General features: G+C 43.0%; 1 protein-coding gene across 3 annotated transcripts; it reads right to left on the reverse strand.

The window, feature by feature from the left end:
- Positions 1-338: 338 nt before the first annotated feature.
- Positions 339-43,709, reverse strand: INF2 (inverted formin 2). 3 transcript variants are annotated; one of them, XM_075614940.1, is made up of 24 exons: positions 43,574-43,709; positions 43,380-43,480; positions 30,155-30,560; positions 28,400-28,515; positions 26,919-27,078; positions 24,976-25,009; positions 23,628-23,769; positions 23,130-23,268; positions 20,852-21,802; positions 17,522-17,658; positions 17,379-17,440; positions 16,212-16,314; positions 15,747-15,832; positions 14,905-15,005; positions 14,662-14,732; positions 13,699-13,806; positions 12,466-12,536; positions 11,103-11,223; positions 10,452-10,616; positions 8,314-8,416; positions 7,440-7,607; positions 5,172-5,978; positions 4,239-4,292; positions 339-1,464 (listed from the first exon to the last, which is right to left on the reverse strand). In XM_075614940.1, the coding sequence occupies exons 2-23, from the start codon at positions 43,410-43,412 to the stop codon at positions 4,240-4,242; spliced, it is 4,137 nt and encodes a 1,378-aa protein (XP_075471055.1). In that variant the 5' UTR covers positions 43,413-43,480; positions 43,574-43,709; the 3' UTR covers positions 339-1,464; position 4,239. The 3 variants fall into 3 exon arrangements, with proteins under 3 accessions (XP_075471055.1, XP_075471056.1, XP_075471057.1); XM_075614941.1 differs by lacking the exons at positions 4,239-4,292; positions 43,574-43,709 and having other exon boundaries at positions 43,380-43,567; XM_075614942.1 differs by lacking the exons at positions 339-1,464; positions 4,239-4,292; positions 5,172-5,978; ... (14 more) ...; positions 23,628-23,769; positions 43,574-43,709 and having other exon boundaries at positions 24,972-25,009; positions 43,380-43,567.
- Positions 43,710-72,089: the final 28,380 nt, after the last annotated feature.

Below are 72,089 nucleotides of genomic sequence, written 5' to 3' on the forward strand. Positions count from 1 at the left end.
GGTAGCCAACTCTGGTCCTCAAGTGCTACGACCAGGTCAGCTTTTTAGGACTGAGTCACTGATTGACCTACCTGTGCTTAAGTAGTGATATCCTGAAAACCTGACCTGCTGCTGCCTCGAGAACTGGAGTTAGCTACCCCTGATCTAAAACAAAATCAATGACTTCCTTCACCTTCCAACACATTTGACAAGAAACAGTATTTTTCCTCATAAAATATCTATTTAAAAAAAAAATGTTTTCACTTTAAAATCAATACTACGATTTAAACAAGGTGTTCTGATTGTGGGTGTGTGGGATCCAAAATGGAATGTAATGTCAATAAAAAATACACAGACGGTTGACACGTAAAATAATTTATTAAAGGTAGCAGTCTGCATTTTACAAAGCCCGGCTGCAGCTGAAACAAAAAATATAAGCACTTTTGTACTGTATCTGCCAAACATGTCAATATATACACCCTCAATGCAATATTTAGGATCATTGCGCTCATGTATAACGCTTAACTGTTTATTAATGATTTTCCTAAAAATGTTATTTCCTACACCATTAAAAATATTAAAGGTTATAGACATTCTGTTCTTAAGCGGTTGTTGATTCTGCTCCGATTATTAATCAAGTTCTGTCCAAAAAGATGGCATGAAAATGGGTTTATTCTGAGCGGAGACATTACATTTCTGAATGACAGCGTTTAATACAAATGTATAAGCATACCTAGTGAACGCACCTTTGATCCTTAGGCCATGTTCATAGTCCGCGCGTGGAGCGCAAACCAAATGCCGTGCCTCAGTGAGGACGGCCATAGAGCGCACGACTGCGCACAAAAGGAGTGGCCGATTTTTCGCGAGCCAACATTTTTTGATTTTGGCGCGCGACGGCCAGGTCACGTGAGCGGTTCAGCCAATGAAGGTGAACAGCTCACGTGATGTCACGGCCCCAGGTCGCACACGTCATAGGAATCCTACAGGCCACGGAACGGTTCTCCTACAGACGCGCGTTCTTACTATATCCAAGGCCTTAGATTTGTTACGAAGATACCACGTGCCCTGTATGAGATCTGCAGTGGAAATATTTGGAAATGAACAAAAAAAAGCAGAAGTTTTTTTTTTTTTAAATGCAGATTCCCTTGTTATCTTACATTTCTAGAAAATACAGATCTGCAAGGTACTGTAAATGTATAGAATACTGATCGCTGAGGGATTCTAACTCCTGGCCAAGTAAAAATATATGTTATAAAATATATATATACACAGACTGTATAAACAGATTAATGTTAAAATTAACGCAGATACGTTGTATGTATGTTTACTTCTCAAAGCTCTTTATGGCATTATATTACTTGAGTTGTGTTGCAAATTGTTGTTATAACTAGCAGAGACTATACAGTGAGCTGAAGCAGAGACACCAAGATGAGTGGACGTTTTTGCCAATCGTTCATTTCTTGTTTATCTTCTTTGTTCTGAAACCTATAGAAGAAATTAGAGACAATAATGACACGTTAATGACCTTTCAGTCATCTTTCAGAGAGGATAAACATTATCCTCTCCGCCTAATCTGTCTTGCCCACACTTTGAACATTTGGAATACAATTACTTTCAAATTCTGTTTGAACGGTTGGTGCCAAATGTAATATACTATGAGGTTATATTATCTTTATTGTGACTCTTATCAAATGTAGAGATGTTCAGTATCAAGGCAATTTGGGAGAAAAACCTGGGCATTATCACCCCACACTTCCGCATCAAAGTATCTCTAGATTTCTCCATCCAATAACATTAGTAAAGCCCTAATATATAGTAAAGTAACTACGGAGAGAGGAATACTGTAGGTAGTATGATGTCATTTATTGGACCAACCGATATTTGACGAGTTGCATGCATTTGAACCTCACAGGGTGAGGGTTCTTCATCAGGTATGCAAGGTGCGAAAGCTTGTAACTCATCATCAACTAACTGTCCAATAAAAGCCATACTTGAATGGCAGCTACTCCAGGATTTTGGGGTACGATAGGATCGTGGCTTAATGGATCCCAGTCTAAAGCTACACTACTAAATCTCTGCCCATTTTACAGTCTGGAAACATGGAACATTTTTAGAATGAACCACCTTAATCTAGGGACGAGTGGAATTTCAATGGACCAATTGAAGGTCTCTCTTTATCAGAGAATCCAATTCATCACTCTAAGGCCGAGTCCATAGAAGGACAGGCCGCGCTGAGCCGTGCAGACGCTCCGCGCTGAGCCCCTGCATCCTCAATGAGGATGCCTTGAGAGGGGGCTCACGCGAGCGTCCGCAGGCGTGCGGAGACTTTGGAATTTTCAGCCGACAGCCAAGCTGTTTTTCAGCGCGCTGTCGGCTGAAAACATCCAATCTGCCTGAAGCAGCGTCAACGTCACGGCGCCGTGATGTCATCGCCGTGACGTTGACATCAGTGCGTCGCGGGCGATTGGCCCAGCGACGTCACTCCCTGCCTCCAACCACCTACCCCCCCGGCTCCCTTCGCGCATGCTGGCTCGCCTGCAAGTCCATGGAATCGCGCTGACTTAAGCAGGCGAGCCTCAGCGCGCCTCCGCTCTCCTGAAGCCTCTATGGCCCCGGCCTAAGGCGTGGAATATAGTGTCATCTATTATAATTGGGTGGGTTAGCCAGATGTTTCTATACTAGGGGCGCGCACGCACAGCCATGAGCGGTGGCGTGGCAGACCAGGGAAAATACAATAAAATTGTATTTTCGCGCTGCTGCCACGAACCAATCACAGCGTGGCCTAAAGCTGTGACAGAGTCACGCCCCCTAAACGCGTGCGTCACCGCTTGCACCCCAACAACTAAACGTGCATGCCGCCCGCATGCACAGCAGTGAGGACTATAAAACAAGCCCTTTGAGGGCTTCACACTACAGTATTTGAAAAGGAAACATTCGGCAGGTCCAGGCCCTGGGAATGTTTACCATGTCCTCTCCCAACGCGTTCTTCGCTTTTAGCTTGATCAGCAGGTCGTTTTTCCCCCCTTTCATTGATAAAAACATCGTTTAGAAATGGGGTCTTTGGAAAAGAGATTACTAAGGAAACACATGTACTTTCGCCAATGAGCTGCCACTGGGTCTATGTCATCTTTATAACCACTAGGAACCCAGTTCTGTCCAGTGCCTTATACAAAAAACAAACCAAAAAAAGCGACCTTTTCCCACATTTCTTCATATTACTTTCCATACAATGATTGTCACCTAAAAGCAAAAAATGTAGCAGAAATATCAGTATAGTGCAGTAATATACAATGCACATCTCGAATCGGTAGTCAAAACAACCCAATGTTCTTGTAGCTAAACACAGAATAATAAACAAGTTATCACATAAAAAATATTTTGACTGATTTAAAAAACAAGTAAACCTGCAATGTTTACATTTTAGAAACCCCAATTTGCTCCTTTCAAACAATGGAGGTTAGCAAAGCATCATCGGAGTAACCACTGTTGCAATGCAAGGAATAGCAGGATTAGAGGATTCAAATTCACTACACAAAAAGTTGTTTAAAAAATAAATAAATTATATATATATATATATATATATATATATATATATATATATATATATATATATATATATATATATTTATATTTTACACTTGCATTATAATATCTATAATTTGCCCACTGTGAGTTTTCCTGGAATAGATTTCTCAGTAGAATTAACAAACGGTGGCTATTTAGTGGGTGACTGTTCAGGATATAATGTCAATTTAATGTCAGTTCAACAGAATAAAATACTGAAGAATGTTTTGAGTAACCAACTGCTTTCTCGGATTTTACACATTACAATGCAATGTATCATTGGCACTTTGGTATACCAGGGGTTAATTATGTACTGCTGAAAGGTCAGTAACATCTAAAAGATGGAGTGAGATGAACATCAATATCATTAGTGTCTGTGTGACAAAAACATTTAAAGCTGCAGCAGAACTAGGGGGAAAAAAGGTGACAAACATACATTAGTAAATGTTACCATAAATCGAATCAATTTAGCTTTACAGGTAAGCAGTCTTCATTTGAGGCGAAAGAGAGATTTTGGGTGTTACCAATTTATAAGCCAAGATTTTGTTGAAATTAACGGACAGGCATACACGCGGAAGCTGTGCATTCACAGACAACATTAGTCTAAGACAGTAATCAACGTAATTAAGCTGTCATTTAGTAGGCAGGATGATTCTTGAGTGGCAGTTAGTTGACATAAATCCAGGTATATTTACCTCACTGTACCACACAACCTTTTGTTTTTTGATCACCAGTATCAATTCCAACCACTGTTTTTGAAGAGAGAAAACTTGAATATAACGGAATTCTGCTCTAAGCACAATTATTGTATATGGAAAATGGTGCAAAACAGATGAGATGTTACTGCTGTCGTATAATTGCAGAAATGTCCCGAGGGTAACACATACAGTAGATACAGCGCTGACCCTGGCTCGAGGTCCAGATAACCAGGATAGAACGTTTAAAACCAAAAGGAAAATCATTGACAATGGAACATTTATCTAACGGGTATAAAGTATATATCATGACAATGTTTCAAATGTACATTTATATGAAGCACTTTATTACATGTTACTTATACCTAATTAAACACACAGCATGTTATCCTTCTGAGGTGGATAAATAAGTTAGCCAACCTTGGTTTGGATTTGACATGTAAAGGACACATTTTCACAGCTGTCTTTTGAGACAGTAATCTCTGCAGCCTACATTCTGTATTATTGTGCAGTTATATATATTACCAAGATTATCCAGGCTTCTAGCTTTGTTAAACGGTTTAGATTGTGCCATGTTCTGTACGCCAGACTTGAAACAAATGAGATCTTTGCATAAATGGGGCTATTTATACAGATGCCAGGCTTGAAAATAATTACATTTGAATTCTAGGATAATGGCATTTTGAAAAGGAATGTGTGAATGGCAACATTACAAATGTGATTTATTAATAACATAACGTACTCTCGCTAATGGGCATTTCTCAATGACAAAAGTTCATAAAATGAACCATACTGACAGTGTTTGCTCCAACATGAAGCATTAAAGAGGTGAAGTGCATACTTATCCTGTTGGACAATAATGCATGGTGAGGTGTATCATCATACATCGGTAATGTAGTAAGAGGAAATACATGCCAATGTAAAAATAATTACCTTCTCCACTTTTGGAGTGCCTTTTTTTCTTTTTATGTTTCAATGAGCCCCTTTTCTCTTTTGGATCCGCAGATGTTTGGAGAGGGGCAGAGCCTGAAGAATCAGTCAGAGGTTCTCCATTCAGCACATTTTCTGCAGCTGGTGAAGCATCTTCATGGAATACATTTCCCGGAGCATCTTCATGGAATACATTTCCCGGAGCATCTTCATGGAATACATTTCCCGGAGCATCTTCATGGAATACATTTCCCGGAGCATCTTCATGGAATACATTTCCAGGAGCTGGTGGAGCATCTCCACTAACCACTTCAGTATCTATTGTCTGTGGTCGGGCTTGATTTTCATTGGAGTCACGGTGGTTCTGAGTTACCACATCAGTCTTGGCAGCACTTTGTGAACACGACAAATTGTTTTCTTTCTTGCTGTCCAAGATATTGTTAGTCTTTAGGTTGTCAGAGTCACCCGAATGCTCCTGGTTAGACATGGTGGCTGATGTACTTACTTTTTCTATATTCTTACCATCTACGGTGTATGTGGTTGCCTCTAGGATAACAGGTGTAACGTATGCTGGCTTCTGGTCAGTGTCTCCAGACAGATCAACCCAATCCTTTTCACTTGGGTGGGACTCAGAAGTACGTTCTTCCACATCTGCATTACAAACTGCTTTTACTACTGGTAGGGGCTCCACACTACCCTTGTGAACATCTGGAGGAGAAGCATCCGAACTAGCTTTTGAATTAGTGGCGGAATTGTCAATTATACAAGCCACATTTTTTGAGTCTTCTTCCACCGACTGTACAGGTTTTCCTTTATAAAACAGGATCAGATACCACATTTAGAGTACGGTTGTTCATATCAAATGCAGCATGAACTCTCACACACAAAAAACAGCATGGGGAGGGGAAGAGGGGTCCCGAGCGGAACCACACTATTTTCAGCTCAGAGGCCCCTGGTTCCAGAGATACAAATCAGTGAAGTTAGTGGGATTAAAATCTCCCTTCAGGGGAAAAATAGCTGCCCAACAGGTTGTCCATTTAAATGCCCTTCAAAACCAAAAAGTAATACTGGTATCTCCTCGGTAACCAGGGGGGAAGGGGGCGGGAAGAGGCGAGACGTGGCTGAAAATAGTGTGAATAGTGTGGTTCAGGTCTAGAGAGTCATCCCCCAGTTCCCATGCCGTTAAAGAAAGGAGGGTTAATTAGGGAGGACAGCTGTTATCTATCGAGGGTGTAGTAGACACTTTGTGCTTTGTGCTCGGCAATCTACTTTAGAAGCGGAATCCCGTTTTGCGTCATGAAAAATATAGATTTATTTCTGACATGCAGCTGTCTCCACCAGGACTTCAACACCAATACTTGTTATTTAAAAAAAAAAAAAATAATTAAAAAAACCCCCACAAAACAAGAAACACACCCCCCCACACACACGCACACGCACACGCACACGCACACGCACACGCACACGCACAACCCACCATGGAGGACACGCCAATTAGCAAAAAACAAAGAGTTTTATTCCTTAGCTTCCATAGGAGATTTTCTTCCTTTTTTAAATAAATTAAACAAAATGGTTTGTAGATCCATCATTTCAGGCTTCTAACAATAACTTGGCGGGATTGGGCGTACACATTGATCAGGATTGCTGTACGTTTAATGCAAACATGAATAGCATCTGCAGTTGGCCAACCACACAATCCTACAATCCTACTTTCTGGTTATGATTTGTCCGGTCACGTTTCACATTTTTATGTTAAATATTCTGGCGCATCAGTGTTAACAGAAACGAATACGTCTTATTGTACCGGTTGTTGCAGAGTCAAAGGCTCATCATTAAATAAATGCGCTTTTTTGCAATAATAATAATAAAAAAAAAAGGTTAGAACCCATGCACATAATTACTGTAGCACATGCACATTGCATTATCTACAGCAGGAGTGGCCAACTCCAGTCCTCAAGGGCCACCAACAGATCAGGTTCACACGATATCCCTGCTTCAGCACAGGTGGCTCAATCAGTGGCTCCATCATTATGATCCCGAAAACCTGACCTGTTGGTGGCCCTCGAGTGCTGGAATTGGCCACTCCGGATCTACAGTATTAGCGTAGAAAAATACAAAGCAGCCAAAAGGAAACACACAGCAGAAAAATGCGCATGCGGGTTACCAAGCAAACAGTCCAGTTGAAGTTTAGGTAAAGCCTCTATTCCTTTTTCACAATAGCACTTGGAAGCTGCATTCGGATGGCAGAGGAATACACGGCGGTTCTCTTACCAAAATCTTTTACATTTTTACTAGTTACTTCAGTGCTCGAGTTCTTTGGACCAGCCTCAGCCTCGCTCTTCGCCTTGGCGGTTTTCCGCAGCTGGAAGCCTTTCTTGATATCCGCCAGCAAGGCGTCAATAACACAAACTTCTTCCACCTTCACGGCTCCTTTCCGAACTGAACCAAAAGGGTAAAAATGCAGTGTGAGCCATTACATTATAATATAGGATATATCCCAAGTAAAATAGCCATGTCAACTGAATGCTCATTGGCAAATCAATAATTGATACTGCACTTAAATAAATACGCCCCCTTCTCATTGTATGGGAAATTCCTCTGAAGAAAAAAAAATATTCTGATTGAACACATTGTAACCTGTACAGTATATCCTTATTCTACACCGAACAGAATGTATTTAGCTAGTACAACTCAACCCCGTTATAACGCGATCCATTACAACGCGAATCCGCTTATAACGCGATGCATGCGTGGCTCCCAATATTCGTATTTATGAATACTTTACAACATGATTATTGGTATCTTAAATACTTTATTGTACAATGCATAAAATTGTACATTATTTCAAACGCGACCCGCTTATAACTCGATGTGATTCTTTGGACCCCAAGCACAGCGGAATAAGGGGGTTGAGCTGTTCTAGGTTTTATAAAACATTGGAGGGTCAGCCCTAACACCCCTGCAATCTAAACAAATAGGTCTTCATCAGAATTAGTGTGGGTTACTTTATCCCATCATAATACTATACTATGTATGATATATACCTATTTTTAGACTTCATAAAATGTCACTAGGAACACTTCCATTCTACACTGAATTTGAGCCCTGCGAGAGAAAATAGAAATGGCCTAACAGTGCAACTTACTTATTTTCCCATTCTCGCCCTTTTGTCTCTTTGCCTCTTCCTCTTCGATCTGTTTTTTTCTTTTTTCAGCCTTGACAGCCTGCTCTTTCCGGTCTTTATTTTCCTATATGGAGAGAGAGAGGGTGAGATAATTTTTTTCCCCCTCATAATCTACGCACATTATAGGAAGTGAATACAATAGCATTAAAAGGAAAGCATGTAATTTAGGTAAATTTACAGTGGAGGATTCAGTATTGAGAGGAGCACAGTTGGTCATTATGAAAAGGAGGGCTCATGCAGTGTCATATCCAAGGAATATATGTATAACTAAATAAATCGGAAAAGTTTGTAGTGAGACAAAATAGTGTATCCTGGTATTCTTTATTTATTTTCAATGTACAGCTCAACCCCCTTATAACGCTGTACTTGGGGTCCAAAGAATCACATTGTGTTATAAGCAGATCGCGTAAGAAATAATGTACAATTGTATGCATTGTACAATAAAGTATTTAAGATACCAATAATCGTGTTGTAAAGTATTCATAAATACGAAAATTGGAAGCCGCACTTGCATCGCGTTATAAGCGGATTCGCGTTGTAACGGGGTTGAGCTGTATTAATTTACTGGTATTCACCATGTTTTAATAAAGCACCATATTTTTGTAAATCCCTTTCCCAGTTTTTAAACTTCGGTTTCCAACTAGTTTGTTGTAAAACGTGCAATCAAATGCTCATCTGCATGTCTTAGGCAGGTCTGCAACCCCGCCTTTCCCCATCATCACCCAGCATACAGCACTTCCACTGCAGCAAGGGATTCTGGGAAATGACATGCAAATTATATACACACATATATACACACACACACACACACACACACACACACACACACACACACACACACACACACACACTATAGGGTTGCCAGGTGTCCCATATTGACCGGACTGTCCTCTATTTGGACATTGTTCAGTAAAAATTAGTAAAAATTAGATTACATTTAGAGGCAAATACTGGACATGTATGTGTCCGGTATTTACCTCTCTGGACATAGTGACCTGACCGGCTTGGGGGGCCGTGGGATTTCCCCAAGCTGGGAGAGAGCAGGGCCGCTGCTAGGGGGCTGGGGAGCTGTCTCCACCCTGGTTGGGTGCATTTTCCAGCAGCAGCCAATCAAGAGGTGGTGTCAGGAGCCTGGGGGCGGGACCAAAAAGGAGGAAGAAACAGTTGAGAGAGGTGAGGGGGGTGGTGTGTGTGTGTGTGTGTGTTTCACCATTATTGCTAGTATTTTTGGAAAATTCACCTGGCAAACCTAAGGCTTGGTCCCCAGTGCCACAGCTTCGTGTGCGATGGCATTGGCGCCGCACACAAGGTACAGCCTTCTATGGGGCACGCCCCAGTCGGCGTGTGTGCGCATGCACAAGCCGCAATGCATGACTGCCTTGGCCAAAAGACAAGATTTTTATCTTTTGGTGCAGCGGCCGAGCATTGGCCACGTCACGGTGGCAGTTCAGCCAATGAGGGCGAACCAGCCGCGTGACATCATGGCCACGCCCCTAACATGCCCCACACCTATCGTGATCTCCTGCAGCTCAACCCCAGACCGCGGCTTTTACCCGTGCACAAGCCGCCAGGCGAACGTGCAGCAGTGAACATTGGGGCTGTAGCCTAACACACAGTCATAGAACAGGGTATCACTTTCATGGTTGTAGGTCTTTAATCGAGGTTGCATACAGGAATCCATAGTAAACAAAGGCAAGGACAGACACTCCAGTCAAAGAAGTGATTGGCCGAAACCTTGAGGTAATAAATATCACTTCTTTGGACTGCCTGTCCTTTCCTTCATTTAATATATACACTTTTGTGAAGAGGAACAACGCAATTCTGAAATCTAATTTGCAATAAACTCTCCCACAGCCTTCTTCTTGATAGTCCATTGAAAGCGTGCAGGTGGTGAATTATCCCCAAACTCTGATTTTTAATGGAACCTCAGTAATTTATCCATGTCCGGAACACATGGCAACATAACTGAAAGTTGCTAAATAAATACTGTACAGCCAGCAAATTGAAATAAGGATATCAATAGTTGAGCACTGAACTAGTTAATTAAATCTGTCATACTGCTAGCACTTATCTTTAAATTGTTCATAAAAGTTACAAACCTTCTTTGCTTTGAGAAAGCAATCCCGGAATGTTTTCATCGTGCTAAAGGTATCTTCTAATGACAGTTTAGTCGCATCTTCACATAGGTAGTCTGCCAGTTTCTTCTTCTTTTGCTCAATGGTTTCAAGTTCTTGATCCAGTTCTTTTAATCCATCAATGCAGTCCTGGCAAAGGAATACAAGTGATGAAAAAGCTGATAAACCTGTAATGTAACCAAGTGAAGCTCAACACACTATTACCTTCAAATATTGTTAGAACAATGAGCCTCATTTTAATCAGCACCAGTGTACCTCTGATTTGATAAACCAGTGTGGATACATTACAGCTGGAAGAAAATTTGGATAAAGAGCTTTTTCACATTAAATTGAACCTGAAATATGTTAAGTAACATACTATTAATATGTGGAACAGCTGAATGATTTTTAATTATTTTTAATTATTTATTGTACTCAAAATGACACACACACACACACACACACACACACACACACACACACACACACACACACACACACACACACAAACACACACACACACACACACACACACACCTTAACAAGGTCCCAATTTAAACATTATCCAATCCTTTCCCATACTGCAAAAGAATGTAGAAAGTATCCTTCTGAAGGTTGGCGCCCAGTTACACTAACCTGAATAGGTTTGTTATATTGCTCCTTCATATCATTCGCTGATGAGAAGATTTTACTCTGGATCTCTTTTAATTTTTTTAGATTGCCACTGGTTTCTGAGAATATATTTTCAATATTAATGCTGAAAGAGAAAACAGAGATTCTAATGAAAATGTGGGGAAAGAACCATTACTCTTTAAAAATGTTTTTTTACTAGGTTTGAAGCAAGGGGTCTCGTAATGAACCGCATGGATTTCAGCGCCAGATAACCCACTGCTCCCTGAGATACCTGCCTCGGGAGCAGCTGCCAGTAGCAGCTCCGATTGGGCACCCAATATGGGGGTTTAAAGGTCCTGCCGGCCAATAGGAAGCCATGTCATAATCTCTTGGTCTTCCTATTGGCCCGCATGCAGCAAGACCTTAAACAAACATCACAGATGCTGGGGATTCTTTACATACGAGTATCTCGGTGAGTTGGGGGTCCCCGGAACGGAAATTAACACGGTTCAGCCCTGGAGACAACCTGCGCCCCACCTTGGTGCTTTAAAACTGGACCATTTTTTAAACAGCCTTAATCACAAATTTGGATAGAGACAGAGAGACAGAGAGAGACACAGAGAGAGACACAGAGAGAGAGAGAGAGAGAGAGAGAGAGAGAGAGAGAGAGAGAGAGAGAGAGAGAGAGAGAGAGACAGAGAGAGAGAGAGAGAGAGAGACAGAGAGACAGAGAGACAGAGAGACAGAGAGACAGAGAGACAGAGAGACAGACACACACACACACACACACACACACACACAGAGACACACACACACACACAGAGAGAGACACAGAGAGAGAGAGAGAGAGAGAGAGAGAGACAGAGAGAGAGAGAGACACAGAGAGAGAGAGAGACACACACAGAGAGAGAGAGAGACACACAGAGAGAGAGAGAGAGAGAGAGACACACAGAGAGAGAGAGAGAGACACAGAGAGAGAGACTGAGACCGAGACAGAGAGACACAGAGAGAGACAGACAGACAGAGAGACACTTGAATTAGTCATTACGCCAACACAGGCCATCTCCCTTTTCTGCTATGCAATAAAATGCACTGGGTTGATAAGCCACTAACCCATGTGACAGAGAGACAACCCTGGGATTTAAACCAGGTTCAGCCGCTTTGAAGGCAGTGATATTACCAGTGCACTTATACACGAAGGAGAACTACAAAACATCATTACTTTATTTCACCCATATCTGAACCAAGTGATCTGTTTGCAACGTAAAGAGGTTTACAAGACAAATAGTGTACAAAGAATATTTCCTACTGTATTGAAACAGTATTACAGTGCGTTTACGAAACGATTTCCATGTTGTACATATTAATAATTAAAATATTCTCTTACCCAGCTGCTGCAGACACTTTTTCAAGGTCATTTGGAAGTTGTTGAAGATCTGTATAGTTCCCTTCAATCTCCTGAAATGATATAACCGTTATAATGCGCGCTCTCGTGTTACTAGACTATTATTGCAAATATAGTGCAAAGTTAAAGTCACAATAAATACTGTATCTAAAATAAATTGTTTGTGTTTCAGAACCGAGGTAAAAAAAGATAAAGCAGACATTTTACTCCTTAAAACCTAACAATTGACATTTTCATTTTTAATTCAAAAAGGTTATTATTAAAAGTTATACTATAGTGTAGTAAATATGTTCTATGAAAAGCTGCTACTTTGTTTTAAAAGTCTAAGCTTTGCCACATTAATACACATAGGAGAAGTGGGCTGGAGGTCTTCCAGTGCTGAAGTTCAGGGGACCCCCTGCTTACAGAGATCGTTATGGCGGCCAAAACGCGCGGGACCCGCAGACCAATAGGAAGCTTGTCATCGGATGCAGCTTCATATTATTAGACCATAAAGGCGGCCATATTGATATTCTGAAAATAGCATGCTTCAGCACAAAGCATCTCCTGGTTACAATTATGTACAAAAGAAATAAAGAAATATTACATTTAGCTGGGATTGCTGCTTTAAATATATGATTTACTGCACATTTATTTAAAGAGTACAGTTATTACAACGTTAAACCACTGATACAAAGTGTCAATGCACACGTCCTCTGCAGTTTCTTTTGATCTAATATAAGAAGCCAATGATGCCCACATAGCCAGTTCCAGTCCTCAAGGGCCACCAACAGGTCAGGTTTTCTGGATATCCCTGCTTTAGCACAGCTGGCCCAATCAGTGGACAAGTCATAATGATTGGCCACCTGTGCTGAAGCAGGGATATCCTGAAAAACCTGACCAGTTGGTGGCCCTTGAGGACTGGAGTTGGCCTCCCATGCACTAATCCCATCGTACAGTGCAGTGTTACTACCTGTAACACAGGGCAGCTGCCATGCACCATACAGAAGTTACATGGCAAGACAATATTTTAACTCCTCAACGACAGACTTTGGAGCTACAGTATTTAAAGGAGTTCAGTAGTATTATACAGTGAACAATCTTCAGTTTAAGAAGTATGGAAGTATTGTTGGGCAAAGTAAAAACAATTATTTTGATGATTAGGAAGCTTTTTTTTTGTATAAAATTCTCATATAGGTATTATAAAACACTAAAACAAAAAGTGTGTGAGGTTACCTCTAGTATGTGGTGTAGCAAAGTGATGCGTGTTTGGTTGGCTTTCGTCTCCGTCAGTTTCAGTAAAGTGCTGATTTTAAACCCATCAGCATTTCCCGTGTGACTTCCCTGGAGGACAGAAGGGAACAAAACAAAACAACAAAAAAAACCTGTTAAGGCAGCAACACAGCTTTCAGATAACAGCTCATTATATTTCACCACCACGAGTTCTGGAAGAACATTGGGTTGTAGGCTTGGTCATCATGGAACTTAAAGAGTAGGGGAACAGACATCCTGCTGTGCAATGGTTTACCTACCAATTAGATTGTAAGCTCTTCGGAGCAGGGACTCCTTTTCCTAAAATGTTATTGTTATGTCTGAAGAACTTCTTCCCATTATGTGTTTTCTGTATTATTTGTTATTTATATGATTGTCACGTGTATTACTGCTGTGAAGCACTATGTACATTAATGGTGCTACAGTACTGTATATACAGTACAGTAAATAAAGACACACATACTATACATACATACATACCACCGGGGGTGTTATTAGGACACCATCTATCTATTGAAGATATTCCACCAGTGCAGACACAAAGGTGTATACCTGGTTTCCATGTTAATGTGTATAGACTTATATTTATATAGCGCCACCCATATACACAGCTCTTTACAACAGGAGGTAAATAATGTACAACCCATGGGAATAAGTGCCACAGGTAAATAGCAACAGGAGGCTAAAGGAGGCCCTGCCCCAAAATGCTTACATCAGGTAACCAAGCTCAGTCACATGGCACAATATAACAATTGTAGTCAGTGGTCAGGTGGGAATGAGAGGGAAGCCCTGCCAGCACAGAATAGTGTACATTGGGAATAATTGGATAGTTCGATAATCTTCTCATTCCAGCACTAAACACGTTCTGCGTGTTTCCTACAGGTACATTCTCTTAATACACTGTTCATGGTAATGTAAGAAACATACGTAGTTTAAGAAGTTTCCAACTTTCAGAACTAATTGGCAGAAGACGGGCAGTCTGTGGCTGGCAAGGATATCTGAAACAAGAAGAAAAAAAAATACAGCGCCTACTTAATGTTTCATTTAAAAGAGAATTTTTACTAGCACTTTATTTAATATCAATTGTAAACATGTTACATGAATGCTTTTATTGCAAAAAAATAAATAAAACCCAGAAAAGTAGAAAATAAAGTAAGATGTCCCTCTTACCATCACATGCAGTATTAACGATCTTTGCTTTTGGACTTAGTATATCCAGCATAAGAGCTGTCTCTTCACAAATCAGCATACATTCAATTCTAAGCTGGTAGCTGGCAACATAGTAGAAACTTCATGTTAAATATCTTGTGGATCTTTAGCAATATACAATGTTGTAGAATTATCAGCCAAGATAGGACCACTCTGTTGTGTTCCCATCTAATTAAATGTATACACAGGTAGGGCAGTGGTTTCCAACCTTTTGCTGGTTAAGGAACCCTATAATTATATAGTGACACTGAGGAACCCCAACCATCTCTAATAGTGTGTCTGAGATCAGATGCATTGTAAGGATCCCCAACCCTCTCTAATAGCACGTCTGATATCAGATGCATTGTAAGGAACCCCAACCCTCTCTAATAGCGCGTCTCATATCAGATGCATTGTAAGGAACCCCAACCCTCTCTAATAGCGCGTCTGAGATCAGATGCATTGTAAGGAACCCCAACCCTCTCTAATAGCGCGTCTCATATCAGATGCATTGTAAGGAAACCCCAACCCTCACTAATAGCGCGTCTGAGATCAGATGCATTGTAAGGAACCCCAACCCTCTCTAATAGCGCGTCTGAGATCAGATGCATTGTAAATTCTTCTGTATTTGGTACAATTTTCAAATGACCTGAAAATTGCACAGAACCCTTTAGGGAGGCCCGGGGAACCCGGGTTGAAAAACGCTAAGCTAGGCTATAATTAGCTTGGTACTGGCCTGCGGGGAAGGCGTTACATAGACTGAAACATCAAGCAAAATTTGAAAAATACGATACAAGAGAAATATGATGATTCCAATCACTCACCTAGGAACATCCAGAAGAAGAACGTAGAACTGGTCGGCATTTGATAATTTTGCTCTTTCATCTCGGTAGGATTTCATGTTTTCTATCTAAGAGACAAGTACATTTGGGCGTTTATAAAATCCCACCAACATTGAGCTGATAATGGACAGTGGGGAGTTGGGGAAAGAAACCCAAACTTAATGAAATTGCAAATAATAAATAAAACAGCATTTAATGACAAGCTTTATACTAGAGGAAAACATAAAAGCTCGTCCTTATAGACAGGGAGTCAAATGTATTAATGATAAGTAGAAGTACTAAGACTCAGATCTTCTGCAGGGTGCTATGGGAGTAAAGGTGTACTAAAGCTAAGCATCATTTTGTGGCTCTGGGCCTAATAGTTAACAGAATTAATAGGAGTTTCTTAATAAAATTGGTATCAAAAAATATTTCAGCATTAGGGATTTGGTACGGAATTCTCTTTACTTCATGTTTTTCTGGAAGTAGTTTGAGAAACTGTTTCAATATCTCGATGTCAAACGTAGAGCGGTCTCCTTTCTCAATCAGATCAATGATTTCCTTGCTGGGGCTGCAAAAGTAAGGAGCAGAAGTGACTGAGATGACCAAATACACCAACATACAAATCACAAAAAGGATGCATACACCCATATTCATGGTCCCAAGGTTCAACAAAGTATCCAACCGCTCCTCCTTCTCTTACCGTGCACTCTACAACTTGAACAATCTACTGGAGACTCTCACAGCCGCCTCCAGTCTAAGGCTAAGGCCCCGCTCCCAGAGTCAGCGCACCCGCACTGCAGACAGGCAGGGCGCTGACATACACAGACCGCGATATGCGGTCTGTAGGGAGCGGGAGCCGGAGCGGGAGGTGGGCGGGAGTGGGAGGCTTGAGCGGGAGTGGGAGGCTTGAGCGGGAGGGGGGGCGTCGCTTGAGTGGAGGGACCCGCTACTCTCCCCCCCCTCCCTCCCTCCACGGGCTTGGGCTGGCACTCATACACACACGCAGACACACACACACACACACACACACAGACAGAGGCAGGCACTCACGCACTCAGACACACACATACAAGCACGCACGCTGCTTTCACTCCACACTCCTCCCCGCTCCCCGAAGCCTCTCCTCCTCCCGAAGCCTCCCCTCCCCATTGGCTCACAGCACACCACGTGACGCGTCAACGCTAGGGATCACCATTCTCTTGTATCCCATAGCGGCTGACGCGCCACAGCGTGTAGTAAGCTGTGCAGCCAGGGGGGACCGGCTCCGCAGGATTCCCCTGCTGGTGGGGAACTCGCGTGTGGCCGCCCGCGCCACCGAGCGCAGCGGGACCGAGGTCTAATTCTTTCAAAACTAAAGCTGTCTCACAATTTAATCTGGTCTGTAACTGTTACATACGCCTATAAACATATATTATCTCTTACTGTGCATGCACTGTCTTGTATATAATGTATACCATGTTCACTTAATATAACTATGTATTTGTCATCATAACTCTGTGCACAGGACATACTTGAAAACGAGCAGTAACTCTCAATGTATTACTTCCTGGGAAAACATTTTATAAATAAATATTTTAAAATATACAGATTATTATGCATAACACACACACACACAAACTGAAAAAAGTTTACCGTCTAAATTGCTTCAAAAAGATGTTCAAATTGAGGTTTTTCTTGGCATCCAAAAATGTAATCTGATAAAAACAAAAACATTATTAAGAGCCATTCTCCAGCACAGAGAGAGTTTGTTCAGATTTCCAGTCAAAGTTAGATACCTCTTTTGGGGGCTTCATTGCTGGGGCAGATTCTGCTTTAACCTTTGCTTGTGGAAGACAAAATAGTTGTTCAATACTGGTGTAGTTGGGCTCTAAGGATTCCTCAGTGGTTACTGCAGCCCACATGGAATGGCTATCTGGAAAAAAGCCAAGTGTAAAACACAGAAACAAAAGAAACACGCTCGCTCTACCTAGAGGGTGCCAACCCGGATAATGGGCTTCCTTTAAAGTTTGCCAAAAAGATACAGTATTGTGGGACAGGGGAACGGGGAGTAGTGAAATATCCTTGTGTTGCATACCCGTGAGTATTGTTCATACTACAAACATAGCCAAAGGCCTAGTGAACTCTGAAAGCTAAGGGTCGGATTAATGAAAAAAGCACAAACACCTTGATGTATATATACTGCACCGACACACTTTATTCGAGCAAATACCCAGTATGTACCTGGCAGATACCTGGAATGCGCCGCTCCTCACCTCTGACAAGCCCCGTTGTGTTTGCCTTCCCAGCCTGGGTTCATGCCTGGCTGACGGGCGGCTGATCTGTTAAATGATAATGATTAGGATTTAATAGGCTGCAATGCTTCGCGTGTCTACCAGATGGCATAAATTCATGAATTGTTATGCAGTGTATATATATATATATATATACTGTGCAGTATTGCAGCCAGCGGGAATAAAATGCTTCAATCCCTGCCTGGAAAATAACCCAATGCACTCGGGCAGAAAACAGTCACAAACCTCAATACACCCGAATTCGTGGGACTAGCCGAGCTCGAATAAAGTGTGTCGCCAGTGTAGGGTGTTTGATGGATCGTCCAGGTATGTATAAAATAACCTTTAATACATCATGCGAAAAAAATACACTCAAATAGTTAAAAAATAAAAATAGAGGGGGGGAGGTAGGGGATGGGCGGCTTAGCACACACCCTACTGTTGGTGTATGTGAAGTCTCTTGTGTACCAAATTGTACTTAGTACATAACAGCCGGATAAATGTCCTTGGCCATTTTAATAGATTATATATATATATATATATATATATACACACACAGTGTTCGACAAACCTATACATTTGCTCGCCCCGGGCGAGTTGATTTAACCCCATGGCGAGTGATTTAACCCCATTGGCCCAAGCAGCACACGTTTGGTACTAATATATATATATATATATATATATATATATATATATATATATATATATATATATATATATATATATATATATATATATATATATATATATATATATATATATATATATATATATATATATATATATATATATATATATATACACACACACACACACACACACACACACACACACACACACACACACACACAGGCATACCCCGCATTAACTTACGCAATGGGACCGGAGCATGTATGTAAAGTGAAAATGTACTTAAAGTGAAGCACTACCTTTTCCCCACTTATCGATGCATGTGCAGTACTGCAATCATCATATACGTGCATAACTGATGTAAATAATGCGTTTGTAACAGGCTCTATAGTCTCCCCGCTTGCACACAGCTTCGGTACAGGTAGGGAGCCGGTATTGCTGTTCAGTACGTGCTGACATGCGCGAGCTGCCGTTTGCCTATTGGGCGACATGTACTTACTCGCGAGTGTACTTAAAGTGAGTGTACTTAAAGCGGGATATATATATATATATATATATATATATATATATATATATATACACACACACACACACACACACACACACAAATAACATTTATATATATATTTATATATATATATCTGCAGGCAATAAATTAGCCCTTAAGATAGGTATGTGTACCTAGGTTTTTGGTGTGCAAAACGAGGATATTTCACTACTCCCCATTCCCCCGTCCCACAATATTGTATCAATTGTAAAACAGCAGCAAGTAAAGGGCTTTCTTCCATAACCACATACAAGAACACAAATGGAACTAACAGTTTCAAAAATAGTGTGGAAGCTCCTGAAAATCCACTGGAGTTAAAATGTGCGCGCACACACACACAAAATATATATCTATCTAGCACGAGAGTCGATGTTTGTTTTTACACCAGGGAATACTATTGTGTTTATAAACTCGCTAACCCAGGCTTGTGGAATTCTGTGCATGAGTAAAAAGAGTATAAGTTGTTTCTGTGAATACAATTCCGTAATGGAAGATTTTACCTTTTGAACAGTTACTGTATTTAATTCCCCCACCCCCCACCCCTCAAAAAAAGAAAAACTTCTAAAAACATACACTACAAAATTACATAGGATATAGGAAAAAATAACCTTTAAAAAAAAAAAAAAAAAATTAAAAGTTTAAATACATACTATACTAGTTTTTATGTTCCCTGCTGGGGTTCTGAGAAACAGGAAGAAACTTGTTAATGCCCAAGGATGGAACATGTAAAAAAAATAACTTGAAGGTAAGATAGTACTGATAGTTCATTCATGGGGCCTCATGCAGAGAGCATAGAATTTTCAAATTGGCGAATTTCAGAAAAAGTAGCTTTTTTGGAGAGTTTTATTCTCCATATGCAGAAAAGTGCGAATTCTGCTATGTTTAACATGGATGCGTGTGGCGAGTTTGAATGGAACAGATGCGCGCTTCAGAAATGTAAAAAAAAAAAATCGCGGCTTTTTTTCCCCCTTTGCTATAGGCGGCGAGCGCCATCTTATTGCCAATATTTCCTGGCGCGGCTAAAATGAGAAAAACGCGCCATTTCCCTGGCGCGAACAGCCGCTACATGCCGTTCGTACCTCTCTGCATTCGGAATGGCGAGATCGAGGTTCTCGCCAGCCGCAAGGCGAGTTTTAGCAATAAAAAAAACAAAATGGCGCGTTTTTCGAAACTCGCCATTTTATGCCGGTTTCTGCGCGAAATTGTACAAAAAATGGCGAATTTTGAAATAACGATGCTCTCTGCATGAGGCCCTTAGAGTTCAAGTCACGTTTTAAGATTAGGTTTGGGCTACAAGGTGCCAAGCATGCATACAAGGAATCCATATTCAGCAACGTAATCCGTTGCATTGGATCTTGAGTAGTGTAGTCACACAATTTTAATAGGCCAACAAGGGAGGTCTACACACACGTAAATATTTCTACAGAGTTCTCATAAACAGACTGATAACACATTTCTGTTACACAACGTCTATTCATTTCAATATATAAATTGGAGAGAAAATAGTGTTAGGAGTCAAAGTTGAAAAGTTGAGCATCTTATATGAGCAGCAAAATTAGACCATATATTTGGGAAAACAAAATGTGACAGTCATGAGATGAATACAAGTGGAGGTTATGAGGGAGCTTACAATGGATCTGTACATTCCTATGACATACCTTTGAGGACACTGAGGGGAAGTTTCTGCCAGTTAAGTTTCTTCATTTTTAATGATGGTTTATTAACTCTGTAGCAAGCTTTTCTTGAAGAACCCAAGGAATAGTCAACATGAGCAACCACAACTTCATCCGTGAAGGTTCCTGGTGGAGGTGGAGGCAGCCTGCTCATGCCAGGCATGGGGGGAGGAGGGGGAGGCCGCCCACCCATGCCAGGCAGAGGGGGAGGTGGGGGAGGCAGACCACCCATGCCAGGCAGAGGGGGAGGAGGGGGAGGCAGCCCACCCATGCCAGGCAGAGGGGGAGGAGGGGGAGGCAGCCCACCCATGCCAGGCAGAGGGGGAGGAGGGGGAGGCAGCCCACCCATGCCAGGCAAGGGGGGAGGAGGGGGAGGCAGCCCACCTATGCCAGGCAGAAGGGGAGGTGGGGGAGGCAGCCCACCCATGCCAGGCAGAGGGGGAGGTGGGGGAGGCAGCCCACCCATGCCAGGCAGAGGGGGAGGTGGGGGAGGCATCCCACCCATGCCAGGCAGAGGGGGAGGAGGGGGAGGTGGCCCACCCATGCTGGGAAGAGGGGGAGGAGGGGGAGGTGGCCCAGTGCCCATACAAGGCAGTGGAGAAGGAGAGAGAGTAAGTGGCAGTCCACTGAGCATTCTGGGCAGCAGAGGGGGTGAGGAAGGTGGTGACCCACCCTCCATGCTATGAAGAAGGGGAAGAGAAGGTGGTCTTGCAGATACAGCAGCACACACTGGTAACTGCTGAGAGTCTGTTGGTGTTCCGGTACCCGGTGATTGGGTTTTGAAGGTTTCTTTCTGAAAGTCAACCTTGGGTTTGTCCGTTTGACTGCTTTTATTTAATTTCTCAATACATCTGTCGTCCATTGTTTTCGGTTTGCTTGAATGTCTCTTTGAAGCTGAGAGTCTATCCATGACTTCCTCGAGATTATTATCTTGGCCTAGAACACAAATACATTGTAACATTCACGGTAGACACAACTAACATACATTACATGCAAAGGGTCACATACATACAGTACATGTATATACACATATATATATATATATATATATATATACACATATATATACACACACACACACACACACATACATATATATATATACACATATACACATATACATTATATATATATACATACACACACACACATACTATACAATGGGGGAAAAAAAAAGTCAAACCATAAAATATACTGATGGCAAATTGTTAAAAAAAAAAGGGGGCGGGGGGGGATCTAGCGAGCTGCATTTAGCCCACGTCAAAGTCACTACTTGGGATGCCAGGATTACACTATATTTTTCAACACACTGAACATTTGCTGGACTTATTCCTAAATGAGACCCCAGGGGACCAAAAACATATATAACCATCTTGAAATTTCTGAAACACAAATGACCTATTATATGTAAATCCACGCACTGCATGGGTGTGTTGTGGGCATTTTAATATAAAAATACAGCATAGTTTTGTGCCAATGTTTGTAGCTTTGTCCCCCCAGTAAGAGATATAGATACACACACACACACACACACACACGTTCTAAATGAATGTCCAGTTTCCAGCCAATTGCTATAGTAAATAGCCACCATCATATGCTAGTCATATTTACTGAGGACACCGTTCACTCCACTACTGATGTTCCCAGCCACAGTGGATTTTCAAGAAGTCGATCGGATCATTTTTAGTGAGCAGTTCTAGCAACGGGGGGTTATTATACATTGAATAATATGAAGGATCCGAGACCTCAAGCACACACAGTGTGATTAGAAAAAACACCCATTCATGAATAAATGAAAGCATTCTGGCATGAAGTACATAATCTAAAACACTGTCACACAAGTGAATAATTAAAACAGTAGGTTTTATTTTATAACTAATGTTTTTTTCTTAGAGCTATACCCTGTTCAAGGAACACAAGTATGTCTTAAAATAATTATTAATTTCAAATATGAAAGACACATATAGGATACGTATCTGTTGTCTAAATTTAGCATTGGTTGAACTTGGAAGTATGTCTTTTTGCAGTGCAGCCGTGCAGCCGTGCAGCCGTGCAGCCGTGCAGCCGTGCAGCCGTGCAGCCGTGCAGCCGTGCAGCCGTGCAGCCGTGCAGCCGTGCAGCAGGATTTAAACACAGTTTAAATAAAATCAGTAAACATATTTTCTTCCCTTTACAAGGAAATACATCAAATTCTGCTGCACACAAGAAGAAAATATTCTTTATAGAAAGTGCGGCACAAGCCTGGTCATCATGCAGTTCTTACAGTCATCTGCAAGCAATACAGCTCTGTTCACCAAGATTTCCAGGGCTTCCCACAGCAGGGGACTGGAAGGACAGAGGTCCAGGTGCAGGAGACCTTGCAGAATAGATAGAAGTTGTACTGATAGCGGTGAACAGCTCACCTACAAAATAAGATAACAAACACGTTTTGGCAATGTTTTGCAGGTCCCTCCTGCAATAATAAACTTTATTTATATAGCGTTTTTCTCGCAATGGGACGCAAAGCGCTTCACAGTTCCAAAAAGGAAAAAAGAAAACACGTAAGATTATAAAAAGAGACCAAACACATGGAAATATATAAAACAGAATAAGATGGTACTGTAGCTATTAAATACCAGATAGGTTGTGGTTAATTAAAAGCCTGGGTAAACAGGTAGCTCTTTAGCCCGTTTTATAGATTTCCAGAGAGGGGGCCTCTCAAACTGAACAGTGATGAGGTCAATAATGCATCTATGCCAAGATCTCCATCAAACACACTTACTTTATTGAAGAGTGTAGAGAAGACCTCTTGATGATTGTTCAGATCTATCCCTCCATATATTCTAAGAAGTTCCTCATCGTCCTCAGACTTGGCCTCTTCAAACACTATAGTCTGGATCAGCAGGTCTTCATCCTCCAGATCTCTGATTGTCACACATTACCAATGTTAAAAACGTATGCCTATCATTTTACCAATATAAAAGGTTTTACAGGTGATTCTAAACACACTTTGAGGGGTCTCTCTCACAGCAATTAGTGTTGCTATCAAACCATTTTAAAGCAGGAATCCAAGCCGGGTGATTTATTTAGCGATTTGTTTATATAGCAATTAAGCAGGGAGTCTCCGGAGCTGAACACAGTTAATTTCAGCTCCAGGGACCCCCTGCTTCTGGAGACACTTACCTGCAAATTAGGTGCCGGTAGCAGCTGTCCTCGACTACCAGGGTTCACAATATGGCCGCCCTGCAAAGATTTGACGCCCTGCGGACCAATAGGAAGCTGCGACTTCCTATTTGAATATGTGATGTGGGAGCTTTAAACTTTAAAGCCCTGCTTTGCTGAGCCGGAGCAGCTAACGGCACCTACTTTGGAGGTAAGGAACTCTGGAAGCATGGGGTCTCCGGAGCTGAAATGAATGGAGGTCAGCACCCGAGACCCAATGCTTCAATTCTATATAAATAAAAACCATCACCAAAACATTCTACCACCTAGATTGCTCCTTTAAATTCATTATTGAATCAAATATTTATACATACATACAGACACACACACACACACACACACACACACACACACACAGGTCGACAAATCACCAAAAAATCTACTCGTCACCTAGTACCATATATATATATATATATATATATATATATATATATATATATATATATATATATATATATATATATATATATATATTATATATATATATAAAATGAAACTAGTATTATCCTCAAGGAAGATATACAAGTGAGATCAATGAGAAAGTACCAACTACTTATTTAATCCCAAAATAAATATGGTTGATATACTCAATAACAGGTAAAATTTTCAGTGCGTGAAGCAACAACACTTGCAGGAGTCAACCGATTGATATAATTGCATTCTTCTCCTCATGGAAGCCAGGCCACATTTCAGGAATATCCAATGAATTTGCAAGGACACATGTACAGTATACACTCATTTGTGAAGGCGTGATTGCTTGACTATCCCTTAAGCATGGCCTGGCTGGGGTGCCCCAAGAGGGCTGAGAACAACTTTAGCATGAAAAGGCATTTCTCATTTTTTTTTTTTTTTTGCCATAAACAGCTTATGGTATTGACTTGTAATTAATTCAAAGATAGGATTCTTACCTTAATTTTGTTAACAAATCCAACACCTGAAGACCTAAAGTAGACACACAAAATGTATCATATCACAAATATGTTCTACTATAACGTTATATGAGTGCTGTAAAAGGGAAACAGCTGTGTCAGCATGATATTAAGATCCCATCTGCTCTACTAAATCACAACTCATGCAGAAAAAAGAAAAAAGTTAGGCTCACAATAGAGTTATTATGTTGACTGCAATAAATATTTAAAATTATGTGCAAAAGTGCAGGACTTCCCCCTGCATGCACTAAAAATTAAACACAGGAATTATACGGTTAACTATTAATAAATACAAAAAACATTATCACGTGTAGCTAAAATAAAACAAAGGGCATTCTGATAAACAGCATTCAACTGGAAATGGAAAAGAAAAAAAAACTCACAGAACCAATGCAGTCAGGGGTTAAATGAATAGCCCTGTAAGGATTGTAACACAGAGATACATTTTTTTTTGACCCAACATTCTGACATTTGTTAAAATAAACATCACTTATAAATAGGATACACTTTTGAAAGTAATTCAGCTGCAGCTGTGGACACCCTAACACAGTGATCCCCAAAATCAAATGTGAATTCTCAGCCACACTGGCTTTTAAGATAAAGCATTGGAGTTATAAATGTGCATAAGTATTATATGAATGCTGTAGGATTTTAATCATCCCAAGTGATGTATGCAGCCTACAAGGCCATTTGTACCCTGCTACCAGTCACAAACTAAACAAAATGATGCAACAATTTGAAACATTACGACAATATTTCAACACAAATAAAACATTGCAAGTCATAATATAGCATTAATTTTTTTTTTAAAAAACAGAGCCGGTTACGACTCGGGAAACCTGTGGCCCAAAAGCCATATATTCCCTATCACTGTTTGTACATGTTCATTCAATTTTGAGTTTTATTATTTTTTTTCTCCCTTAATCAAGGCTTGCATATTGTGTATTCAGATCCCACTTCAAATAGCATTGATATGATAATGCTGTTATCAGTGACATCCACAGAAATAGGTTACTCATGAAATTCAAAACCAAGAAATCCCCTCAAATAGCTTTAGAGAAAGAAATGACATGAAACTTACATATTGGTCTAACTGTAGAGACACACTACATGGTGATCCTCCCTTAAACCCATGCTCAGGATAATCACCTGAACACAGATTACAGACTTCAACGGTTGCTGGTTTTTTAAACTGGGGTGGGAGCTGGAAAAACCCAAACTGGCTGACCCTGAACTTGGAGTCTTCCCTACTTCTTACAAAAAAATAACCGTTTTAATTTGGCACGCAAATTTAACAAAAGGACTAATTGAAACAGTCCTTGTTATCTTGAGCCAGGTGTGAAATTATAACCCTCACCGATAGACTCCAGGTATATGTGTGATAAGGATCCTGTCCTGGTTTTGTATCCCAACCAGCTGGTCTGTTTGCAACATTAGTAAAATGGAAGGTCTCAAGAAAGACAGGTATCAATCACACTGTTGATATGGAGTGAAATTGGCAGTTTATGTTTTAAACTCAAAAACATTTAAGTGATTAGTCAATTTAGTTTGCAAAGGGGAAGAGTTGGGATATATATTTACAAACTGTTCAGCTAAACTCTCAATACTTATAAAGACTCGCATTTAATTACTTCAGTATTAAATGTCCAGTTAATAAACGATCCTTAATTCTTCATCCATATTAATAACATATCATGTGGCAGTCAGACTGGCATATTCTGATTATACACCAATTAACTCTCTTGCAGTTAGATGGATCAACAAAGCACGTTTCAAAGAAAAGATGTTGCTGGTAAGACAAGCTCCAAAGTGGTTAATTAATACATCAATTAAAGAGGCAGTGAGCTAAATCAAGACAAATGTGAACCTCTTTCTCTGCTATGTAATTTCTTTAAAAAAAAAAAAAAAAAACACCACCTTACCTATGAACTCATTTCTAAGCTGTGATCGAACACGCAGGTCTTCTGTGCCAAGAATGATGGCGTTGATGAAACTCAGCAAAGTGACCATGTAAGGCACATTGTCAGTACCTGAGAGCTCGCACATTATGACACTGAATCGATACTGCTGATTCTTTACCACCTATTGGTGCAAAACAAATCTCGCATCAGTTTATTACCTACTATCCAAATACAACATTTGCATGTTAAACCACTCCAACTGTCACAATCGGTGGGTGAATAAAGTCACCCAAGTATCAAGCATTTTCTTTTTTTAATTTTTAATTATAATGGAGCATCATAAAAGTAAGGCATATAGAACTGATTTTAATTTATTGCATGGTTTTAAAAACAAAGCAACACGTGTAGTCTTGAGATGAAGCTGCACACTCCTAAACACATCACACACCTTATTTATATTGATATCCTGGATAATTAAATGGTATTCCCCAATTAATCAAACTCCGCAACTCCTTTCTGCACACTAATTAAAACAAAAATTATAATTTAAAAAGAACCGCCGTGGGCATGTTTCACAGACAGTATAAAAAAAAAAGTGTTCCATAAGCAGGTAGCTGAACAGCAGTTTTCATTATTGAGTCAGTAGTAAATCTCTATCAGCTCAAGGCACAACATCAGATCAATCAAGAATCTTCTTGCTTTTAATTAGACTGAGTATTAACCCCCTGTGTTTGTAAGTTACAGTACAACGCAGTAAGATACAGCAATTTCAAGATGTATTTCAGTTTCTTATTCTGGATACATCTGCATTCTCAATATTCCGTGATGCTTATTAACTTGCAACCACAAAGATCTCATACACATGTTGACAAAAGCATCTTTGTAAGTTTTTGGAGCAACTGAAGTGGCCTTCTATAGTCAAAGATTGCGATCTGCAAAACCAGGACTGGATCACCGTGGTTTTCTGAAGATCTGGATCAATAGGTGTAAAAATCTGTAAATGTATTTTTGAAATACCTGTTGATACTACTGGAGTTGATCATATAAGTAATGGCCAGCATCCATTCTTAGGCCGCGAGTATAGTGCCCGCGACGGGCGACGCGACTTAACGCGTGACGTCACCCGTAGCTGCTAGCGAAAGTTGTATTTCGCTTTGCGGCGGCGAGGGCAACCGGGCCATTGATTGGTTCAGGGGCTTTCACGTGACGCGACAGCCCCTGAAAAATCAAATATTCCCGGCTGCAGAAATTGACGTCACCACATCGCCTTGTCACCGCGCAAGCGACGGCGTCAATGCGTTTGTTTTTGGGCGACATCGCGTCGCCGGCACTATAAGCGCGGCCTACCAACACTACAACCCACTCTGAAATGAAGACGGCTCAGATCCGGGGAACCCCTGCTTCATAACTATGACAAAAGACATTAAAATAGGATGGAGTGGTCCTTTAACTAAACAATGGTTAGAGGATTGCCCCTCTATACATTTATTGCACTGTTTTACCTTATAGTGTTGCAGTGCATCCAAAGCCAAAATATGTCCTTCTGTTGAGTACATACAAAGTGCTGCGAACAATTCAAACACCTGTTTTTTGACCATCACATTAGAAGTGTCCAGAGCTGTAAAAAGAATGTAGAAAAGGATGTTCAGAAAATATATAAATGTACTGTACCATACTTAAATGAAATATTGGAAATGGCATTGAGCAGGTCTTCAAAATATATAGATGTGTACAGTGTTTTGAACAGCTTATCTGTTTAGATCAGTGTTTTTCAACAGGGGTTCCCCAGGCTTCCCTAAAGGGTTCCCTACAATTTTCAGGTCAGTTGAAAATTGTACCAAATACAGAAGAATTTACAATGCATCTGATCTCAGAGCGCTATTAGAGAGAGTTGGGGTTCCTTACAATGCATCTGATCTCAGACGCGCTATTAGAGAGGGTTGGGGTTCCTTACAATGCATCTGATATCAGACGCGCTATTAGAGAGGGTTGGGGTTCCTTACAATGCATCTGATCTCAGACGCGCTATTAGAGAGGGTTGGGGTTCAGCTATAAGTTTCCTTAACAACAAAAAAAAGGGGTTAAAAAACCCCCCACTGGTTTAGACTTTCTATTTGGCAACATATTTCATTTAAAGCTGCAGTTCATGCAATATCCTGCATGTGTGTTTTTTTTTAATAAATCAGTTCTGTAGTAAGAAAAAATACTTTTAGCATTTTCTGTTTAAAAAAAAAAACAACTTTGAAAGACCAATTTTCTTGTATTCTATTTTAACAAGCATGCTTGTTCCTATAGCAACGATTTACATTCCCCATATTTAAAGATGTCGCCAAACTTTGCCGATCAATAGACGGAGAACGAATTGACTGGCAGCTATGCAGTTTTTTTTAGGTAAGTAGAGATTGCCCACATGAAACTATTGAAGTTAAAAAAAAAACGGGAGCCTGAACTGCAGCTTTAACTGTGACAGGTTCATTGAATGCCTAACAGTGATTCTATTGATGTTTAAAGCATCAGTGTTAAAAACTTGCTAGCTCCATAACGTCTAAATGGGAAAATTAATCACCACTGATATTTTGCATATATTGTACACATTTGCAGAGATAATAACTGACCGGGAGCAAAATATCAGCCTGAGCCTACCACCTGCAAATGAAACGAATTGAGAAATATTTGAAAGTGCACCTTTGGGAGATCAAAAGAAGATGATGTTACGTGAAACTGAAAATTGGCCTGACACGACTGCTTGGGCAGTCTGAAAAATAATTATTCCACACCCTGCTCCGGTAACATTATAATCAAGAAAGCAGTATGTGACCAAAAACGTGGTACATTTAATTCCTCTTAAGATTTTAAACCGTGGGATTCATCAGAAATCCCACCATAATGTTAAAGCTGCAGTTCATGCAATATCCTGTATGTGTTTTTTTTAAATAAATCAGTTCTGTAGTAAGAAAAAATACTTTTAGCATTTTCTGTTTTAAAAAAAACAACTTTGAAAGACTAATTTTCTTGTATTCTATTTTAACAAGCATGCTTGTTCCTATAGCAACGATTTACATTCTCCATATTTAAAGATGTCGCCAAACTTTGCCGATCAATAGACGGAGAACGAATTGACTGGCAGCTATGCAGGTTTTTTTTAGGTAAGTTGAGATTGCCCACATGAAACTATTGAAGTTAAAAAAAAACAAAAAAATGGGAGCCTGAACTGCAGCTTTAATAAAAGCAGAAACGTAGGCTGTAAATGTCCTCACCTTGAGAAATTTTTCTAACGTAACCTTCATTGCTGACTATGTATTCAATTCCCGTGTGGGAATTCATTATTGCTCGAACACAGTTTATACACGTGAGCTGAAGGAGAGCATCTGAAATCCTGGATACCCCTCTTCCAGACAGTCTGTCCAAGGCTCCCAGTAGAAGATCCAGTCCACTGAGCTCCAAGAACTGTACCATCCAGTTATCATCACTGCTCTCCAGGCGCTTCTTGAGGCCGGAATAGTTGACGACAGAAGGGATTTGCAAGAGACGAATGCACAACTCTGGTTCTGCATTCTCCAGATTGCCCTCACTCTGGGCCGAGTCTTGGGGCGCAAGTTTCTTCTTTAAACGGTTCCAATTATCTTTGGCGCCTTCTTTCAATGACATCTTTGGCAATAATTCCTGGGGGAAAAAAAAGTCATTTATAATAAATATCCTCATCTGCGAGTTATTTTGGGGATTTTCATTCTAGTGTTTTTTAGGACACCATTGACTTTTTAAATTTAGTTGCCAAAGTATATAATTTCTACATTGCTACATTAACATTTAACGTGTGTTTTTTGCGTTACAGTAATAGAACAACTTGCTTTTTCCACGGTTACACACCTTTTTTTAATCTTAATGCTCATTTTTAGCAGACCTCCTGCCCCAATAAGAAATCAGTGCAACGTTTTTTGTTTGGGGAAAAAAAAAGATCAAAAGGATGAGGTCCTTTATCTCTGATCTTTGGGTATTTATTGTTCTTCTTCCTATTTACATTTGTATCAGCTCTCAGAAATAACACACATAACAAGTGCACAGTATGAGGACAGTCCGAAAACAATTGCTGTGTGTATCTTTTCCATGTCTTGCTGAGAAGCTAAAAATGGTTAAAACCAAACAACTAACCCAAATACTGTTATAGCGACAAGAAATATATGGATGGTAGTATGTTACATGCTTGTTGGACAGAAAAATGAGTACAAACATCATTCCCTTTATTTATTATTCCTACTAATGTAAAGTATCCACATAAATATAGGATGAGCATTTCAGTTATGATTAGTCATAAAATAACTTAAACATAAATTACTATATACGTTCCTAAATCATCTTTTGTAAAAGGGAGGAATACAGAATGCTGAATCCTTTATAATAAGAGACGCCAGAACTTTTGCGATCTAATCATTGTTTATAGTATCCGACCGTATAGAATTAAGTGTAAGAAAATGATTTGCATTTCTTGTAGCCCATAGAAAAATATTGCTGTGAGTCACTGTCAGAAGTTTTTATCATCAACTTCAAGTGAGCAAGAGGAAGGAAATTCTGATTAGTTTCCGGAGAAAGAGCATGTGTTAAATGATCTGGCTTATTGGGAATGAATGTGAACACAACAGAATTATAGGAGCAGTTCCACTTACATGTATAGGAAGTGAAGGGTCTTCGGAGCTGAACCCTAATAATAATAGCATGTTTTTGTATAGCGCTGCTAGTTATATGTAGCGCTTTAGAGACATTTTGCAGGCACAGGTCCCTGGAGCTTACAATCTTTGTTTTTTTGGTGCCTAAGGCACAGGGAGATAAAGTGACTTGCCCAAGGTCACAAGGAGCCGACACCAGGAATTGAACCAGGTTCCCCTGCTCCAAACTCAGTGCTAGTCAGTATCTTTACTCACTGAGCCACTCCTTCTCCCTGTTAATTTCACCTCTGGGGACCCCCTGCTTTCCAAGATACTTATCAGGGAAGGCGTCTCTGGCACAGCCCCCTCCAGAGGAAACAAAATGGAGGTTTGACTCCCACATCCTACGGGCCAATAGGAAGCCGCAACGCTATCTGTCATGGCTTTCCATTGGCCTGCATGATGCGGGTGGTTTTAAACCTCAAAATACTGGCGAACCCTTCTTCAGTATTAATCCCGGGACCCCTGGAGCAGAAATAAACACGGTCCAGCAGTTGGGACCACTTTTTTTAAATAGGTAAAAAAGACAGGTTACATACATGGTCTTTCCCTGGCGTTGGAAGAATTACGACATTCATATGAATGGGTTTTAAATAATTCAAGAAAGGGGGAGGCAGTTCCCAGCATTTTGAAATCCCAGTTGTATATAAAGCCCACATATGCTGTGTTACAGGGGTGGCCAACAGCAGTATTCAAGGGCCACCAACAGGTCAGGTTTGCAGGATATCCGTGCTTCAGCACAGGTGGCTCAGTCAAAGACTGAGCCACCTGTGCTGAAGCAGGGATATTCTGAAAACCTGACCTGCTAATGGCCCTTGAGGACTGGAGTTGGCCACGCCTGGTGTAATATCTCTCTGTTGGCTCATGTAAGGCCACGGATCTCTTCGCAACATAAAGGGTCATTTTTCAAAACCGGGACACCATATAACCAGAATAAATAAATAAATATAGCTTTAAATGTGAATGCTGTTCTTTGATTTACTGCTAAAGGGGTTGGATAGCAATGTGTTGCAGGTCCATATGATAGCAATAGGTTGTCATATACACTGATCATATCTTGCAGAAAAAACACAACATTGTCATGCAAAATTGAGCAATTATATTTGTACATTTAAGAACATTGATATTCTAATAAATATTCTTTGGCATTGGTGACGGCGCGATGACCTCATCAGGTGCATAGTTACAAAATGGCGTTTAGTGAAGAAGATAAGCGCGTTATAAAGTGCTTGAGACGGAGCAAGAATTATGGTCCAAAACACTGACATAAAAAGGTTTCCTGATATAGGACGGTCGCTAAGAGGACGGAAAAAACATTCGTAAAACAACGTATCGTTCAGGAGTGGGAGCTGCTGGATCACCGCATTATCGATTATGCAATTAGACAATGGCGTTCTCGTCTCCGGGGCATGCGCTTCAGCACAAAGATCACGTTTTGAAGTCAAACTTTATAGTTAATTTAGCGTTTCAGATTAGATTACAGGCATACCCCGGTTTAAGGACACTCACTTTAAGAACACTGAGTAAGGACATATCGCTCAATAAGCAAACGGCAGCTCACGCATGCGCCTGTCAGCACGTCCTGAACAGCAACACCGGCTCCCTACCTGTACCGAAGCTGTGCGCAAGCGGGGAGACTATAGAGCCTGTTACACATGCGTTATTTACATCAGTTATGCACGTATATGACGATTGCAGTACAGTACATGCATCAATAAGTGGGAAAAAAGGTAGTGCTTCACTTTAAGTATATTTTCGCTTTACATACATGCTCCAGTCCCATTGTGTACATTAATACGGGCTATGCCTGTACAACAGTTTAACACATTTACGAGCTATGATGGAAAAACTATTTCTCATTTAATGAACATGAACCTCCCGCAGTGCATCTGCTACTTGTTGACATTATACAGTGATATCAATTTAGTGAACATCAGTTGACTGTATACACTGTGCTTGTTATATAGTGTTAATCTACATAACAGACCTACAATTGTGCACATTTTCATGGGGATAGAGCGAGAAATATGTAAGATATGCTGAATAACTAAAGGGGTCCCTTTTTCCTGAACAAGGTATATATTAGATGAAAAATAGCCAATACAGACATGTTCAATGACATTTCAGTGTTCTCTTCCAAAGCCACATTTGTCATTCACACTCATTTAATGTATTTTGAATGATCTGTTCCTGTTTCAAAAGGTGCTTGATACTAGTAGTGGGAACGTCACAAATACTTATAAATGAAGTTTATAAACTTGCCCAAAGCAGTGCTGCGGTTTACTTGCATACATAGAACTAAATACACCATTAATCATTTTTTTTAATCCTGCATGGGAAGTGCTCGCAGACTCGCTTATTATTCATGGTCATGAACAGGAGCCATGTGTGAGATATGCGATTAGTTCAGAGAACATGCACTAGAAGTATTATCCATTTCTACTCAGAAAACATGCACCTGCCATTGTGGTGAGAAAATAGGTTGTGTCCTTTAGTAATTCGGAGGTACTCTAGTTTGTATGGATGCTTCCGCCTCACAATAAAGTAATCACCAGAAGCCACAGTTAGCCATAGGCTGAACAAAATGCTGTGTGCAGTGTGAACACCTGTAAGAGTAGGACAAAACTGCTTCTGCAGCTAAAGCACTGCAAGGTTTAAAAGCAAATGATCCAATTGTCATAAGATACAATTAAGATAGAAGATCAATGATGCTGGTGACTGCCCCCAGTGCTGGAGGAGTCTGGGACACTTTGGATGCATGCTATGTCTTGTATATAATGTATAACCGTGTTCACTTATGTAACTGTATTTGTAACCATGTATTATTTGTCATCAGAACTCTGTGCCCAGGACATACCTGAAAACGAGAGGTAACGCTCAGTGTATTACTTCCTGGTAAAACATTTTATAAATAAATAGTATACATACAGCATGTGATACAAGCTGTGTATATTTCCTTTATAAATATGGATTTGTTTTACAAGATTCTCGATCTTTCCATTATAAGATAATTCATGTGCTTTTTTAAAATGATGCCCACAGAGTATTTTTTATTTATTTTTTTAAACATGGATAGAAGCTTGGCACAGACCACTACTTTCACATATAATTGTAAGTGAAGGTTTAATCCCGTTCTGAGCCTTTTTAGTTAGGCAAACACAATCTGGATGTCAGCGACCTGAAGGAATTACCAGGAATGGGGGTGGGGGAGGAACAGGTCATTTCAGTATTCATTTAGAGCAGAGGTGCGCAAACTTTTCTGCTTGCGCCCCCTGCCTGCTCCTCCCCCCCTTCTTACCGGTTCCCTGGCATGGTGATGTCATATGACATCATTTAACCCTGCAGCGTCATTTGATGCTGTGTTGTCATGGCGACGCATCCCTGACGAGGCGGCTGAGACCAGGTAAGAGAGCCTTACAGGCCTCACGCATCCCCCGGCATTTAATTTAAATTCTTTACCCCTCCCCCCCAAAAAAAATCTCACATGCCCCCCAGTTTGCGCACCTGTGCTTTAGAGCAGGGGTGGCCAACTTCAGTCCTCAAGGTCCAAAAACAGGTCAGGTTTTCAGGATGTCCCTGCTTCAGCACAGGTGACTCAATCAGTGGCTGAAGCTGGGACTGATTGAGCCACCTGTGCTGAAGCAGGGAGATCCTGAAAACCTGACCTGTTGGTGGTCCTTGAGGACTGGAGTTGGCCACCCCTGCTTTAGAGCGACCATGAGTGATATGATGCCAGACACCTTGCAGGTTGGTTTATTACAACTAGCTGCACTAATTGTCCCCCCAGTAGCACGTGTGGATATAAATTAATTCTCAATGCTTGACACCAAATTAGTTTCAAGTGAATGAATCATTTGTCTCAGTAAAGCTAGAAATATATGTTTCTGTATACCCATAAATTACTTTTTTTTTCAGCACAAGGTCCCTATGGCAATTGAAAATCAGCTGTTTTTAATTATTTGCCACTTTTTAGGTTAAACCGTAAGAAAAGTTCTTCATCAAAAAAAATAAAATAATGAAACTTACCTTATTGTTCCAAATATATTACGCTCGGTTAAGTACACATCATAATTCTACTGGGGTGCAACTTCAGCATGTCCCCCGTCCCCCCAAACGATTCTGATACAAACAGCCTGTTTTACGCCTATAAATTGTATTAATTCACAGGAACCCAGGTGTCAGAGTAAATCAATGCCATCACCCCTTAAAGATCAGTGACAATAAGCATTGCTATTAAGGACAGTTATTATAGGCGTACCCGGTGAACATCATTAAATAAGTACCAGTTCAAATAGAAATATACTCCAATGCAAGTACTGAATTTCATTGTCACTGTACATTAATAGCAGCCATTATATTCATTATATTTGCATCACACCTGAACCAGGACTTGACTTCCAGCTCGTTAAAGTTAAAGCCTTTTTAATTCCACTTTTACCAGCAGTCATGGACAACAGTTAAAGGAATGGATCAGCCAGTCCTGGTTTGGCAGCTTTAGTTTCCGATACAGGTAGAGTTTTATTCTGTATAATGAGTTACAAAACCATTACAATATGGCAAGAAGTGGGATACCAAACAGCTGACGATGCTGTAACTTCCACTTTCTTTAACAGACATTTCTGCATTAAATTGGGGTCAACTGCTTCACATCATATTGAATAGGGTCTTAAAATTTTTATTTTATAATCTGGTCAACCTAACTGTATTTTTTTTTTAAGGTGCCCAGATAAGATTAACAAAATAATCCCATTAAAAAAAAAAATCATAGTTTTAAAATTGCATCTGAGCAGGTGGAGTGTGAAAACCCTTTGGGCAATCATTATTGATTTTACATTTTGCTTCATAAGTAAATTAAACAACTTTCTAAGAGTTGATAGGGGGTCACCTGTTTTGCAAATTTTCCATTTACAAAATAAGTGGAAAAATAGGCAGATTTATTAAAAAAATGGATACATTTAAATGATATATTTGTTTAATCTGATGCTATTTTTAGCACCCCTTTATTCCTGTTTTATGGCCTAGAGCAGGGGTGTTCAACTCCAGTCCTCAAGCTACCTGGTCAGGTTTTGAGGATATCCCTGGTTCAGCATGGGTGGCTCAATCAGTCCCTGCTTCAGAACAGGTGACTCAATCAGTTCGAGTCACCTGTGCTGAAGCAGGGGTATCCTGAGAACCTGACCTATTGGGTGACTGGAATTGAGCAACCCTGGCCTAGAGATTTGAACACATAATATAACCTTATTTCTTGTGGTACCGGCTGGTTTTGTTCGTGTAAACTTGGTGGCTATTGGGTGTGTTTTCCCTTCACAGAGCACCTCGGATTAGCTCGGAATAAATATTGCAGGATACCTGTACTTGCTAAAGATTAACCACGTTTGGATTTATAATACCTAATATATATATATATATATATATATATATAATTTGTGTGTATATTTGGAGTTTACTTTGATGGGGTTAGCAGGGTTGAATCATGTTTTGATCAAAAGATGCAATTAAATGACTTGCTTATTAGACTTAGTTTCTAAATGTAGATTTTTGCTAGTAAATTGCAAGCCAATTTGGGAGGAGCGCTGCAATTGTATTTTTGGTTTCTAAAAAGTATGCAGCCTTATTATAATGTGCTATTACTAGGGTTTCTGAAACTAGAAGCTGGTTTTCCCCACGGAGTGGGAAGTTGTGCAGATAGGAGCGGGAAGTTGTGCAGATGGGAGCGGGAAGCTGTGCAGATGGGAGCGGGAAGCTGGGCAGATGGGAGCGGGAAGCTGGGCAGATGGGAGCGGGAAGCTGGGCAGATGGGAGCGGGAAGCTGGGCAGATGGGAGCGGGAAGCTGGGCAGATGGGAGCGGGAAGCTGTGCAGATGGGAGCGGGAAGCTGTGCAGATGGGAGCGGGAAGCTGTGCAGATGGGAGCGGGAAGCTGTGCAGATGGGAGCGGGAAGCTGTGCAGATGGGAGCGGGAAGCTGTGCAGATGGGAGCGGGAAGCTGTGCAGATGGGAGCGGGAAGCTGTGCAGATGGGAGCGGGAAGCTGTGCAGATAGGAGCGGGAAGCTGTGCAGATGGGAGCGGGAAGCTGTGCAGATGGGAGCGGGAAGCTGGGCAGATGGGAGCGGGAAGCTGGGCAGATGGGAGCGGGAAGCTGGGCAGATGGGAGCGAGAAGCTGTGCAGATGGGAGCGGGAAGCTGTGCAGATGGGAGCGGGAAGCTGTGCAGATGGGAGCGGGAAGCTGTGCAGATGGGAGCGGGAAGCTGTGCAGATGGGAGCGGGAAGCTGTGCAGATGGGAGCGGGAAGCTGTGCAGATGGGAGCGGGAAGCTGTGCAGATGGGAGCGGGAAGCTGTGCAGATGGGAGCGGGAAGCTGTGCAGATGGGAGCGGGAAGCTGTGCAGATGGGAGCGGGAAGCTGTGCAGATGGGAGCGGGAAGCTGTGCAGATGGGAGCGGGAAGCTGGGCAGATGGGAGCGGGAAGCTGTGCAGATGGGAGCGGGAAGCTGGGCAGATAGGAGTGGGTGCCTTTGAACATTCTGCTTGTTGTGATAGATGGAGCATGATTGAAGTTTGATAAATCTGTTGGAGAGCAATGAAATAATGTTTTTAAATTGATATCTCAAATGGATCAGTGGAACTGACAAGGTTTTGCGAGTGAAGAGCTACAGTATGTTAAAGCGGCAATCCTCTTATGTTTACAGCGTGGGAACGGCGGCATCCTCCGGCGCTGGGCCGCGCGTTTCCCCCTCCGCTATCAGTTTCCGAGATACTCACCGGTGAAGATTCCAGGTTTTTAATTCTCCTTCCAGGGGAAACAAAATGGCCACCAAATTTAGCAGGTCTCACAGGCCAATAGGAACATGTAATGCCATTGGTTGAGACTCGCCATTGGATGTCCATTTAAATCCATTTTATTAACCAGTAAGTAGCGCAGGTAACTTTCTCAGTAAGTGTGTTGGGAACATGGGGGTACAGGAGCTGAACAGAGCTTGGTTCAGCTTCAGGGGGTAATTTAGTGGAATTGCTCTATTCAAGTTTAGGCTGTGTGTATGTGTATATATGTATATTACTATGCCTTCATTGTATGAAACCACTTGTGGTGCAAAACTGGGGCATTATCATCCGATTTCCACATATCCATGTACTTTGCAACAATTTTTCCCATTTGCCCCAGCTTTGCCACTTGGGGCTGTCAGTAGGAGGAGTTTGGGAGGGGTTGCACATATTGTAGATTCTGTGTCAACTTTATTTGTGCCAAAACGTCTGCCAGGTCTGAAGTTTCTGAACATTCTGCACCAGATACATGAAACGGATTCTTACATTTGATATTCCTGTGCTCGTATAAAACGAGCAATTCATCAAAGTACATTTTTTCCCCTCTTAATACACAGACCTCTTTATTACTATGTGGTGCATGTTTGGGAGGAGCGCAGTATAATCTTGTGTATTTCAAACTACTGCTCTTAACTTCCGAGGAAAACAATTTGGATCTTGGAAAAGTACATTGAATTATATCTTGCATCTGCTGTTCTACTTGATTAGATTTCCTCAGCTTGTGCCAATACAATATGCCCAGGCAACTTGTCAACTATGTTAGATAGATGTGTGTGAGTCACTGATATGTTTCTTTACAAAGAGCAGAAACATTGTGCACCATGTAAAACTGCAAAACACTGTAGTTGTACCTTCCCTGACGGTGATGGCCACGTGTTTTTAGAAGGTTGGCTGTGTCTGAAGCTAATTGGTGGTTATTTGGCATGAACACATTTATAATGTGTTACAGCCCCAATATTTTGCCAAGCAGATTCTTGGCCATAATAAAAAGGACACACCTTAAATAGAGTAGCAGATTTTAAGTAGGAAAGCAGCAAGTCTCTCAAGAAAAAAAAAACCCTCATCCCTACAAAAATACACACTCTGGAATCCGAATATAAAATTAGTGGTTATGACAAAAAAATTCCAAGCAGCTGATGTCGATTTACTTTTTAAAAATTAACATCAAGTGTATCATAAAACTGTATATGTAGAGCCAGAGTAACTTCTGTTTGCGCTAATTGCTTTTGCACTCTGGATGTGTATAGGAATAATTAAGTATGGCAAAAAAACAAACTGTATGCAGGTAAATGTACATTTCTGTGACACACACCTACCTCAAATATTATGCAGCTAACATCACCTGAATTCTGAGCACTTCAACATTCATTGCTTGTTTCCCAATAACAAAAATAGTACAAAAATAGCACATATACAGCAATTCTATATGGCACTAAGAGTATCATATTGTAAACTAAAATGGACTAAAAAGCTGCTAGTCTGCAACAAGGAAAACCATAGCAAAATATGGACAGGAGAGATAACATGTGGTTGCTCTATGACCACAAGAAGGGGGGAAATGAGATGGGTACATGTATTTACACTTTCCTACAAGTTTCTATTCCATTTTGGATTGAAACATTGTCTCAATAGTTATACAGTACATGTGAGTCATAGATTCCTACTTTATAACTTCTAGCAGCAGGCACGCCAGGCTTCCTATTCTGTACATTTCTTGAGTGCAATACTAACTACCTTTTTTACTCTGGAGTTTATTCAACATCATACTGTAGGTCTTAATATCTGAAAGTATGAGTCTGCAGGCTGCCAGGGACTCGGGGAAGGAGTTCACCTGATGACTCAGGACACACACAATAATGCAGGATTGTGGTCCTGTCTGTGCATTGTCCATAATCAGATGAACAAACATTTCCTTAGAAATACTGCAATCCGTTATCGGAAACGGATACCACATTATACGTAATAACAATGGTTTATGGCAGTCACACCTGGTGAAGAACCCATTGCACTGTAGTAAACCTTGTTTGTAGTATTGCATGCTAACCACCACGACAAAAAAGAAGTGTTTTGCACAATTCCAAAAAGATTATGTGGAGTATTCCAGTGTTTTTCTATCTCCTAGCAGCCCTGCCCTGCCTGAAACTTCCCTGACTCCTGAAAAAGGCTCCCCCCAAAGCTATGCATTTTCCAGAAGTCTCGGCTCAGATAGTTCTCACAGAAAGATGGATGCCTGCCATGTTTCTGTGAGAACGATCTGAGCTGAGACTTCTTGGAAACACGTCGATTGGATCCACTACAGGATTATCTCTGACTGCATCAGCATTGGGAGCTTTTTTTTCAGGAGACAAGGGAAGTAGCATTAGCACTAGATTGGTGGGAAAGGGCCTAAAGACGAGGTTCATCCCCCAAAACGTTGCTCCCCTTGTGTAATTCCATAGATTTTGAATGCTCCTTTTATTTTTTTGTTCCCTTTTTTCACTCCCTGCTTTCCCCCCCCCTATCTCTTTGTCTCCCTAATTAATTTACTCTGCATAATCTGCATTGATCGGCCATACATGGATAAGTATAGTGTGTTTTGATGTACTGTCTTTTCAGTGTTTCTTACGGTGACGTGTTGTTGTTTTACAGTATGTGATGTGTATCTGCACTATATTTATGGAGTACACTACAATAGAGATTTTTGTTAACGGAAACAAATGTCACTTCCAGGACAACCACCATCACTAGACGCATTATCCGACATTGGAACCGCTAATCCGCCGCTCACCGCCGCAGATTGACATGGACCCCCATTGCGACGGTCCGTTATCCGAGGGTGGTTTGCGGGACGCATTACGTCGATAAGCGAGGACCAGCTGTATATCTTTATATATCGCCATCCAGGTACATAGCGCTTCACAGCAGTAATACACGTGACATAATATAACATATAATGCGAATAAGCGCCACAGATAGAAAAGTAACGTTGGGGGAGGGATTCCTTTTCCTAAAGAACTTACAATCTAAGTAGGGAGAACTTGCAGAGACAGTAGGAGGGTGTTCTGGCAAGGGGTCAATGTCCGTGTGTAAGAGATGTATAGTACAAGCCAACTGAGCTACCCTTATGCTTTATTAAAGAGGTGGTATAGGATGAGTATATCATGTCCATTTAACAAAGATTGAACTCGACGGACAAATTTTATTTTTTCAACATTTGTAACTATGTAACTATATTACCATGAACAGGGGGTTCAGAGAAATAATATGTTCACCAACAAAGCAGTTATATTTGTATAAGGATTAATATTTCATTGCAAGAATAAAACTCAGTATGACTAGCCAGTAACCACAAGTCCCTTTCCTGCTTTCAGTTCTGTAAACTGTGGCACAGACATCTGGAAAACTGACGCAGCTGGAAAATAATCTGATGATTAAATAAAGACGGCTAGTCTGTCGGTGGGAATTAGACTGCTCTTCTTTTTACTGTCGGTGATTTTTATCATTCCTTTGTTCCCATATACTAATGTTGAAGTTTTAGGCCATTCGCCAGCTTCTTACGGGCTAAATTTAAACACGACAACGTGTGGTCAGAACTGCAGAATATCCCCGGTTAGTGGTATTGCTGCCTGTCGGCATCGTTCTGCGGAATGTTATGTTGGAATTATTTTAGTTGTCATGTTTGGCTGCCTATGGTCCCATAACGTGTTAAAGACAGTTCAGTTTCATTCCCTAGCACAGGCGTGGCCAACTCCAGTCCTCATTGACTGAGCCACTTGTGCAGAAGCAGGGATATCCTGAAAACCTGACCTGCTGGTGGCCCTTGAGGACTGGAGTTGGCCACCCCTGCCCGAGCATACAATGAAACAGAAGCACCATTGGAACAATCCTATGGAAAGAGGACGTGTGCAATAAAAAAGTCAAGTTAAAACTCAATCCAACAGCCCTATGTTATTAACAGATTAGTGTTGGGTGGTTTTATCACTGTGTAACTGCGGATTTATACCAAGCTTACTACACTGAAAATAACTGGATGAGGATGATAAATGTGCTGTGTTCAGCACCAGTGCAAAAGTGGATTCAACTTTGACAAATTCTTCTTCCCTCTCCAGTATTTCCAACTGCTGATATGTCCACTACTTCTTTAACACGAGTTGATGCAAGTAATAAAGAAAACGTGTATTTACTCAACATTAGATGCTGTGCAACTTATCCAGGCAAAGGTGCCTAATGTCATTTAAGAAAACCCAATACTTAAACTATCGAAATCTGTCTTTGTGTATTACACCTGGCTACTGTACACTTCCTATAAGTGCTCTGTGGGTTGCACCTGCTGGCTACTATACACTTCCTACTGTATATGTCTACATATCCTTCTCGTGTTCTTTTGAGCACTAGCCTCTCATAGGAAAAAATGTAAATAGTCCCAGGGCAACTCCAGATAAAAATAGAGAATTTATTTGAACAAGCTCACAAGGGTGGGGAAGAAACGCACCTACGCGTTTCATCCAGAGGGACTTTATCAAGGTGTGTTGATAAAGTCCCTCTGGACAAAACGCGTAGGTGCGTTTCTTCCCCACCATTGTGGGCTATACAAATACGTTCTCTGTTTTTTATCTGGAGTTGCCCTGGGATTATTTACATTTTTTTTCCCCCTTTTGGATCTGGCTGTGCTCCTGTCTCTTACTGAATTTGCTACTACACAAAATAGGATGGCGAAGCGAACACACATCCTATTAATGTTTGTGATCTAAAAGCCCCAAACTATACTTGGCATACAGTAATTATCTTCAACGCTACATTTCAACTCTCACCTGAAGTGTTAGTTCTGCAAACTACAAGAGTAACAGAAATGTAGCAAGACCAAACCGTTCAGATTAGCAGCAGAATATGCATCTGCTCCCACAATTGCTTCATCAAACAACCCATAAAAGGCTCTGTAAATAGCTGTCTCTGCACAATTATGTAGCTGTAGTCATCTTACCCTTGTTCCACTGTCAGTCTCCATACTGCACATCACTCACTGGCTCTTCCCACTGATGTGCACAATAGCCATCAGTTCGCGCTGAGTTATTGTTGCTGAACCTGAGACAGGGAGAACGGATTGTCAGAAGTCACCTTTTGAGCTATGTAAGCTTAGGATCAACAAGTGATGTGAAAGTGAGCGCTATAACTTGCCTGCAGAGAGTGAGGAATGAAATGCATGTGGGTGTGAGGATGAATCACTCACTGCTATGTCAGCTCAGCAGCCTCTGGTGGGTTCCGCCCAACCAGCTCCCTCCCTGCTCCCTCTATAGCTCCCTCCTTCTTCCTGATTGGCCAGGAGCGACTGGGGCAGAGAAACTGTATAATCCAGACTTCAAATTCCTCAGACAGCTCTTAGCCTCGAAAAAAAACCCATTATGTATTCTGTCACAGGCAATCAGAAACTGCAGTTCTTCCTGGCTGGGTCTATGAGCTGTCTGTTCATATCTTCTTCTGTTAGAATGTTTCATTGTTGCCCCACACTGCAGTTCTATAGCCTCTTCTGTAGTAGGTATACTGTATATTCTGTAGCATCATGTATGCACACAGTCATTATCTGAAAGAACCTGAGAGTCTGATTAAACCTCATACTGTACAATCATATGCCAGAAACCGCAGGCAGAGACTCTCTCCTGAGCTGTGTGAGGAATGTGCACTTCTACATTTTTAGCACACAGGGGAAATGCAGTATATACAGTGTTTGTTTTACCAATCTGACTCCAATCCATGTTTCCCATGACTAAGATTCCCTGGTATAACTGAGTAATAAAACTTTGTTTAAACTCGTTGGGCAATCAAAAATGCCTGCTTTATCTTATGAAACCACCCGGGGGGGTAGGGGGGGGTATTTCAAAGCCAATTCTTGTTACTGTAGTATATTTGTATAGTCTTGTAATTTGTTTTTGTCAAAGAAAATCAACTACCGTTGACTAATAGTTATTACTAGTTTTCGGAATCTAATTTATACAGAGCTGCCAACAAATCTTTGGGCCCAGGACAAGTGTAGAGAGCAGAGCCCCACTCTACTGGGCACTGCTGAGGAGGGGGAAAGAAAGAGAGTGAGCTGAGAGAGTGGGAGAAAGTTTAGAGGGGGAGAGAGATCGTGGAGGGGGGGAGCTGGGGGGGGGGGACTTGGAGGGGAGAGAGAGCTTTAGGGGGGGTGGAGGAGAGAGCTTTGGGGTGGGGGGGGGGGTAGTGCTTGGAGGGAAAAGGCAATGCCCTGGGGGAAGGGGTGTTTGGAGAAGGCGGCATGAACATGGAGGTAGGGGGAGGCCTTGCCTGCGAGCCTGCCGAAGGGGGGCCAGGTCTGAGGGGCAGTAGCCTGCAGAGGGGAGGGACTGTAGAGTCATAGATCAACAGAAGGGGGAATCGGGTCTGAGGGGCGGTGGCCCCCATAAGGTATGGGTCGCAAGCAGGGTGGGTCAGGGTTGGGATTTACTAAACCCAGGACGGTAGTCCTGGCTGTCCTCCCTCCCCCCCCACCCCCCTGCCGGTGGCACCGGACTTATACAATATTTATGATATAAAAATGGTCATTAAGAGCATAAGATTATAAATAAAACAAACAGAAGTAGCTCGCTAGTAATATCACTGCCTTTGAAATAAGAGAACCCCAGTGTCACTTCTCCTTGTGACTTTGAGCAGGTCACTTTAACTCCTTGGGCTGCAAGTATCAAAATTACATTGTAAGCTCAACAGGGCAGAGACTCATTTTGCCAGCAAAATTCTGTGTGTACATTGTTAGCACAATAAAATTCTGTGTGTACATTGTTAGCACAATAAAATTCTGTGTGTACATTGTTAGCACAATAAAATGTGTGTGTGTGTGTGTGTATATATGTATATGTATGTGTGTGTGTATATATATATATATATATATATATATATATATATATATATATATATATATATATATATATATATATATACTGAGTTAAGTTATGGTGAGTAAAAAAAGTGACAAAAACCCTCCACAGGAAAGCAAATATGCAAATATAGCTGTATGCTCATCTGCATGTCTTAGGCAGGTCTGCAACCCCGCCTTTCCCCATTATCACCCAGCATACAGCACTTCCACTGCAGCAAGGGATTCTGGGAAATGACATGCAAATGAGCACACAGTGTCACTTTTTGCCTCAATAACCATTTTTAACATGGTTCCCTATAGGCTTAAGCTTGCTGCATGGTCACAGCTTTGAGCACAGCCAGGGTTAAGGTGCATACCCAGAAAACCACCCACAGACAGCTTTTTTTTTTTTTTTTTTTTTTTTTTTTTTTTCTCCTCACGAGAGGGTACACCCTCTCGCTCATCGGATCCCAGTCCACTTCAGTGGATAGGGAGCTTGCCTTTGGACTGTCCAACCGAAGTCAGACCCGCCCTCAGTGCACAGTTTCCCTGAAGGTTTCAGCCCGAAAGCCTAGGTCTCCAGGGACATTGATGCCTTCCTCCGTTAGGATTCAGGACATCCATCTCTTCCTCCCTCTGGCCCGAGGCCCGCAAGGGAGTTCGCATCATCTCCCCTCTTTTCGAGGGTTGTTCGAATGCCATCCCCCCTTAGCCTGAAGGCTCAGGGGTTCTGTGGTCCGGGGTCTGGACACCACCTCTCAACGAGCTAGAGGGCCAAATGCTTGCCACAGACCTTTCCTACTGAAACCCCAGATAGGATAGTACTGCATTTGGTCATAGCTGTGCAGGTTGAGAGGAGCACTCATATCGCCTTGATCTAAGCCAAAGGGCCAAGGCACCCACAGACAGCTGTTTCGACCTTGATGGGTCTCATCAGTGTGGGGTTGATTTTACTGGGATGCAAGAGAGGCTTATGGGATAGGCCAAACCATAATACTGAGTTAAGTTATGGTGAGTAAAAAAAGTGACAAAACCCCTCCACACCTGTGGGTGGTTTTCTGGGTATGCACCTTAACCCTGGCTGTGCTCAAAGCTGTGACCATGCAGCAAGCTTAAGCCTATAGGGAACCATGTTAAAAATGGTTATTGAGGCAAAAAGTGACACTGTGTGCTCATTTGCATGTCATTTCCCAGAATCCCTTGCTGCAGTGGAAGTGCTGTATGCTGGGTGATAATGGGGAAAGGCGGGGTTGCAGACCTGCCTAAGACATGCAGATGAGCATACAGCTATATTTATATATATATATATATATATATATATATATATATATATATATATATAATTTGTAGTAAAAAGTATCGGTGCTCTGGGTGTTTTTGCCACTGCCTGTTTTCCATGTCCTAAAATTAGTTACTCTGACTTCTTGGAAAGCAGCAGCTTTTTACTGAAAGTCAGGCTGTTTCATTTCCTAAAATCTAAAACCACTGCGTAATATTGGTCACATTGTCACAGGTCACCTTGGGGTGCCACTCACTTGGCACAAAATGTTAGTGAAGCTTCATTCCATACTCGCAGCAAGGAGAATATCAACACTCTTGATTGTGGGGCTGGGCCCTGATGAATATCCCGGAACAGAGCATCTGTATTGCTGGCTGAGGAATGATAAATGATTGGAGCTTTGGGAACCTGTGTGAACTATGCTTTTTGCCACCTGCTGGATGACGTATTAAAATAACCCATTGAAGGAAGTTGTGTTGGAAATGTAGGGGACTTTTGGTTTTAGTGTTCAAAATGGCATTTTAAAAATAGTAGGTCTGCTGTGTACTTTTGAAGGACTGTACAATCTGTTTACAAGTGGTAATTACTCATGAAACAACCTTTGCACAGAGAGACATATTAAAATACTTCCTATTCTCCATGAGACTGAGGATGTTTCAAAATGCAAAAATGCATTGGTACTTCATACCATCCTATGGCACAACTCTTTGACCGCTGTTTAGTTTCCATATACTAAGTACATGGTATTGGATTTCAAGGGGTACTCAACTCAGTCCTCAAGACCCCCCCCCCCCCTACAGGTGAGGTTTTAAGGATATCCCAGCTTCAGCACATGTGGCTCAGTCTTTGACCGAGCCACTGATTGAGCCACCTGTGCTGAAGCTGGGATGTCCTTAAAACCTGACCTGTTGGGGGATCCTGAGGGCTGGAGTGGAGCACCCCTGCTATAGAGAATGTGTCCTAATCCATTGACCTCTGTTTTGCTGGATCAATGCCGGCATTCTGCAAGTTCATTCAATCATGACATCCTAGTCTCCTACCTCTGTCAGCAGTTTGGCAGAACAATTGAGAAATCCCACTGCAACAAGATCAAGGAATACAGCCTGTATAGATGAATATGGATGGGAATATCACAGAAATACAGATACCTACAGTAAAACAAAGACCTCTACTGAAAGTCAGGTTTCACATAATTGTCTGTAGAATCCTAAGCCTATAGGACCAGTGGAATGACCATTAAATTGACCCTTGGCGGGGAGACACAAATAATGTGGAAAGGTATTTAGTAAACAGTCGTCTGCTATAAGTGTCCTTGTGGCGGCTCACAGCCCATTCCAGCACCAGAAAGTGTCATGGCAGAAGATTTGGCTAGGCTGAAGGAGTGGCTCTTTGAGTAAAGATACTGACTCGGACAAGCAGGGGAGTCTGGTTCAAAGCCCGTGTCGGCTCCTTGTGACCTTGGGCAAGTCACTTTATCTCCCTGTGTCTCTGGTACTAAAAACATAGATTGTAAGCTCTTCTGGGCAAGGACTATCTGTAAAAATCCCTATGTGCTGCCTACCGCCCACTATAGTGTAATTGTGAAGCGCTTTGAGTCCCATTGGTAGAAAGGTGCAACAGTATATGAAATAAAGTTGTTATTATTAACACTGCTTGGCAAATCCATTGTGCATCTGGGGCTGAATCAGTATGAGCTCTGGTAGAGAGTAAGGACAATCAAATTCTGCCAGACCCCATTCCATACTGTACAGTAAATATGGATTAAGAACAGTAACAAATAACACACAAGCAAATGACTTTCAGCCCGCTTTCTCTTGTCGGTGAGTGGATTCCATCCTTTCTTGTGATATTACTGGGGACGTATAGATTAATTGGGCCTGACAACGATCAACCTTCCTAGCCTGGACCTGTGTTATGTTGGGGGATAGTATACATACACTCTCTTTTTGTTTGACAGAACAGAACTCCATTGTTTAATTTAACTTTGGGACACAGTGAAAGGGAAATTCTGAAAGAGCTGTTAGAACAGTAGCTGTTTGTATGAAGGCAGCATGGCCGTACTGTCATGGTTACCGTCTGTCTCCTGTTTTTATTGAAAGAGTGTTCTCCAAAAAGTGCCCGGCCTGCGAGCACAGATAATGCTAAGTACTATATCTGTATTGTTGAAAATATAAATTCTCTGTTTTGCAGGCTAAAGATTTTCCCTAGGATACTGCATGTAACGGCTATAGTACTTTAAAGTGGGGATTAAGCTGCAGGAAACACCTTTGGCATGGACAATATTCTTTCATAATAAAAAGGTCTTTTATTGCTTCAGGCATGTGAAAGTGTGTGTATATTTATATATAAATGTGTGTATTTATTAAATACCATTTTTAAAATAAATTTTCAAGTTTGCACTAGGAAACTAACTAATTTCTATTTTACTTATTTCATTATAAAACTTGTATTACGCATGTAGCCTAGCCTCCGGTCGCTTCTTCTTTTCCTGGGCCCTACCAGTGTAAGTCCTGTAGGTGCAGGCAGTGGAGGGGTTAATTCCTTCAGAAAGGCCCTGTGTGCTTTTGCAGCCTTAGATGCATTTTGATGGGGCAGGAATAGCAACAGCCAGAGAGTGTCAGCCTGAGGGGTCGATACTGATTGGGCCACATACTGGATGTGATGGCTTGTCAGTTTCCAGATCTGCCCTGTTATGAGGCAAAGTTACAGTCACACCCAAGGGTATAAATACTGGCACTTTCCTAAAAGTTGGTGTGTCTCTTTCCTCCCCCTGTGGAGTGAGTACCATCTACCCTGGGTCTCACTAGGAGGCCTCAGGAGGAGCACCATGCAGAGGAAAGCTATGCAATGCTGTATGATCAGAACCTACAATAAACACCATTGTACCATCATCAGTGTGATTCACTGTCTAAGGACCACGAAAGGTGTCAGTATGGACACTCCTTCCATCCAAAGGACCCATGCTGACTGGAGGCGCTGCAACCACAAATAAGGTACTCTGTAAACCCTGTCCCGTTCTCCCCACAACACCGTGGAGCACTTAGCCCTCTTGTTGCTACACAGGTATGGACCACCGCAAATCTGGAATAGCAGGAGAAGCAGACCCAATCTCACTTGGGGGGTGCAAGGTCTACACAGACTATTCTTCATATTTCATAGATGATATAACAATTGTATTGTCTGTGTATATAACAATATCAGATATTTTCTAGGTGTATTGTATATGTAGCCAAGGACCCCTGGCTATAGCCTTCTACTGGCCTTAACACTACCAGTCCTGGTAAGAACCGGAAGTGTTGGGGTTAAACTCCTGCGCAGGCCTAGTCTGCAGTTGCAGCCTGGATGAGTACTATGTTATTTATCCAGGGGCCGGCCTAAACAGACAGCGTCATACCTGGGGAGGGTACAGACTGGGTCACATGTATATGGTGTGCTGCCTGTCAGTACCTAGACCTGTTATGGGGCGGGGTTACAAGCCCTTCCCCTGGGTATAAAGCTGACACTCCACCAAATTGAGGTTGATTATGGGACGTGTGATACCCTTTTCCCTATTAGAGGGTTAAGGAGATTGGGAGGGGCTCTTGGGGCCTGAAGCCCCGGGGGTCTGCTCCAAGGCTGGAGGATGATCATGCTGTTATACAATAAAACTGGAGTTGGACCAACTATGGTGTGTGATTATCAGAACAGAGTATTGCCTGTGGGGACCATCCTGCATCCAGCAGGATCCGCATGGGATGGAGGCGCTGCACAGAAAGAACCAGGAGAGAGCCTGCCTTGTTGCTGCTCCCAAACTCCAACCGCAGAGTTCCTGAACCAGCTATATAACCCAGGGAAACACCCAGGTAGTGTCCAGATCTTCCGTGGCATGGGGTGGACAGGTGCCACATATATAATTATCACTATTGTTCTACTCTCGAGCAGTGTTTGGCAACAAAATATACGAGGCCACACAAGGGCCAAACAAAGGCCGGCGGTGTCACTGCACTGAGCCCCGCGCTCTCCCCCACGACAATTAAACTGATTGCCAGGGGGAGAGTGCGGGGCCTCTGCAACTCTCTTACCTTCTAGATATCCGCCTGCAGGGTCCCAACGTAATGGCTCCGCAATGTGCAATGGCATCGCCATGCCATGACAACGGGATGTCGCACCGTCACATTGTCATGACAATGGGATGCCCTTTGGCACCACGTTGCCGTGACATGACGCCTCATGGCGTCACGATGTGACATCCCATTGTCATGGTAACGAGGCGCCATTTGACGTTGCATAGCCATGATAACTGGTCCGTGCAGGGGGAGAGGCCGGGAGGAGATGCTGCCAGATGATGCCGCCGGAGGAGGTAAGAGCCGAGGCCCTGCACATGTTCCTGCACCGAGATCCGCAAACATCCCAGCCGGCCCTGGACCAAACATTACCCAGAAGGGACACTGCCGCTGTGGGTAGGAGTTGCTCCTTTCCTCCTCCAGTCAGCTGCTTAAAGGGGCAATCCAAGTGCGTGATTCTTTTGTCGATATTTTTTTTTTTACCCAGGATTAAAGTAGGTGGTATCAGAAGCTGAACCCCATGAATTTCCACTCCGGGGACCCCCTGCTTCCGGAGATAAATACCTTTTTGTAGGGGGTGCCAGTATCCACTCTGCTCATCTAGCGGGGATCACGTAATTGCAGATGTTCAACTCTCAAGCCAATAGGAGCCCGTGACATCATAAGGTTCAGCTTCCCAGTTGCACGCGTGTTGCGGGAGCTTTAAACTTGCAGGAGATACCAGCACTCCCTTTGGAGTCTGTATCTCTGGAAGCAGGGGGTCCCTAGAGCTGAAATGAATGGGGTTCCGCTCTGGAGACCCCCTGCTTCAATCCTGTGTTAAAAGGATTGCTCTTGTAATGCCTATGCGCTGCTGAATACTGCCCTGCTCCTCGTACTCAGGTAAGTACTGATTAACACAGGAGAAGAGCAGGCAGTATAGTATTTATCAGCGCACTGTCATCAATCAGCTGAGAGGGCAAGGAGACGCTACGATCTACACCAGCAACATCTGCACCGGGAGGAGAGGAAGCGTTTGATGCTAGGATGGCCAGTGGTTTGGGGCCATCCTACACTGGCGACACACTTTATCGCAGTGCGGCCAGATCCGCAAGCCGGGAGATTTCCCGGCTTGCTAGTGGCCGCCCCTCGGCGTGCCGCGCGTCATAGACGCGCGGTCACGCGTCTTCGGGAGCCTGCGCCCCCTGCACGCGCGTCCAGGGCTCCCCGAGGGAGCCCTGGTGTCCCGCGATCGCGGGACAGCGGCAGGGGGTTCCGGGGGACCCGGCGGACCCGGCAGCGGTAGGGAGAGCGCCCCGATCGGAGGGCGCTCTTCCGCTGCTTCGGCGCGCGCCCGTCACACTCGGGCGCGCGCCAGGCTACTGCTGCGGCACAGAACGGGCAAATGCTCGAATAAACTGTGCCGCAGCAGTAGCAGCAAATTCTAAGGTAAGGCCTCCAAGTGCAGCATGGGACACCCGGTCCGCCTGTTGCCCACCACTGGTCTAGAACAGGGGTGCTCAACTCCAATCCTCACGCCTCCCCAAGCAGGTCAGGTTTTCAGGATATCCCTGATTCAGCACAGGCGGTTCAATCAGTCCCTGCTTCAGCACAGGTGGCTCAATCAGAGGCTTTGTCTTTGATTGTCTGGGATATCCTTAAAACCGGACATTTTTGGGGGGGTCTTGAGTACCACTGAATTAGAGCAAGGATTCCCCATGAATAGAAGATATGGATAGAAATGAGGTCAGTGCAAGCACAAGCAAATCGCACGTTAGTTTTCTGGCTTGCACATCTGTGCACTCCTTGTTTAATACATTTGGTTTGCTTTTTATAGCTGTATAATTCTTCATGTATTAGGTGTGGTCTTTGTTAAGCAGGAAACACCCTTTCTTTATACAGTTTTTTTATGGACTAACAAGCATCCAAAGACATGTTTGCAAAAACGCCAATTTGTTTGGATAGTACTATATAATCTTGACGCAGGAAACAAATATGAGAAGGCATCTTACAATATAAGATCATTCACTCCCCCAAGTCCCAAATCCTTTTTTTAATCCAACCTTTCCTTCTTCCTTGATGAGTCCAATGGATTGACTTGTATAAAGAAAAATTGATTAAAAAAAATGGCAGGCATAGCTAGGCATATGGGAGACTGGCTAATGGGCCAAGAAATATATTCCTGTACGAAACTTGAGGAACAAATGGGGCTTCCAATGAGCTGAAAGAGATCCTACAGATGACCTGGGAAATATACCTTTAGTAATTAGAGGGAATCCACTGATAACAGATATGTGCCATGTGGAAGACATTGAGAAAAACATGTGGAATGCCCTACAAAATATCCACATTTCTGCATATCCAGGGTAACATGAAATTTGATGAACCCACAATCCCAACAAGCTCTAACCCCAGAACCCACCACATCATACATATATTTGTGCCAAAAGACGTCCTGCCAGGGTTTAAGCGCACCCCTCCCCACTTTTTAAGTAGCAGGTTTTTCCATGTACCAGTGCAGGACAGGTCCACTGAGGTCATTCTCCCTCCACTGCAGAAGTAAATGAGAATTTTCACAGGTAGTGTTGGGACCTGCATACTGGTCATGCCGTGACGTGGCTGCATACTGGTCATGCCGTGACGTGGCTGCATACTGGTCATGCCGTGACGTGGCTGCATACTGGTCATGCCGTGACGTGGCTGCATACTGGTCATGCCGTGACGTGGCTGCATACTGGTCATGCCGTGACGTGGCTGCATACTGGTCGTGCCGTGATGTGGCTGCATACTGGTCATGCCGTGTTGTGGCTGCATACTGGTCATGCCGTGAAGTGGCTGCATACTGGTCATGCCGTGACGTGGCTGCATACTGGTCATGCCGTGACGTGGCTGCAGGCTTATAACGTTTTGGCCAAAGGATTTAACTAAATTACCCTTATTCATGAGAATACTAACATTGAAGTATTTAACTATGTATTTTGTCACATACAGTAGGATGTTGCATTGGGTATTTTTGTCTTCTGTTGTAACATGAAATTTGACCCAGGTCGATCTCAAAATATGTTTAAGATGTGGGAAACCAAGGGAATAAAAAATATAGGGCAGCTGGTAGATACAGAACGGGAACGATTTATGTCATTTGAAGAGCTCAGGGTTAAGCAGGAATTCCCACAATCTCACTACTTCCCTTACATGCAGATCATACATTACTGTAAGAGCCTAGAGAACTATAAGAAAGAGATATTAGCGAAAAACAACAATAGCTACTTTTGGACTGCAAATAACATTAGATATTCGATCTCTGAATTATATGATTGAATCCGAGATAAAGACCATGGCAAGCAATTGCAAAACGTGGCAGCCACGTGGAACAAGGACTTCCCAGAAATAACGGAGATTAACTCTTTGCTGGTAGGATTGGGAAGAACCAGGAAAATAATAACATCAGAGACATGGAGGGAATTACAATTTAAATTACTACATAGAGCATATTATATGTTTGATATCCAATATACACAGAAAAAGACAAAAATAAATGCCCGAAATGTCTGCTTAGTAAAGCGGATCTAACACACTGCCTATGGGAATGCCCATCTCTATCTGATGTTTGGGACCAGGTTCTAATAAATATATTAGCACAGGACATAACAAAAGTGGTAACTGTGAAGGAACCTCTCCCGGTTTTATTTGGGAACATGGAGGGGTGGAAAGAATTTAATGGAGACTGAGAAATCCCTAAGATTGCTGAAATCATACTTCTGGTAGCTAGAAAGTCTATAATGGTGCAGTGGGTGAAACGTGACCCTCCAAACTTGGAAACGGTTAAAACATATCTCGCTCAGCTAATGACCTTGGATAAAATGGAAACCAAGACCAATAAGGAACAAAAAACTGAGATTTTTGTTTTGCAAAATGGGAACCCACAGAGTGAAAAAGGCCAAATACATCAGGCTTTGCGAGCACATCCTGGAGTGTCTTGTAGCAAATTGCACAGGGTCATAGATAAAGCAAACAGAGGGAGAAAAGAAACAGGTTATCAAGATAAGAGAACAGTATATCCGAACTTAAAGGCTGTAATATGTGTCAAACTAAAGTTATGTTTTGTTCATTCTGTGAGTTAATTATTTAATTTCAAAATGATGTATTTTTGAGTTAAGCTTGAGTATCTGATTTATACCTTTTTACTTTTAAGTATAATTTATAAATGGAACATTGTAAAGATGTGTTGAAATCGGTCATGTTTACCAGCAATGTTGGAAAAATCAATAAAAAGAACAATGAGAATATGAATGAAAGTAAGTCAATGTAACATCCGTGCTTCTTTACTCAACAACTGCACCATTTGAGATGATGTTATGTTATTATACTAAACTTAACTAAAAAGTCTGCATCTCATTGTTTTTTATGTTCCTAAAATACGTGGAAGTATGTTGGCTGGTGTGTAAATGCAGTCAATTATTCTGCATATAAAAAAAAGTCAACCACTTTTTTTAAATCCACCCGTCTTTTAGAAATAACAGAAAATAATTTCCATTAATTAGACACCTTGATAATCAATACAATTAAACTAGGATCCATTCATATTCATGTCTCCCCTGGACTCCATCTCTCCTAGGGGGCTGATTCTGTAAGCTCCGTTAGCGCTGATCCGTGCGATTTGAGAACCCCATTGACTTGATGTCCTGCTTTCGTGTGCTGGAATCTGCCATGTGGTATCTCTCTGGACTTCTTGTCTATGTCTCAGATTCTCACTGATACTCGATAAAATGTGTGCTTGCCTGTTTATCTTTGTAATAGATTTTTTTGCAAAACATCCCATCACATTATTTTCTGGTCATATTAGTGATAATAAATGGTAAGCTCAGCATATTTAAATAATAAACATATGTGAAAAATAAGTTCACGTGTATGTAGTTATAGTATATATTAGCCCTTGTATTTTTACCAGTTTCCCAATTGTTATTTTGCCAATGTTTGTTAAATAACATAGTGGTTTATTTTAAAATCAATATACAATAGGTTAGAACAGGGGTGCTGAACTCCAATCCTCAAGCTTCCCCCCCCCCACCCAAACAGGTAAGATTTTCAGGAAATCCCAGCTTCAGCACAGGTGACTCAATAAGTCTCTGCTTCAGCACAGGTGGCTCAATCAGAGGCTCAGTCTTGGACTGAACCTCTGATTGAGCCATCTGTTCTGTGGCTGGGATATCCTGAAAACCTGACCTGCTGGTGGGGGGGGGGAGGGGGCGGCGTTGAGCACCCCTGGGTTAGGAAGTAAATGAATACAGAGGGAAGGAAGATAGTGTGAGATTGTTGTCCTTGGATATTGAACATAACTTTAGACAATAGAAATGTTTTGGTCCCTAATGAAGCAATGTAGTAGATATCTATTCATTGTTTCTGAGGTTCACATACGGTACTTTAAGAAGAACAAGACTGCCCTTTTGCAAGCCGTCTAGAAAAAAAATAAAAGTGTAGTGGAGACTTTATCTTTCTCACTTGGTCTTCATCTGATATGGAGTAACTTTGTTTGCAGTAGTCACTGGAGGAAAAGTGTACAAATGTACAGTATTTGTTTTTCAGGCGTATTTGAGATTCCACAGGTATGGCATACAGTACATACTAAAACCTTAAGAGCTCTTGGGTTTAAATTTAAAATAAAATGCAAGACATTAGCTATTTTGAAGTATCTTGTAAGCTTTTGGTTTTAAGGAAAAATATACACGGGTAAATCTGAGTTACCCTAACCAAAGAGCTTTATCCCGTGGTAAATACTGAATCCCTACTACAAGTAATGGTATGTACTGGAGACAGAGCGATCGTTGTGCTGTCATCAATCTTCCATTGGCTGAATGCACATTATCTGTGTTTCATTGCCTTTGCCAAATACATATCTGCCTTGCACACTAATAATTTGTGGTACAATCCCCATTAGGCACATGGAGCGATTGTTCTCTCTCTTGTGGGCGTGCACATGAAATGGTCTGTTGTAGCCGGAGTCAACTCCAGTGGTCACTGGATCAGGTATTGCCAACCTAACTCCAAGCAATAATCTTTCCAGTGCTTTCTAACTAATCCCTATCCAGTTTCAGGATGTTTGGAACATTGAGAACATACTTGCAGGGTAACATTTGACTGCAGGTGATGCAAACTCTAGAACAGAGGTTCCCGACTCCAGTCCCCAAGGACTGCTAAAAGGTCGGGCTTTAACGATATCCCCTTCTTTAACAAAGGTGATTCAGTCAACGGGAATGAGCCACTGGTGCTTACGCGAGGATAATCTTTAAAACCTCAAGTGGTACTTGAGGATAGGAGTGGGAACCAATGGTCTATAAAGGTGGTTGCCAAATCAATCCTCAAGGAACACCAACAGTGCAGGTTTTAAGCATATCCCTGCTTGAGCACAGGTGGTTCAGTCAAAAATGATTGGGCCACCTGTGCAAATGAAAGGATAGCCTTAAAACCTGCACTGTTAGTGTTCTTTGAGGACTGGATTTGTGGTTGTTCTTCTTTGTTCGAGATTAGTCAGAGTCTGGAGTTGCCGGTTAGTTATGCCGGGAGTATGCAGTACCGCTAAAAGGCCATGAGTCTAGAAATCCTGCGGATCGGACCGAGGATTTGGAGAGAACTACGGTTTCCCCTGCGCAGAGTGCAGGCGAAAGGAGAGTGGAAAGAATCAGCGTCCTTTAGTAGAGCTGATAGAGTTATAGACTTGGTGGACCAATGCCCTCACCCCACTGCCAGGGGTGAGGGGGAGAATCTAAGACCCACCGCGAGGCTAACCTCGGGGGTGGGCCACGGGGTATTGAAGCCCTAGCTCAGACCATCCTGCCGGAGGAGTGACTGGGAGGGAAGGAGCGGAGGAATTATCTGGGCGAAGGCGAGCGGCGTATAACCCGTCCTGGCTATTGTGTTGTGGCTGTTGGAAGCCCTTATCGTTGGGATATTGTTGCGGACGTGCAGTGCTACTGATTGCAGGAGTTTGAAGCAGGAGCACACAGTGGAGCACACAGCCAGCTTTGAGAGGTGTTTTCCCAATTGCCAAACCCACCGTGGGAGCACTGAAGGGGGCATATGCAGAGCATTGTGAGGAAACTCATTTCAGGAAACAAGATCAACCCGGATTTTGAGACAGAACCTCCTCTTCAGTGTTCTTTGCATCAGCACGTGTGAAGAAAAGAGGAGTGGCCATACTGGTCAGAAGGTCGGTACCATTTGCTCTGGAGGAAAGTGACTCAGACAAAGAAGTTTATGTTGTCGTCTTACATGTTTGTTTGTCTGAGATTACATTGAGGACACTTCCATGGAACTCATCCCAGCCTTTATTTGGTCAGATTTTTGTTTATTTTAGAGCTTCAGTAATGGTTTGTGAAGTTGCATTTTCTAAGTGGAAATGTGGACATACTGTAGGCCTGGATACATCAAGCTCCGGTAAGCCTAAAATTAATTTGAAAGTCTTTTGTATTTCTTCCACTGCATAGAGAGAAGGGGGAAACAAAATCACACTATAGCCAACAGCATGGGGTGCGTGGCATGTATGCAGTACATAAAAGGTAGGCTATAGTTGACTAAAATGTGTAGTGTAGGACCTGCTAAAGTGGTTTATCTTGACGTGATTGCAGGCTTGAAATGTTTCGGCCAACAGATTTAACTAAACGTATATCTTAATGTATGTAGCGCCCACAGCTGTACTGAGGCTGCGGTCCCAGTAACAGCCTGTGCGCACGGCGCGGCGTGCGCTGTGCGTGTAAGCACCGCCCCTCAATGGGGCTGGGCCCAGTACTCACCTTCCCGCTGACGGTGCAGCCGTGCCGTACTGCAAGATTTTTTACAACTCAATGAAATTGAGTTTAAACCTTGCGACGGAGGCGTGGCCACGCCCCCACCGGCGGTTCACCCAATGAGGGCAAATCAGCCGTGTGACGTGATGGCCACACCCCCGCAAATCCCCGTCAACGCCCCCTCCCGTCGCAAGCTCCCTCTCTCCCCTCAGACCACAGATCGCGGTTAGCGCTGGGCACGCGCCGCCCCCCCCCCCCCCCCCGCCGGGCGCGCGTGTCACAGTCATGACTGGGACTGCAGCCTTAGCTCTTTACAAGAGAGACAATACAGTACAGGAATTATAATACAATAAGTGCAATAAATAAGATCAGAGAATAGGAAAGGAAATCCCTACCCCGGAGAGCTTACAATCAAAATGACCTATACTTATGAGAAGAAAAATAGGTCAGTATTGAACTATATGTCATATTGGATGTAGCATTGGATCCTCTTTGTCTCTTGTTGTGTACTTCCAGTTTCGTTTAGGGGAACTCCTCATAAACTATTGTAAAAGTTTGCAGTTCACAGAAAGGGTTAACTTTCACCAAATTCGCAATCAGGTGAAAATGTTGCAGATGGGTTGGAGTACGCAGAATGGATTAAGGTTTAATGGACACTGGCCTCTAGTGGACAAATATTCCACAAGCACCAAAAGTATCACGTAGTTATAATAAATGTGCAGAGGGAGTATTCAAATGTCTCACGAATACTGTTGTATCATAGCACCATCTATAGGTTCATTTTGAATATAACCTGAATGTAAACTAATAGCAATGATCTTCATGAGTAGAGATGGGTGAATCCCCCCAGATCCGTTTCCGGGATTTTCTCGCATTCTCTCCCCGCCCCCCCCCCCCCCCAAAAGCCATTTCGTGGTGTAAAATCCGTGGCTGGATTTGGTCGATTTTAATCCACACGGATTCATCAAAATCGGCCATAGAATCGAGACTTAATAATCCGTCTATGGATTGCTGAATTCGCGAAGTGTGTTGGTAATAATAATAATAATCCGCAAAACGCGACTCGCCCTTTTTCACATTAATCCGCGGACCAAAGGAACCGCCTGATCCAAATCCGCCCCAAAAATGTCCCCATCTATATTCGTGAGTTTATTTGCATGTCTTCCGCTGGCCCCCCAAACATACGTAATTCACTCCATTGCCAAATGTTCTGCAGTGATTTACCTTCAGATAAGGATTCTGGGCAATGATGTGGAAATGAGTCATGTTACTTGTTAGTTTAACTGGATTGTATCCCTAAAGTTTTCTTCTGATGCATTAAACTGCTTCAACAGCTGGCCCAGTATTAGGGAAGTACAGAATTGAAAACCCCACTTAAGCTGAGCTAGTTTATAGTTTTAATATAATCACTATGAGCTTGGATACTCATTGGGCATTGTGATCCTGTGAGTGGTTGCAAATCAGACACAATAATGTTGTGGTAAATACAACAAATGGGACAAAAACCCTCCACTGTACAGTTACAGCAAAACTCCAAACTAACAAGTGCTTCTGCCTGCATGTCTTCCAAAGGTTCCCCAAAGCTGCTTCATTGAGCACATTGTCATTGTCATACAGTGGTACAACTTCAGACAAGAATTCCATGGAATGAGCTTCAAAATAGCACATAGATTCTGTACTCCCTTTACCCAAACAATGCTGCAGAAGCCGGACACTGCAGCAGGCAAAATCTTTAGGGAAAGGCCAATGTTTACGATGGATTGGATGGTTAGGCCTCCTGGGTGGCTAGTTATTAAGCGGCTATCGCTAAGGTAATTAAGGGGCTATCGCTAAGGTAATTAAGGGGCTATCGGCCAGTAGCTAGGTTTTTTATTTTAATGTTGGTGCCAATGTGGACAAGGACAAAGATGAGGAGGGCCTTCAGTCTGGCAGGGGTAAGTACAACATTTTATTTACTATAGGGTTGCTGGCTATTGATTGTTTTAGAATCTTCAAAAGCACTATTGACCATATACAGTATGGCTAATAGGGCTTTGGCCCATTACTGTGTGTGGTGGGGGGAGAGAGGGAGTGGGCTTGTTGGGGGTAGAGGGGGTGGGTAGCAGGGTGCCCATTGATTGCCAATGTGAGTATATGTGCCCCCATTGAGGGAATATATAACCACAGTGGCAATCAATGGATCAAATGGCCAGTCTTTGTTTTGATTGTACTTTATTTGTATTTGATTTTATTGAGGGGGTGGGTGAAAGGGGCAGTTGCCCCAGGGTGGGTGGTTAGGCCTCCAGGGTGGGTAGTGGGAGGGTTTGCCACTTAATTACCTTAACAGTTGTAACTGCTAAGGTAATTAAGGGATTAATCCCACCCGCATCCCCTACCCACCCAGTCTGGGGCAACTACAGTACACTCTTCACCCACCTCATAAATACACCAGTAACCCCTTAATTATCTTAGCGCTAGCAAACTCTAAGGTAATTAAGGTGTTAATAGTGATTTAGTGTAGTGGGCATCAGCCCTTTCTTCCATGTTGGTGAGGACGAAGAGGAGCAGGATGGCCTTCATCCTGGTAGGGTTAAGTAAAACCTGTACAGTATTAATGTAATTTGTATTTTATTTGAATGTACAAAAATGCTAGTAACCATATTTTGCTACTAGGGCATTTGCCCATTCCTCTGTGTGTGTGTGTGTGTGGGGGGGGTGGTTTGTTTGGGGTCGAGGGGTGGGTGGTTAGGCCTCATGGGAAGAGTTAACCCCTTAATTACTTTATCGGGTAATTAAGGGATTAACCTCTCCCGCATCCCTCCCAGGGGACCTAACCACCCACCCTGGGGAAACTACCCCCTTCACCCACCCCCACTACCCCCAACAAACTGGGTACTTCTGTTTAACCCCTTCATTACCTTAGTGGCTAGCCACTAAGGTAATGAAGCTACTTTTAATATTATTTTAATTACATATTATTGAAGCAGGGGGTGCCCGGAGCTGACTGCATTAATTTCAGGTTTGGGGACCCCCTGTTTACTGAGTTACAGGCCCTAGTATGGGGTGCCGGTATCTCCTGCATGTTTAAATGTCCCGGTCACGTGGGCCGTGACGCGGTACATTTAAACTTGCAGGAATACGGCAACCCATACAGAGGCCTGTACCTATGGAAGCAGGGGTTCCCCGGAGCTGACATTGTGATTCAGCTCTGGAGACCCCCTGCTTCAATCCTATGTATAAAAAAATTATATTAATGTAGCCCTCTTTTTTAATAAATGTAGTTTAGATTTAATGTATATATACCAGTTACGGGATAGGGGCAGGTACACTCCTGAAGAAGCCGAACCAATCAACAGGCGAAACGCGTAGAGTTGTACCACCCATAACGCGACGTAGCTGTGGAAGAAGGCGCCCCTGTACTCTACACTTACACCCGGTGCCCGCTGTAACGCCGCAACCGGAAGTGACAACATCGTCCCGCGACCGGAAGTGGAGCAGCGTCTCCCGCAAGCAGCAGTAAGATCGTGTGATCCAACCGGAGCTCCAGAGGGAGGTGGTGCAGTGAGAGACGGTGTGGGCTTTCGTCCAGGCCGCGTCACTCAGCTTTTATAAGCTGCAATGCTGTTTTAATTCTTAAACACTGTAAGTGTGCATTTTATAAGTTTATATTGATAAAAGAAATTGTTGCCAGATCTGTGCTATGTGCGTTCCTCTCCCTCTCTCGCTGAGGTACATCCCCTGAGTGACGGAGGTCAGTGGTATCTCTTCGTCTGCATACTGATCTCTATTGACTGAAAAACTCCTATTTCTTGTGAGTAGGAAGAACATAGGAGCCAAGACTGATAGGATTATTCCCAGCACTAATTTTACATCTGCACTTAGAGTGTTTTCCTGTTTATGTTTTTTCCCTTATGCTACCCCTGGATCGTGTGATACAAGCCCTCTTTCCCCCTGACTAAAGAGACTACTGGTACTGCCGTTACCTGTTGGCTCACAGAAGGCCTAAGTCCCCTATCATCTGGGAGCCTGGGGTGGTATATCGATCGCCTCTGTGCAGCGCCTCCACCTGCGAGGGATCCCAGCGTAGTGGGAGGAGCCCCTCACAGGAACCAATAGTAATACACACACGCCTGTATATAATAACAACCTTTGCTATACACTATAAACAGTACCACACACACAGATTCCCAACAAGCTCTGAGAAACCCCAAAGATCACCACATAATAAATATATGTATATAAGTGTCCAAAGGAGTGTTAGTGGTCGTGGCTAAATGTATACAACAAAAAAAACAAAGTGCTCAGAGCTTGTTGGGAATCTGTGTGTCTGTTAACTATGTGCAGCTGGTCTCAGCTGCTTTTTGGAGGGTAGTGGCCCCTCCCCCCCAAGGTTTAAGCTCGCCCCTCCCCACATTCCAAGTTTCCAGGACAGTTTCATTTTGCTGGGTTACGACAGATCCAATGCTGATCATTCTTCCTGTAATTATAGAGGTAAATAAGAATTTTAACTCAGGGAGTGTTAGGACCTGCTAACGGTCATGCCTTGAAAGTGGCAGCAGGCTTAAGATGCTTTGGCCAAAGGGTTAAACTAAATTATCCTTTTTCAAGAGAATATATAGGTATTGCACTGTGTATTTTTGTAACATTGGAAGAAGCTTTGGTCATCTTTGTTTCTTTTTTGTTGCACCACAAACAGTACCCTGTACCACACAGTATAACAACCCCAACTCGGTACCACCAGTGAGTGTCCCCAAAGTACATTAGGTGCTAGGCATCCTGATGGCCTTTTCCCAGATGTCCGGGCTCACCCAAAAGTGTATGCAGTAATACTACCCCGTGAGTTAGTGCACTTTGTTGAGGCACCTGCCGAGTACTCCAGTAATTGGTGCGGCCGACAGCGATGAGGATCCGCTTATCCAGCGATGTTGTCTGCGATGGCGATCCGCCTCCACGTGGGGTAAATTCCCGTTGGATGGTATCACCATACAGAGTCTCTTTTGCTGAGGGTGGTCTGTTCTCAGACCACAGGCGGCGAATCACTGCGCGTTGTCTGCACTGTGTCTCTGACACTAGACAGTAAAATGGGGAATCATCCCTATCTAGGGCTTCCCTGAAGCAACCACAAACTCCCTTGAGTGGCGCCTATCTGTGACCTAAGGGGGTTCTCTGGCCTAGTCTGAGTGCACTGACACTCAGACCCTACCTTCCCTATCTTCCAAGAGAGGTGGAAGAAAAGAATGCAATAACACATTTTAACTATCCTTGGGGGAAGACCATGGGGTATTCAATGGGGACAAAAACAAGACATTAGAGGTATGAGTCACTAACAAATAAAAAACAGTATGTGGACACAATATTCTTCATTTGCCATGAATGATTTCGATTTTTTTTTACATTTTTTATTTTCAAAAACACGGGGGAGGGATGGGGTACAGAAATAGAAAAGGGGTTATAGGATCGGGGGCAATGGGTAGCAAATAACAGGCAGCAATGGTAACACAAGCAAAATATTAATTGGATAAGCAGATCCTAGCTGATGGTGATTATTGACGCGTTGCTACCTCCAGACAACTGTAAGTCCTCGAACCAGCTGGAGGGCAGCTGAAGGATGTGGTAAATGGTAAGAAGGCGGAGGGAAGTGGGACCAGTAGTAGTCCGCCAGAGCAAGCTAAACTACTGGGCTAACTTGGATTCAGAGTAGGAAGAAACCCCATAAACTGTGCCTCCTGGTAACTAGGCAGAAGATCGCCAAGGCTCCCAAACTCTATAGAATTTACAGCATTCTGTTGTAGGAAGGCTGTAAGTTTTTCCATTAGCATGACTTCATTGCTTTTGCAGGTGACTGAGAGAATTGAAGGAGCATTTTTTTTTTTCAACATGGAAGCTATCCACATTCAGCTCTAAGACTCTTTTCCAAAACAAGACTATCTTCGGGCAGAGCCACCACACATGAGCCATAGCTCCTTTTAAATATGCATCCCCTGGAGATCTGGAACTCCTTGGAACATTTTGCTAATTTTCAAACGGGTTGGGTAGCAATGGAAAAGTATTTTATATATGTTCTTTGCACTGGTCATGCAAATGGATGTTTTAGAAGCGGCATCCAAAATATCTGACCAGTCTTCCAAAGAAATCTCCTCTCCAGCTTCCCATTTGAACATATTGTGAGGATCAGACGCAGGCTCCGCCCCTGTGATGTCTGGATCGGTGCAGGCTGCGCCCCCGAGTTTGATACATACGTTGGTACAGCTACTGCTTCATCAGTGTCTGCTGTGCAGACCCCGCCCAGCAACTAATCAGTGGCCTGATTCTAGTTTCAGCTTCTGCGGTGCAACTGTTCATCTATTGTCTGTTCCTCTTTGTAGTCTCAGCGATTGCCCTTGCAAATCGGCTGAGCATAATAGTAGTTTACTTGTGACATCGTCCTGGTCGCAAGCACTCTGTTTTGCCTTGTCCTGCCTTGCCTTGCTGTGCTTTGTCTTGTAGTTTCTTACCTAAACCTCGGCCATTGTCTACTACCAACCAGCTCTCTCCAACCTTCGACCTCGGCTAGTAACCCCAACGATTCATACCTTCTCTTACCTCCGACCACGGCGAGTCTATCTACGTTCCTTAGTTCTCCTACCCTGACCCGGATACCCACGAGTACGAATCTGCATTCTGGACACGGCTCCAGGTCGGTGTTTCTATATCCCCACCTTGGCCTCGCGGTTCAGTCCAGTTTGTGACAGGCACTCGTTACACATATAAGTGTTGGCTGACCCCCGTGTTTTGGGACTAATTCCTGGTACAATATACAGTAGTAATTATTCCTTTTTGGTATTTACGTTCCCTGCAAATATTTTCAAAAGCTGAGCATCGAGGAATATATTGGGATTGGTGGAAAATGGTTTAGATGTTTTAATATACTGTATTTAATTTCTTTTAATTTTAATGCATTTGGAATTGTTGGCCTGCAGAATGCTAGACTTTACATCCCACTGTACACTAAATAAATGACATGTTTTAGCACAAGAGGGAGACAAAGAACCATTAGTATAGTATCCAATACATAAACTGATTTTTATATAATGCTTCTATAACATGATGGACGAGCACTTCTTTAATGCAGACCATATAACTAAATATCTCTGAAATTGACATGTATTTAACTTTAAATATGATTTCATTTGTGATTTAGAGTTATGGAGATATAATAGACTTGGTTTTAAAAGGTCACCCTAGATATAGTAGAAATACATATACCGTACGTGCCTATATCTACTGTACCGCTATAGTCATGTACATTAGTGTGTGCAAATATCTTCAAATTTGCTTTGCAAAATATTTCCCATCTTAAATGTTGTGGGTTCTTTTGAAAAATATTAACAAAAGTTCACATTGCTCAGAATTTCTCTTATGTTTCTGATTAAACTTTATTACTTTATTTTTCCAAAAAATTATTACCACCATCATTATTAGTAGATCCAAATACATCCACAAAATGAGTATGGTCCCATCTTTTCACCCATATTGCAGTCCATGAGTTCATCTTTAAGTGGGCAGTCCTTGACTGTATGACCAACATCATTACATTTAAAACATTTTATAACATAATCTGAACCCCAATAAGTTCCTTTTCCAGATGTGTTATGTCTGATTGCGCCCCAGGCTCCTGGAGTAGTGACCCTGAGATCTTGGGAATATCACTGTTACTCTCCAGTTTCCCTTAAACCCTGAACAGTCTGAGCAGGTCTTGCGAGATGCTGGGCCTTGGAATTGCGGGTTTGTTCAGCTGGAGCAGGGCATAGGAGTTCTCCTGCAGTGACATGTCTCTCCACCAAAGCAATCAGCTGGTCCGCTGTATGGGGGTCGCTTTGACTGACCCACCAACGCAGGGTAGCAGGAAAGCCCCGTAGAAAGCGCTCCATTACCAAAAGCTCCACAATGTGGCTGGCTGAATTAACCTCAGGTTGAAGCCACTTTCGGGCAAGGTGTATGAGGTTAAACATTTGGGATCTTGCAGCCTTGTCAGGAGAATACGACCATAAGTGGAACCTTTGAGCCCGTACTGCAGCGGTCACTCCAAGGCGTGCCATAATTTCATCTTTCAGCTTGTTGTAGTCGCTGGCTTGTTGTAGTCGCTGGCTTGTTGTAGTCGCTGGCTTGTGCCAGTTCTAGGTCATAGTAGGCCTTTTGAGGTTCTATGCTCAGGAATGGTGCCAGTATGCTTGCCCACTAAGCTTCCGGCCATCCCTCTCTTTCTGCTGTGCGCTCAAATGCCAGAAGGTACGCCTCAACATCATCTGTTTCAGTCATGTTTTGAAGATAACTGGCCCGAATTGCATTGGGTCCTTGGTCTCTCCCATCAGGGTCCATACTCAGCCTTTCAGACATAGCTTGGATCTCCTGTCACAGCTCACGGATGACACCGTGCTGTTCCTTACGGGTCCCTCTGAGTGCCTCAGCGTGTTTCCTGTTGTCTCTTGCTGTGCAGCGATAGTTGCAGCGACAGCCTGCTGTTTGGCAGCGTTAGGCTGTGGTCCCAGTAATGTCTGTAACACGCGCGCCCGGCGGGGGGGGGCGGCGCGTGTCACAGCGCTAACCGTGATCTGCGGTCTGTGAGGAGAGGAGAATCTTGCGACGGGAGGGGGCGTGGTCGGGGATTTGCGGGGGCGTGGCCATTACGTCACGCGGCTGGTTTGCCCTCATTGGGTGAACCGCCGGTGGGGGCGTGGCCACGCCTTTGTCGCTAGGACTAAACTAAATTTTATTGAGTTGTGAAAAATCCTGCCGCACGGCGCGGCTGCACCTTCTGCGTGACGGTGCGTAGTGGGCTCAGCCCCATTGAGGGGCGGTTATTACACGCACAGTGCACGCCGTGCTGTGCGCACAGGCTGTACTGGGACCGCAGCCTAAGTCTGTTGCTGTGCAAAGTTAGTCTGCTGCTGTACAGAGGCAGTCTGGACAATGCCTTGACAACTTCCTCCATAGTGAGTTTGAAGTAGCTTTATACCCTCAGACATATAATGTGGGTGCCCGCATTCGCCACCAAATGTGACAAAATATCCTTTTTGGCTGAAGGGTTCTTCTCTTAGGGTAAAGCACAGTCAGAGGACCATCCAGCTCTGGTTTAAGTGCTTTATTTTCTTTGTCACTGCAGCAGACAAAATCGAGACAAACAAAAGAATCCAAAATAAATCCTTGCTCTATCTGAGCATTAACTAGACTGCAATTCTCTAGCTATCTTTGGGTGGCTTCCCCACTTACCAAATAATAAAACACAAGTATCATAAATGTAACGGGTATTTCCCCCCCCCCCCCCCCCAATCGGAGATCTGGTGTGGGTGCGGAGAACATACAATGTTACCAAGTGTGTGGTGCTTTACCTGTTGGCTCGCAGGAGGGCTGAGCTTCCGCCACGGGGAACCTGGGGCAATTATGATATTATGAGAAACCACTTACTCGATGCAGCGCCTCCACCTGCGTAGGGGGGAGTAGTTCCTCGCAGGAAAAATACAATAATCACATACACTGTATGTATAATAACCAATGTCTTTTACTAACATGCAAAGCAAACATGTAACATCAATACCACAATAACCGGTGTCCCTCTCTAGAGGAGACACTAATTACTGCGTCGCGCAGGACGCTTTCCCAACACCAGGTGATCCCACCCAGTGTCCATAGAAACCCCACCCAATGTCCCGCACTCTTGCAGAGAGAGGCAATGGGTGACTGCGCAGTCACTATTATACTAAGGGCCCGTTGGTGCACTTGTATATGTATAGTACCTGCCGAGCACTCCGGTGCTCGGAGCAGCAACAGCTTCGCAAAGGATCAGTCGTTCTGGGATCCCGTTTGATCCGGTCCGGTGAATCCTTGCTTGGGGTCCCCCAGGGGCGATCCCACCCTGGAGATAGTCTCTGGTCTCTGGGTACCGACTTGAGCCCAAGTCGTCTCTCGTGGAGCGCAGCGTCCGCTGTGTCCCTGTCTATCACTGGCACTACGTGACACGGTCCCTAACCTAGGGCCTGTCCCTGTAGCACCACAAGCTGGGGAGTGAGGACCTACCTGGGACCTAAGGGGTTAACTGACCTATCCCGTCCCCCTAGCCCTTCCCGGTCCTGACTAACTAACTACTAGCACTCGCAGCACTTACAGTAACTCGCTACAACCTACTCGCTACCTGCAGCTAACGTACTGCACTAACACTGTGCCTGCCTGTCAGACCTCATGGCACTGACAGCCGTGACCCTGACAAGACAGCACACTGACATTATGGGCCGCGTCCCTATCTTGGGCCGTGCCTGATCAATTACCCACTAACCTGGTGGGGAGTTGGGGCCTACGTGGGGTGTGGGTACCTATCTGGGCGCAGGAGCTGCACTCGCTCCCCGCACCCTTCCTTCCCTCACAGCTCCCTGGCTCCAACTGACTAGCCTGCTGCCAGCCCGCGAAATGTATCCTTTCTCTCCAGAGCCTTCCTGCAGCCCTATTGGCTCCTATGAGGCACCTGGTGCCTGTTTCGCTATGCCCCATGGGAGTTGTAGTCCCATGGAGCATAGAAACACATTGGGGCCGCGTGCGCGCCTCTCCTGCGCATGCGCGAACAATTTGGGGCCGCCTCAACCTTTCCCTGCCTATTCTCACGCTCGCGTGACTTCCTAAAGCCTGCCATAACTGACTAGCTAGCCCTGCGCATGCACGACTTTGTCGGGCCGCCGGGGGTTTACCGCGCATGCGCAAACTTGCGCAACATGGCAGCGCCCTGCTCGGGAGCAGCCGAAGATCCTCAGCGCACCGGAGCGCTCCCTGCTCGGCCCCCACCCTCCGGAATGGCCGTCGGGTCTGCAGAAAATAATCTGAGACGTGGAATAGCTCCTGGAAACAAGTTGATTAGACCATTGAATGCCCGGTGCGTATATATGTATGTACACACACACACACACACACACACACACACACACACACACACACACACACACACACACACACACACACACACACACACACACACACACACACACACACACACACACTCTATATATATATATATGTAGCCCTTGTTCCACCTCCCCCCCCCCAAGTGAGATAGGGGTGGGTATGCCTTTATCTGCTACTTCTAGGTGCTGATGCAAACCTGTAGGTAACAGGAGGGCTGAGCGCTCCACGGTGGTGTGGGGAGAAACAGAACAGGAGGGACAGGTTACCTGGGTAATATATATATATATAGTTAAGTTATGGTGAGTAAAAAAAGTGACAAAAACCCTCCACAGGAAAGCAAATATGCAAATACAACTGTATGCTCATCTGCATGTCTTAGGCAGGTCTGCAACCCCACCTTTCACCATTATCACCCAGCATACAGCACTTCCACTGCAGCAAGGGATTCTGGGAAATGACATGCAAATGAGCACGCAGTGCCACTTTTTGCTTCAAAAACCATTTTTAACATGGTTCCCTATAGGCTTAAGCTTGCTGCATGGTCACAGCTTTGAGCACAGCCAGGGTTAAGGTGCATACCCAGAAAACCACCCACAGACAGCTGTTTCGACCTTAATGGGTCTCATCAGTGTGGGGTTGATTAACTGGGTATGCAAAGAAGCTATGGGATAGGGTATACCATAATACTGAGTTACGTTATGGTGAGTAAAAAAAGTGACAAAAACCCTCCACAGGAAAGCAGCTGTCTGTGGGTGGTTTTCTGGGTATGCACCTTAACCCTGGCTGTGCTCAAAGCTGTGACCATGCAGCAAGCTTAAGCCTATAGGGAACCATGTTAAAAATGGTTTTTGAAGCAAAAAGTGGCACTGTGTGCTCATTTGCATGTCATTTCCCAGAATCCCTTGCTGCAGTGGAAGTGCTGTATGCTGGGTGATAATGGTGAAAGGTGGGGTTGCAGACCTGCCTAAGACATGCAGATGAGCATACAGTTGTATTTGCATATATATATATACACACATATATATATATATATATATATATATATATATATATATATATATATATATATATATATATATACATATATACATATATACTGTGACAAACGGCTTACTCCGGGGCTCCGTCGTTTGTCCGCGACTGTTTAGAACACGGTCTTTTAGGGTAGGTTAAATGATGAGGCGTCACGTACTGTTCCTTTAAACAGGCTATGCCTGGTTTATTCAGTCCCAGGCACTGAGACTGCCACAGTGCATACAACAGAAAACAGATCAAAACAAAAGCTGCTCACCTGAGCGATAACTTAACTTAGATATCCCTGACTCAGGGTTGGAAGTGGCTTTTCCACTTCCAACATCAAAACACGGTACTTTTGCAGTCTTACACAAATGAACAGAAAGATTGAACCTGTTTGGGGAAGAGGCTTCTCCCCTCTGTAGTTCAGCAGCCTTCCAGCCTCCTGGCTCTTGTGGGGAGACCAGAGCAAACAGGAAATCAGTCTTTCATACCTGATTCCTAATTAGCATGACAGGTGACAGAAATCAGGCAGCAGACAAACTCTGGTCTGGATCTCTCATCCCTCAGTTCCAGCGCTTGCCAAACTGTGGGATGGAGTGTATGTATTATAAGGCTGCACTCCCAGGCCAAACAGGATAGAAACTGTCTAGTATCCTGGGAGCCCTATATACGGAATTTATTACCATCCCCTGGTTTCTGTCACATATCCTCCCCCCCAGCTCAGACCTCGAGGGATGAGCGACCATGGATATTAGGGAGTGCATCCTTGACAACCCGTCAGCATTGCCATGTTTGTGCCCTGACCTGTGTTCCACAGAAAATTTAAAGGGTTGTAGGCTTAGGAACCACCTGGTCACTCTAGCATTCTTTTCCCTGTTTTGACACATCCAGGTAAGGGGTGCATGATCTGTGACCAACCGGAATTTTCTCCCCAACAGGTAGTATTTGAGCGTCTCTACAGCCCACTTTATTGCGAGACACTCTTTCTCTACTATGGAGTAATTTTTCTCCTGGGGATTTAGTTTCCTACTTAAATAAAGGATGGGGTGCTCCTCACCTTGAGACTCCAGGGAGAGTACCGCCCCCAGCCCTACCTCAGATGCGTCGGTTTGGACTACGAACTCTTTGGAGAAGTCAGGTGTGACCAACACTGGTTGGGCACAGAGAGCTTCTTTCAGGCTTCTAAAGGCCTGTTCGGTTTCGGGGGACCACTTTACCATTAGCGGTCCTCTTGCTTTTGTGAGGTCAGTTAGTGGGGCTGCCTTAGTTGCAAAATTGGGAATAAACCTTCTATAGTACCCAATTAACCCCAAAAAGGTCCTTACTTGTTTTTTTGTAACTGGCCTTGGCCAATTTTGTATCGCCTCCACTTTGAGTGTTTGGGGTTTGAGTAAACCTCTGCCAATAGAATATCCCAGATACTTGGCCTCCTCCAGACCAATAGTGCATTTAGCGGGGTTAGCAGTTAGTCCAGCAGCCCGGACTGCGTCAAGCACAGCTTGGACCTTTGGAAGGTGGGATTGCCAATCTTCACTATGGATTACCACATCATCCAGGTAGGCGGCAGCATACCGAGCATGTGGTTTTAAAATTTTATCCATCATTCTTTGGAATGTGGCAGGAGCTCCATGTAAGCCAAAAGGCAACACCTTATACTGAAAGAGGCCGTCTGGGGTTGAGAAGGCTGTCTTTTCTTTTGCCCTTTCTGTGAGGGGAACCTGCCAGTACCCTTTTGTTAGGTCTAGGGTTGTGAGATATCGGGCTTTGCCCAGTCTCTCTACAAGTTCATCTACCCTGGGCATAGGATAAGTATCAAATT

Source organism: Ascaphus truei, chromosome 9 (assembly GCF_040206685.1).
Source record: "Ascaphus truei isolate aAscTru1 chromosome 9, aAscTru1.hap1, whole genome shotgun sequence".
Taxonomy (NCBI): domain Eukaryota; kingdom Metazoa; phylum Chordata; class Amphibia; order Anura; family Ascaphidae; genus Ascaphus; species Ascaphus truei.

What these genes read in the sequence shown, in the direction of transcription:
- INF2 (XM_075614940.1), bottom strand. Translation starts at nt 43,412, where the DNA reads ATGTGCAGTATGGAGACTGACAGTGGAACAAGG. An exon ending in CTTCTTCTGGATGTTCCTAG is followed by an intron (nt 15,006 to 15,746) that starts GTGAGTGATTGG and finishes CTATGTTGCCAG; the next exon opens with CTACCAGCTTAGAATTGAAT. An exon ending in AATATAACAAACCTATTCAG is followed by an intron (nt 10,617 to 11,102) that starts GTTAGTGTAACT and finishes TTCCTTTGCCAG; the next exon opens with GACTGCATTGATGGATTAAA.